The 72089-nt window shown below is 42.8% G+C and overlaps 2 protein-coding genes and 2 long non-coding RNA genes across 4 annotated transcripts; 3 read left to right on the top strand and 1 right to left on the bottom strand.

The window, feature by feature from the left end:
* Nucleotides 13389–14394, top strand: LOC110433162. The gene is made up of 2 exons (XR_002450560.1): nucleotides 13389–13994; nucleotides 14146–14394. It is a non-coding gene; the product is annotated as an uncharacterized LOC110433162 (long non-coding RNA).
* On the top strand, nucleotides 22658–31999 carry LOC8054577 (ABC transporter G family member 53). The gene is made up of 24 exons (XM_002462192.2): nucleotides 22658–23180; nucleotides 23449–23569; nucleotides 24605–24693; nucleotides 24779–24863; nucleotides 24964–25123; nucleotides 25215–25291; nucleotides 25376–25429; nucleotides 25540–25630; nucleotides 25726–26027; nucleotides 26230–26511; nucleotides 26611–26927; nucleotides 27013–27173; nucleotides 27318–27421; nucleotides 27506–27665; nucleotides 27757–27882; nucleotides 27970–28097; nucleotides 28322–28654; nucleotides 29110–29400; nucleotides 29530–29613; nucleotides 29711–29844; nucleotides 30281–30508; nucleotides 30638–30809; nucleotides 31065–31319; nucleotides 31416–31999. The coding sequence occupies exons 1-24, from the start codon at nucleotides 22846–22848 to the stop codon at nucleotides 31674–31676; spliced, it is 4350 nt and encodes a 1449-aa protein (XP_002462237.1). The 5' UTR covers nucleotides 22658–22845; the 3' UTR covers nucleotides 31677–31999.
* On the bottom strand, nucleotides 24758–25376 carry LOC110432538. Its single transcript, XR_002449972.1, has 3 exons — nucleotides 25286–25376; nucleotides 24985–25090; nucleotides 24758–24890 (listed from the first exon to the last, which is right to left on the bottom strand). It is a non-coding gene; the product is annotated as an uncharacterized LOC110432538 (long non-coding RNA).
* LOC8055530 (hydroquinone glucosyltransferase) lies at nucleotides 50279–52244 on the top strand. The gene has a single exon (XM_002462191.2). It carries the CDS (start codon nucleotides 50456–50458, stop codon nucleotides 51896–51898), a length of 1443 nt encoding a protein of 480 aa, XP_002462236.1. The 5' UTR covers nucleotides 50279–50455; the 3' UTR covers nucleotides 51899–52244.

Genomic DNA, 72089 nt, shown 5'->3' with positions numbered 1-72089 from the left:
AGATAAAGCTGGATCTAATCTTAATCTAATACACATGCGGCTTTGCTCCACCCCGCGTGATGACAGGGACATATATGAGAGAGAGCATCTCGGCCGGGTTGCGTCATTGGGTTGGTGGAGTGGAGTAACTACCAACACACGCGCACGTACGCACACAGATGACACAACATAATAATATAATTTGCACTGCTTTTCGTCATAGCTGAAAGGTAAGCATACTTTGCTACTCCACTCGCTAGGCTGCTGGAGTATACTACACATCAACGCGTCATTATTTCTGACCAGCTGATGGTACTTTTCTTGCCTCTAGCATATATTACTTTTCAACGATCTTTTCTACTACTATGCCGTGACGGCTGTGCTGGATAGCCGGAGAAAAGCAGGTGTCCAACTCGAAAAATGTCAAGAATCTCGAACATGCATATGGAATTGGATCGATGTCAAGGGTTTGTTACCTCACCGCCAGTAGCCATGCATCTACGGCCATGGCCATATACCCCTCACCGCGACCACTACCGACAGCAGCGAGGTGCTCGGAGTCAGAGGAGAAAGAGTAGCCGAGGATAGTGGCCGGAAAATCGACCGCTGGTCGTAGTTCATTTGCGATTTCTTTCACCGCTGCGCGCGGCAGAAACAATCGAGAAAGAATCAGGTGCGTTTGGATGGGATTTTCAATTACGTTTGTCTCGATTCCGATTATAAACTGAAACAATAAGCTCGTGTGTCTAGAGTAGATCCTTTACGGGAGAGGTTGAATTCGTGGTTCATCACATTCGATACTGATACAACAGTCTCATCATGTCCCAGCAAGCCCGACGCCACGCCATCTCTCTCGCAAGTCGCTGCAGGCAAGGGCCTGTTTAGATTGGGAACGAAAATTTTTTGGGTGTCACATCGGATGTGTCGGAAGGATGTCGGGAGGGGTTTTTAGAAACTAATAAAAAAACAAATTACATAGCTCGTCAGGAAACTGCAAGACAAATTTATTAAGCATAATTAATCTGTCATTAGCATATGTGGGTTACTGTAGCACTTAAGGCTAATCATGGAGTAACTAGGCTTAAAAGATTCGTCTCGCAATTCTTAACTAAACTGTGTAATTAGTTTATTTTTTTATCTACATTTAATGTTCCATGCATGTGTCCAAAGATTCGATGGGATGGATGAAAAAATTTTTGGTAGGGAACTAAACAGGGCCTAAGTAGTTATTGGCTCGCTCTGACCGCCAGGCCGAGTTGCCCAGTTGGCTGCAATGCGTACCCCGGGCAGGCAACTGGCTGGGCCCGGCCCGTTTGTCATGGAAAAGACTCAGGCTGGGCACATTTTAACCGAGAACCGAGAGCCGAACCGAACCGAGCCGAACCGAACCGAACTTTTGGTTTTTTGGGTTTTTTAATTCGGTTTCGGTTTGAGCTCTTGAGTGTTTCGGTGTTCGGCTTCAGTGTCGGTTTCCAGGCCACGAGAACCGAACACCCGATCAAACCGAACTCTATTGTAGTGCACCTCCCGCATCCTCATCGCATGGCACCAGGCCTGGCCCAAGAAGGCCCATCACGTGGACAACCCAAAGGCTCCCACAACCTGCAAACGAAAGAAAGACTCCGTGAGGTTGTCATCGTGACCCTCTCTCCTTTATCCTCATTCTCTTTCTTCGTTCCTCTCAAGTCTCGAGTCGCAAATCTCGATCTATCCGCACCTGTGAACACGAGCGGGGCGACACGGCCGCACGTGTGAGCGGCAAGCGCCAAGTGCAGATGAGCGGCGAGCTTGACAACGCAGTCACACATGGCGAGCTGGACGGCGCGACACACATGGTGATCTGGGTGGTGCGGCTATGCGTGCCAGCGCCGGCGGCCAGCGCCGACGGACGACGCAGGCATGGGGGCGAGCTGCGAGCAGCAGTGCGGCAAGACATTCCTCGGTCCCAACCGGCCAGCCCCACGCCGGCGATGAGAATATCTTGGTTGAAACCGAACACCGAACCGAGCAAACCGAAGCCGAAGTTGTCGGTTTCTCTTTCTCTTGAGAACCAATCGGTTGCAACCTTGTCTGAAACCGAAGTTTTACTCCACCGAATAACCGAACCGAAACTGTCGGTTAACACCGATTGCCGAGGCTGAGAAAAGACGGAGGCACGCATGCAGATGCAGATGCAGATGCCGTACTACTGATGAGCGAGCGTTGGAGCCTGCTTCCTTTGACAAATCGATTTAGAGATTATCAGTAGAATCTACCAACTATTTAGCACTTTTTATCATAGTTTATCAGAACAAAACAAGTCCGGCCACACACCCTAGGTTTCCAATTTGTGCTGCGTGGATCGACCCCGCGTGTCCGCACCTTGCATTGGCCGCCTCCGTCCTCAGTCCTCACCTTTCAGGTCACTCACGCGTGAGCCGAGCCTGACGACGACGACGATGTTGGAGCAGGATATCTCCACGCGCCAGGAACGAGCGCCGGTGGGTGCGTGGTCACCGCGGCGAGAACGAACGCAAAGAACAACTCGACAAGACGAATAACAGGTTTTGTTACTGCCACAACCGCAGTGCTTATGATCGTTTATTCCTTGCTTTTATAGCAGGCACGGGCTTGCACAATCCAAGCCCCCCACGCCATGTCATACAAAGTGCCCCACATCGTTTACAACTCGATATGTGTCGCGTGCGCTTAGCACGTCATGGCGAGAGTCCTAAACCGACCCGAGCTGATCGTGATCTTGCACGCCTAAGATCACAACCACCCCTAATCCGACTGACTCTACTAGAACAAAGATTATTAGATATCATGCATAGGTTTAGCTAACTAACAAATCACCCCCTAAACTTGATGCACATCTACGACCCCTAAAGCACTCCTAAGTTCTACAAACTTGACTCGCCCCAGCGCCTTCGTGAAGATATCGGCCAGCTACTCCGCAGTCCCGACGTGATCAACCTCCACCTTTCCATCCTCAATGCATTCACGCAAGAAGTGATACCTTGTATCAATGTGATTGCTACGATCGTGATGCACCGGATTCCTACTGAGCGCGATTGCAGACATGTTATCCATGAGTAGCTTCACTGTCATCTCCTTTGTTCCTAGCATATCTGAAATCAATCGGCATAACCATATCCCTTGGCACGCTGCTGCCCCTGCAACGTACTCGGCTTCACAAGAGGATAGCGCCACGATTTTCTGCTTCTGTGAAGCCCAGGTGACCAGACTTCCACCTAGAAAATAGCCAACACCTGAAGTGCTCTTCCTGTCCTCTACATCTCCTGCGAAGTCACTGTCGCTATAGCCCACTAGGACGGGCTTTAGCTCAGTTCCCCTCTCGTACTTGCAGCCATACCCCAAAGTTTCCTTCAGGTATCTAAGGATATGCTTGACTGCTGCCCAATGTTGCTTACCAGGAGCCTCCATGTAACGGCTAACCACACCCACTGCATATGCCAATTCTGGCCGGGAGTTTACCAGATACCTCAAACTCCCAATCAGACTTCTATACATTGTTGCATCCACGGCTTACCCCTCCTTTTGCTTGCTGAGCTTCAAATGACACTCCATAGGCATCTCACATGGATTGCAGCCACTCATACCTGCAACCTCGAGGATCCTAGCAGCATATGAGCTCTGACAGAGAGTGACTCCATCCTCTCCCTGTGTTACCTCAATACCCAGATAGTAAGTTAACAGGCCCAAGTCACTCATACTAAATTTCTTCTTCATCTCTGACTTGAAACTTCTGATATCACTCACACTAGGTCCCGAGATAATCAAATCATCCACGTACTCTCCCACAAGCAAAAAAGAGCTCTTGTTGTCTCTTCTATAAACAGCATGATCCAACTTGCTTCTGGCAAAATCTAGAGCAACCAGTTCACTGTCCAGCTTCGAATTCCACGCCCTTAGAGCTTACTTTAACCCATAGAGTGCTTTTCTAAGCTTGAGAACTTTTGAGCCATCGCCTATTATGAAACCTGGACGTTGTTGCACGTACACGGTTTCAATGAGATCACCATTCAGGAAAGCCGATTTCACATCCATATGGTGAACTTCCCAGCCACCTTGAGCTGCTAATGCCAACAATACTCTTACAGTCTCTAACCTGGCTACCAGCGTAAAAACTTCATCAAAATCCACTCCATGTCGTTGAGCATACCCTTTTGCTACCAGACGTGCTTATACTTGACAACTTTACCGCTTGGATCTTTCTTGACCTTGAAAACCCATTTCAGGCCAATGGCTTTGTGCTTTGGTGGCAACACACTGACATCCCAGGTGCGATTTGCCTCAATAGCCTGCATCTCTGACCGCATTGCTTGCCGCCAACATTCTTCTGACATAGCCTCCGCGACAGAACTCGGTTCTTCTGCCGTAGCTAGACAAATCACGCTGTACTCAAACTCCTGTATTTCTTCTGTGCTGTCAAGCAGATCAGAAATCGTTCGGTACCTCAATGGCGCGTCATCAGAGCCAACTGATTCATCCGAAGGCGGTGTCGCCCACTGTACCATCGGTCCTCCATGACTTGAGATCGGGGTGTGTGGTGACCCTGGAGCATCACCCCCCACCACTAGAATTGATACAGCAGGCGAAACAGGCTCATTATCAACGCCTGGTCTTATTGTCGGACCATGAACAATAGCATCGTCATCATACCCCTAGACTGTGAACGTATCAGGAACCGCTGCTGGTGCTGCTACCTCGTCCGTGCTGCCTGCTTTTCCTCCCCAATTCTATGGTCTCTCTTCATCAAAGACAACATCACGAGAAACCATCAGTTGCTTCTTCACTGGATCGTAAATACGATACCCTTTTGTCCCAGGTTCATACCTAAGGAAGACACCTAGAATCGCTGTGTCAGTCAGCTTGCTCACCCTGGGTCCAACACGCTTCGCATATGCTGCACAGCCGAAAGTTCGAAGGTGTTTAACCCCTAGCTTTTTACCAAACCAGGCCTGGAAAGGAGTCTTTCCTCTAACACTCTTGGTTGGGGATCTGTTTAGTATATAAACCGCAGTTTTGACTGCTTCGCCCCAGAACAGTGATGGCACATCCATGCTCTTGAGTAAGCACCTCGCCATTTCCACCACTGTTTGATTCCTCCTTTCTACGATGCCATTTTGTTGTGGAGAATACGGAGTAGTGGTGTTGTGCCTTATCCCATTGTCGCTATAGAAGGCCATAAAAGCTCCCGAGTTGAACTCCTCGCCTCAGTCTGTTCGGACCGCCATCAGGCGATGGCCTGATTCCAGCTCTGTTGCTGCTTTGAACTTCTTCAGGTAGCCCAGTGCTTCGTCCTTTGTTGCCAGGAGTTCAAGCCACATGTACCGGCTGAAGTCATCGACAATAAAAAGAAAATACGACTTCCCTCCTGGTGTGGCTGGTGTAATCTGTCCACACAGATCAGTGTGAACCAACTCCAGTCCTGCTAACGCACGGTAGGCCGAGATCTGTGGAAACGGTGTCCGATGCTGTTTACCTAGCACACATCCATTACACACCTGTTCCGACTTCTTGATGATCAGTATCCCTTCCACCATCCCCTTTGTCCCAAGCTCTCGCAGTGACCTAAAGTTAAGATGTCCAAACCGCGCGTGCCAGCACCAAGCTACTTCGTCCATCTTCGATAACAGACACACAGGTGAAGTCAACTTCACCCTCATGACGTATAGACGATTCCTGCGTTCTGCACGTATCAGCACGGTCCTCCGTACTCCCGCCTGTTCTCGATCGAACACCTCCATTGCACCTTTGTCGATTTCAACACGACAACCTCCTTCTTCCAGTTGCCCTATACTCACAATGTTGCATCTGAGAGACGGAATGTAATAAACCTCTGTCAGTACCCGATGTTCGTCATTCCTCCCTGAGATTGTCACTGCACCGATCCCGCAGATTTCCACCGTAGAGCCATCCCCAAATCTCACTGCTCCTCGCACGGACTCATCTAGGCTTGACAGTGAGTTACGGCAGCCAGTCATATGATTCGTGGCGCCCGTGTCGAGTACCCAAGCACCTTGCTCGTATTTGGAGGGAAACACATGTTCCTGGTTTAGGAACAGCCGAGGTGCTTCTGTGTTCGATGTGTGAACAATGTTGCAGACTTGAGCCACAAGAAGCGCTGGTGGAGCATCAGTTTCAGAATTGACATGATGAGCTACTTCCCCCTGATCTTCCTTCGCCTTCTTCTTGTTTGGGCACTCCTTGCCCCAATGCCCATATACACCACACTTCCTGCACTTCCCTTTACGACGCGGTGGTCCTGCAGAGCCATGACCATCGCCCTAATCACGTCTATCACGCTCAGTCCTCCCAGCACCACCACGTCCAGCAGATCGATCTTTCTTGGCATATTGTCCTCCCTTCCTGTTTCCTGAGCCAGATGAATCGGCTGACATCATGCGGCTCTTGTTTCTCGACGCCCACTCTTCTTCCGTGAGCAACAAACGACCAACCTTATCTGTAGATTCAAATCGGTCTTCCGCCGCCCGAAGACAAGCTACACGATCTTCAAGTGATAATTCCTTCAGATCACGAAACATCTCAATTGATACCGCCACCTGATCATATTTGGATGGCACCACCCTGAGGAATTTCTTGACAACTCGTGTATCATCGACTGACTTCTCACCGAGACCACGCAAATCTGTTGCCAACTTGGATATCCTCACCGCAAATTCATCAATAGTTTCGCCAGGTTTGAAAGAAATTGACTCGAATTCAGAAAGCAACTTTTGTGTGTTTACCACTTTCACCCTCTCTGCACCCAAACACATCGATTTAATAGCCTCCCATGCCTCCTTCGCTGACTTCTTATTGAGTAGCATGGAGTGCATATCGGGGGGTACGCCACGCAGGATGGCCCCCAAGGCAAGCCGATCATGTCTTCGCTCCACCTTGTCAGATTCGATCGCATCCCACAGATACATGGCTTCGAGATTGCACCGAACGTGAGAAGACCACTCTTGATAGTTCGATCGAGACAGGGATGGCCAGATCAGATTGCCTGCAACCTGGTTCCATGCCCGCTCCATCTTCTCCTTGTCACCGCTGCTTCCCATGACGACGATTGTAGATGCTCCCGCCTCCTTCTTCTCGATCTCGGTGATCTGAATCACCTAGTCTTCTATTCAAGTCCTCTACGTCACCGAACACCACCTCCCCCGGCTTTCCACGGCTCTGATACCACGTGTTGGAGCAGGATATCTCCAACACGCCAGGAACGAGCGCCGGTGGGTGCGTGGTCACCGCGGCGAGAACGAACGCGAAGAACAACTCGACGAGACGAAGAAGAGGTTTTGTTACTGCCACAACCGCAGCGCTTATGATCGTTTATTCCTTGCTTTTATAGCAGGCACTGGCTTGCACAATCCAAGCCCCCCACGCCATGTCATACAAAGTGCCCCACATCGTTTACAACTCGATATGTGCCGCGTGCGCTTAGCACGTCATGGCGAGAGTCCTAAACCGATCCGAGCTGATCATGATCTTGCACGCCTAAGATCACGACCGCCCCTAATCCGACTGACTTTACTAGAACAAAGATTATTAGATATCGTGCACAGGTTTAGCTAACTAACAGACGACGCAGCCGGCGACCCCGCAATGCAAATCAAGGAATGCATCAGCTAGCGACCTACGGGGCTACGTGGATGCTGCCAAACTAGCTAGCTAGCTACAGTGCAGTACGGACTAGATGTTAGCATGGATACCGACCGTGTGGCGTCCGGCATCGTCGTCCTGCTCTGTCCCTCGCAAGGGGGTGGGGGTGGCCGGGGCTTAGCTTGCATTGCTCCATCGCGTACGCTCAACTTGTTGGGAGTTAATCATCGCATGGGGCACTCGCATAATATATATAAGGTCAGTTTTAATGAAGTTTTATTAAAGTTTTATAGACATTAAATATACTGATGTGATACCATATTAATAAAGAGATGATAAGAGTTTCACCAAAATAGAGAGAGTTTCATAAAAATAAAATTTTTCTATATTTTTTCTAAAATTTAGATGTGTTGGAAAATGAGTCGCGAAACTAACCGATCCTCCATCGTCCACGTACGACTGCTAATGACTGATAGAGATGTACTAGACGACTAGGGAGCTCATCTCATCTTGGATTTGCGTGCTTGTATGCTGGCCACCGGAAAGGTGGGGATCCATGCATCATTGAGAGGCCGCCGACCAATCAGGTCGAGCTACGTGTACTTACTGGCCCGGGCCGGTCTGCGTCATGGATCGGCGTAGCTCCGACTAGGGCTCGTTCATTTGGCAGGGAATGGTGACCACGAACCATTCCTACCAGGAATGCTAGTTTAATTTCTATAGTCAATTTTCACCAAGAACTATTCCTGGCCAGGAATAGCCTGAAACGAACGAGCCCCTAATTGGCGCTCGCTGTGGTGGCCGGGAACAGGACACCTGTGGTACGCCATGTATGATCATACAGGCACACACTATGTACTACTCCGTACATGCTATTTGTTTGTTCCCGGGCTCCGACCCAGCTATTACACGGCATCAGTGTTTCCTAGTCTACAGGTAAAAGGTGCACGTTGAATAATCTGCCATCTAACGAGCCAGATTTAGAGCCTAGCCACGTTGAATCTTCTGCCGTCTATAGTTACTCCTATACCTAGCTTGCAACCCGTGCAACCGATTTGATCGTCGATCCATATCAATCAACTCGATGTATGATGATGTTGTAGTTTCCCTATGCTAAGGGCAGTCTTTATGGAGTTTCATTAGAGTTTTATGTACATTAAATATGTTAATGTGGCAGAAGAGAGAGATGATAAGAGTTTTATAGAAATAGAGAGTTTTATTCCCATAAAATTCTTCTGCGGAAACTGGATCATGAAACTCCCACCGATCAGAATAACCTGCCTACTGCATACAACAGTCAACCATTTTGTCGCCACTGGCTTTAAATCCTGTTGCAGGCTCTGGTGGACCATACAACATGCTACTAGGTCTTGCACTTGAATTGATACCCTTGGTCCTATTCTTCGCTCTAAAATGTGTGATTATTGTACCACTTTGCCAACTTTGTGATTTTACTACATCAATATATTTTTACTCAAACTAAAGGTTGGGGATGTGTGTAAGCTTTCTATATTCTTAGTATCACTCAAAGTTAGCTTTGTATATTACAACAATAAGATAAGAGGTGTGATGCCAAAATCGTCTCTCTTCCCTTGGACATCACTCACGTTGTCATTGCATGCCCATCTCCCAACACAATACGTGATGTCATTGCATGCCCATCTCCCAACACAAACATCCTCGAAAGAGCATGCACCGATATATGGGGTGCCGCTATCACGTAGCCCAATGAGCGTTTTGCAAAGTTGACGTCTAATAATAGCAAAAGGTTGAAATGTGCAAGAGCTCAGGATAAGAATTGCTTTTTGTGTGTGCTTCAAGAGTCCAACTAGACTCTGATATAAAAAGCAGGTGCCTTGGAGGTGGCAGTAGTACGTGTAGAGCTACAATAAGGCCTTGTTTAGATCCAAAAAGTTTTTTGATTTTGTCACTGTAGCACTTTTATTTTTATTTGACAAATGTTGTCTAATCATAGAGTAACTAGGCTTAAAAGATTTATTTAACGATTTATTGACAAACTGTGCAATTAGTTTTTATTTTCATCTATATTTAATGCTCAATGCATGTGCCGCATGATTCGATGTGACAGAGAATTTTGAAAAATTTTTAGTTTTTTAGGTAAACTAAATAAGGCCTAAGCTCATGAGAGAAAAGATGGGGCGGACCACAGAAAATTATGATAGGGAGAAAGAGTTATAGGGACAAGAAACATATGCTTAGGTTAGATAGATAGTACTCCATCCATCCTAAATTGTAAGTTATTCCAAAAATGTTGGAGAGTTAAAGCATCTCAACTTTGACCAAAATTATAGAAATAATTACAAAGATTTATAACATCAAATATGTATAATATAAAAATATAATTAATGATCAATGTAATGATACTAAGTTGATATCATAAATATTATTATCTTATTATATAAATTTGGTCAAACTTGAGATAATTAACTCTCTTGAAATGACTTATAATTTGGGATATAACGAGTACTACATTAAAACTTTCCGTTCCTATTTGGATATGCTACTTTTGGATGACACCACAACTATATGGCTGCATTGACCATGCACTGTGAGCACACCGAATGACCACTGTGTCTTGTGGTCTCGTTAGACCACGGAGGTTCGGGCGCTGCGTGGATAGAAAAAGCAAGAAGACGGTAGCCTTGCTATGCTAGCTATCAGAGCAGCCTGAAGAAGGAGCCGATGCCTCGTCTGACAAATCAGTGAAGGCACCACCAGCTTGTCCATCCCAACTGCGTACATGCAGGAAAAGTGAAGGGGAACTGGTGAACAACAGGGAGTGATGGGGCCAAGAAGACATGTTTGTGGGGTGTGCCCTCCGTTGGGCAAGTGTTGATCTTGGTCTATCCACTCCTACATGGACTAAGGCCTTGTTTAGATGTGAAAAATTTTTAGATTTCGGTACTGTAGCACTTTCGTTTGTTTGTGGCAAATATTGTCTTTTTATGGATTAACTAGGATCAAAAGATTCGTCTCGCGATTTACAGGTAAACTGTGCAATTAGTTTTTATTTTCATCTATATTTAATGCTTCATGCATATGCCGAAAGATTCGATGTGATGGAGAATCTTGAAAACTTTTTGGTTTTCAGAGTGAACTAAACAAGGCCTAATAATTTTTCATGAGGCTGCTGATCTTGTATGCCTACGTTGGTATTGGCCTAACGCTGCCTCCACAAAAAGCAAACTTTTCATCTCTTGTTTTATTTAGTTGGATGGAAGAATAAGAATGCAAATAATGAAATAATGGAATGGATTAATGTGGTGGTGAAAAGGTGAGACTTTATTTCCTTTTGAAGATTATACTCCCCTTTGCTTTTGACGGGTGAAAGGTGAAGCCTCCTCGGACCATGCATAGTTCAAAAGGAGATGATTTTCAGAACAAAGGTACATATATGAATGAAGTGTAAATAAACACTTCTGTTGCTCACTCGGCCCAGTTGTTCTGATGGGCCGATGGTGTCGTTGCTAAATGGACTCCAGTAAATAACGGATCGGGCCATCTCTTTCGTCCGAGGCCATGTCATGGAGAGTGGAGTTGCCCTGGGCCTCTCATTGCATAGTATTCAGGAGTGAAGGGCCGTCCTGTCGTGTGCCTATCACACAATCTGACTATCTGAGTGGGCTTAAATCTTAATCCACCACAATAAGGCTCTGTTTGGTACAACTCACAACAGCTTCATGAGCTGTTGTGAGTTTTTTTTTTTGCCAAAAACTTGTTTCTAAAATAGCTTCATGAGTGAAGCTGTTTTTCTTCTCCTCTTACAGAAACATGAGTGAGATGAAGCTGAAAAAAGTAGTTTATTGCAGCTCTCTCTCTCTCATTTCTTTCTCCCATCTATATAAGAAGTAGTTGGTGACGCTATTTTACCAAACACTTTTTCCAAAGTAGCTTAGCTTCATTTAGAAAGTTGCTCATAAAGCTATTTTCTAAAAAAACAGCTTCACTAGTAAAGTTAAGCTGTGGCAAACAAGGCCTAAATGTCTCCATTTTGTTTTGAAACAAATGTCATATTTTCCCTTTTTCTTCTGAAACTACATCATATATCATATACAATATAAATACAAAGTATTGAGTTGGCATCATATGCCCCTATCGTGCGATGAATTAGAGCGATGTTCCTCTGGAGCATTTCTTGGAACAACTTCGTAGCATCGCCGGCATGGAGGTTAGCAAGGCCGTTGGCATTGTGATTTTCACGATGTCCTAGAGCTGCGAGATATGTGCGCTCTGTGACTAAAACTAGGTTGGCTTCGCGCGGGCCGGGCCGGGCCGGGCCGCACGCCACCAGCCCACCACTCCTAGGCAGCAGGGCAGCGGAGGCAATGAGCCCAACCCGCGGTCTCGTTTCCTGGGCCACATGTCGGAATGAAAACGCCAACAGCAACGGCAAGTCGGCAACCTCCTCCCACCACGACGCTGGGAGTTTGCGCGAGGGCGGAGGTGTCAGCGGAGAGAACGCTAGAATTATACAAAGATAATAAAAGTATATCTGTTGGATACTAATTGGGCCTGGCCCAATTTCTGTATTCAATTAATCCTCAAAAGAAAATCCTTAGGCTCCCCTAAAATATACTCCCTCCGTCTCAAAATAAATATTGTTTGTGTTTCCAAGAAATAACTTTAATTAAATATATAGTAAAAAATATTAATATTTATAGTACACAATTAGTGTCATGGAAAGATCTTTAAGTCTAATTTTTTAAGAAATTTACTTAAAGATATAAATATTGTATGTATTTTCTATAAATCGAGTTAAACTTCTGGCACGAAAACCTAAAACGTCACTCTTTTTAGGATGAAAGGGGTATAGGCATATACTACAAGCTAGGTGTAGTATAAAGTTCTAATCCTATATGTGAATTTGACTAAAGGTGTCTTATCTTAAATAAATGTGTGTTTTATGCACCTTTTGTGATATTGAGAGGGGCGAAAGGCTTATCGTAAGCGCACGCTATGACTAAGACCCGACTAGCCCGCTAGATATGGTGAATTGATTTTGGTTGATGGCTAGAATTGTAATGATCTTGGTTATAGTTGTGGTTACTAATAACTCATATGATTATGGTTACAATTTTGGTTTATTTTGGTTGATGGACCTTCCACTTGTTTATATCCTCTACTCTTGGTCTTTCACCTACCACATCTATAAGAGGGGTTTTCACCTTCAACGTACCTCGCATTCGAACTATGACATCTGCTCGTGCTCGAGTGTGTAAGGGCAGTCATGTTTTTTGGTAACACAACTCCACGTGACTGCTCACTTCTGCTTGACGCCTGTCGAACCTAATGGCAATATAGTTCACGTCCATAAAGTCTTACTTGACAACTACTTCCTAGTGATGATCCAGTACTTGACAACTACTTCCTAGTGATGATCCAGTACTTGACAACGTGCAAGCACGACTACACATGGTTTCATCTTCACCGAGCAAATTGTTGATCGATTACATCGAACAACCCACTATATCGACTGCTAGTGGGAACGACACCTAGTCCCATGTCGAGGTATACTTTTCCAACTGATGTTGCTTTGTTTTTTTGGTCATATGATCAATATATATAGGTCATGTTCATAGCTTCTGCTAATAAATTTCACGTGCACATATCTGTTAAAATATCTTTATATTTTATAGATTAAATTACTCCTAAATATCCAACGGTACCTAGAAGTTGTACGTTAGATCCATTAATTAATTTAATGAATACACAATAATAATATATATAATAAGGAAAAGATCCACTTTTTTAGGAGTTGTTTTTGGATCTCAGGCTCGTCACTTATTTGTTGGGTCGACCGGCAGCGGCACTCCGTCTCACCTCGGTGCAACCTATGGCGGTCTCGCTCCCCCGCGATCGGCAGCGGCCCCTCTCCCCATACCGGGGTGGACACGCTTCCCACGACCGGCAACAGCACCTCCACCATGACGGCGTCATCCTCAACCGCGGCAGCGAGGTGGAGCTCTCATCCTCCCGGCCTTCTCCCCGGTCCTAAGATTCCGCAGGCGGCGGCTTCGTGCCGAGTTCTCTGGCCGGAGCTTCTAAGCCGTTGCTCTCCTGGTCTTCTCTCGCCTCCTCGGATCCCACAGGATGCGGCCCTGGTCGGAGTTCTCCATCTCCCCAGCAGGCATGCGGATGCGGGACGGAGCTTCCCGGTGAGTGCCCATGCGACGGCGGACCCTGGCCGGTTCCCCGCGGTGGCGGCATCCACCAGGTTCCGATCTTTCATCCCCATATGGTGTCGGCGCCCCTCGCCCGGAATGGCTCTAGGCACAGCGGTGGCTTTTCTGTGGAAGGACACGGTGCTCTCTCTCCCATGATTGGTGGCAGTCTGATTCTGATCCACTTGCGATAGGCATCGACATTCTAATTCAATTTACTAGGTACAAAAATCTCCGATCCCACTCTTACACCCGAAATAGTTCCGATAGCTTTTAAAGTTTTCCACCTTTATATACCAATCTCACATCGCACATCTTCTTCCTGTAGCTTTGAGTCCGTGAAATTTGTTGCTGATCCGTAATATTTTTACAGGAACATGAGCTCGTTTGTACATCTGCACCATTCTCCTATTAGCGTATATACACGCCAGACTTGGAAGCCATCATGAAAACCACCGTGAAGCTGGATATCTTTTTTAATGAATTGTCTGATACTTCGTCTTTCAATACTCTTGTATTACTGGATACTTTTTTAGATTATAGTATCAATTCATACATATGTAGTATGTACAAATTCTACATATGTTTGCATGAAGTATTTGTTCATAGTCTTATACTGGAAGTATCAGTCCATAGGTATATATGAGTCAGGTATATACACATACTTTATTAATTTTTGTCCACGAAAAAAATACCAGTGTATATGGATATACTCCCAAATATATAGATATACTAAAATAATCCCCTAAGTATATAGATATACCAAAATAATTTTATGAGTGTATGAATATATAAAAAAAATCCCCTTTGTATATGGGTATACTTCCTCCACATCAAGCGACAGCATCTTCGACGTCAGCGCCGGCCATGCTCGCCACCGCGCCCCTGCCCTTCCAATGGCGGCGGCAGCAGGCTCCCTCCACTAATACTCTGTCAAAACAAGTATATGTATATATACTCTCCAAGTGCAAAAGTATGTAAATATACTTATTTTTCTAATTAAAGTATGCATTAATAGTTTATTTGCGCAAATATGTACGTACTTTATGTTAACCTGTGTAAGCACTAATTAATCTTGTCAAAAAGTTGTACAAAAAAACATTTTTTTTCTCCTGTAAAAATGCTGATAGATAAACAAACAATTGTATATGGAGATACTCCCAACTGATATTGTCATATACGCACTCATATTAAAAAGTATGAACGCATACTCCCTAACATATATATATATATATATATATATATATATATATATATATATATATATATATATATATATATATATATATATATATATATATATATATATATATATGCAAAGTTACTAACACGTGGAAACGGATTGATGAAAAAAATTATTTGATCACTTTTCTCACCGGCCCCAGTCACCACCATGGTTTGTTGTGATTCCTGTGGTTGTTTATCACCTTCAACCTATTTAACGCTATCTCTTAATTACCACCGCATTGCTAATTCGTCACATCAACACTCAATGATATATTTAGACTACAGGATAAAATGTACTATGTCTTAATTTTATTTTCGGTGAATTTTCGCACGAGCTTATTAATACTCCCTACATCCAACAGTCTAAATCCTATTTGCCTTTTGGCACCATGACCAAGAAGCACCAAAGCATCGCCGATTTCCATTCCATGGAAGTCCAATTTGTTTCCCAAGTAACCACATGCTTACCTTGGAGAAAAGCAAAGTTACGAGGCCTCTAAGGGCAGCTCCAACGATCAATTTTTAAGCTACCTCTAATTATTGTTATATTTTAATAGAAGAGAGAGAAAAGCTAACTCTTGATTAAGAGCTAGTAAAACTCTTTTAGCTATCGCATACATTTCAAGGTTTTACATGAGATCTCTTGTAGACTATCTATATTAAAAAACTATATGCTAAAAGTTAACATATTATTATTTTTAAGATAATTTCACAGCACGTACGAGGAATTTTTCTAATGAAAAAGAAAGATCATGACTCATTAGGGCACTCTCAATGCAGAAAACATCGTGGTTTCTATAGACATTAACTGAGTCTAAGTTAGAAACCATGTCTACACAAAAATTGAAAATATGAAGTGATATAATTGGTTAAGAATAAAGAGAGAATGAATATGATTAAATAGAAAAATATTCTATACAAACTATCCATTGGAGCATAGTTTTTAGTGTCTATAACAATTAATGACCTGAGTTATCTCGCTACGCAAACCAGAGTCGGTCAGCGGGAAGCGTTGCATGCGTTTGACATGACGCGCTCGCGCGCGCGCGCACATCATCCGACGACCAAACCAGCGGTGGTCAAATGAGGCTTTGCTCGCGTGCAAAACGCTCGTCGAGGGAGACGATCACCTTCGCCGTCGTTTGTGTCCGGTCGATCGTTATTAGCAGGTCAGGTCAACACACGAATGCAGGGCACGATAGCGCGCGACTGAGAAATTAAGCCGTGTATCACGAGAAGTCATTAATGCGCATCAAAAGTCCAGAGAGACGCCGCCTATATATATATATATATATATATATATATATATATATATATATGATGCTCTGCATGCAACGGCCGTCAGCCGCCTGCAGACATGTGATCTGTGTCACACTCACACGTGAACGTCTCTTCTCGTGAGCTTTGCAATATATAATGTAGCAAAAAGTTTTCAAAATTCTCCGTCACATCGAATCTTACGACACATGCATGAAGTATTAAATATAGACGAAAGCAAAAACTAATTACACAGTTTAGCTGGAAATCGCGAGACGAATCTTTTGATCCTAGTTAGTCCATAATTGGATAATATTTGTCACAAACAAACGAAAGTGCTACAGTACCGAAATCCGAAATCTTTTCGGAACTAAACAAGGCCGTAGTGTACGTGTATTTCTTTCTTAAGAAAAAGAAAAAGACTATGACAGACTGGCACTGTACAGAACGTGCTATATATGGCCACACGTACGGAAGGTGGTTCTTTCGTTTGAACTTGACACTCCTTCCTATCCATTATTAGTATAAATTTCAGTAAAATTTTGACGAGCCATTTTATTTAATTAGAAATCTTGGTTTAGTCGGGAACTATGCGGACGACAGGCATATCATCGACGACCAACCACATTGGACGCTCAACATGCGAGAGATCGAGTGGCACGCCATCTCTAGCGCGCGGGTACATGAAGAATCATGAATTCCCGGAATAAAATAAGTTGTTAGCAGCCGGACAATGATAAGTGGTTGTTGTTGACGACAAGTTAAAGATAAATACACAGGACAGGACAGACCGGAGTTGATGATCGCCGCCGCCGGCTGGGCACCACACACCACCCCGGAATGTGCCTGTGTGCCGGCCGTGACATGCAAGGTTGCTTTGGTTGTATTGTAGCGCAGCGCGCGGGGGACCGGGAATGTGCGTAGCCGGTACTAGCTGCCTCGCTGCCTATATAGCTGCAACCCGATCGAGCCACGCCATCAAGATCAGGATTTCAGACTCAACAGTTTTTGTACAGGCGCTTCAATCTAATGACTATGACTTCTCGGCTGCTGGCGTTCTCATTAGAGAAGCAAAATTTCTTATTTCTATGAATTTTGTACATGTAGATGTGGTCCATGCGCCACGATCTTGTAACAGTTGTGCTCGTGAACTTGCTCGTGTTGGCTTGAGTTGGGACCCGGATCAATTCTATGTCTGGACTGATCCCCTCCCAGAGTTTGTAATCTCCTAGGTAACTCGGGATTCAAGTGAATCCGTGAGAAGGCAATAAAATGATTGCTTTGTTTTAAAAAAAAAAATATGCCTGAGCATGTGCATTTGCCAGAGCTAAACTGCATGCGTAGGTGATTTCTTTTTTTGCGAATCATCTTCGACTTCGATGCGGCGCGAAGACGTACGATACCCAGCAACAATATACACACATACAGTGAATCTCTGCCCTTAATTAATTTGGCTCGGCTAAATATATGAAATCTCTTAACTACTTCAATTCCTCATGTTATGATAGGTACGTTAGTAGGTACTTGATTGTGAGCTTACGGCTCCCCTCAAAATATCTCGGCGAATAATTAAGTGGAAGGTCCCATCTATTTTCGTCATCACGTACGTAATAATCTGAAATTACACATGTTCTACTGGAATTGGTGAAAATTTTTACTGGTATAAAGCACAGCAAGGTGGATATAGTTCTTCCATTCAAAGAAATTGACCTTTATGCGAGCAACTCCACTACATTGAACATCCATTCCCCCCACTAAAATGTCAATATATAAGACTGAGAAAAAAGATCAAAAGGTGAGTATTTATTTCTTCATATCAAGTTTGCTTCTTTTTAATCGGAATTGAAATCCAACTTGTCTAATGTGGCCGCGTTATGTGAGTATTTGTTTCTTCATATCAAGTTTGCTTCTTTTTAGGCTCCGTTTGGATGGGCTAATCTTTGTTCCGAGTCTAAATATAACAGGCGCGGTTCCAACCACAGTTAGGAAATAATGCCTGCGTGCATATATTAGGGGCCATCTATCCTTGTAAAGGCAGATTGAATTTACCGTATCGCTCTAGAAAACCATATATGGTTGTTTTATCATGTTCGTCGTGATGAAGATTAATGATTGCTAATTCGGATTTGCTAGCAAAGTTTTTTCAACCACACAGATTTTCTCCAGACTCGCTCGCCTGTGAAGCAAAAATCATCAACTTTCTAGGCGATTTTTAGACAGTATTTTTTTTATTTTTGGCCATGCATCAGTCACTTGCACCTCTAACCTGAATAAGCCCGTGTCTTAAAAAAAAAAATAAGAACCTGCGTGCTGCATTAGGATGACGAATTCCATCATTTTCGTATGTCAGTATCGTTAACTGAATGTGACGGTTGAACTATTGTTTGTCCTCTACCACTAGCCGCCTCATCACCGCGTGTCACTGCCCGATCTGTTAAATTTCATGGCATCTTGGACACGCGACGAAACAGCATCCACCAGCCCGAGTAAAAAAAGTACTATTATAGTGCATGATGATATAAATAAGCTGCAGGTTTGGCCTTATACCCTTATCCATGATATAGATCACTACCGAGAGATGCTACTTGCTACGGTGCCATTGGACAGCGATACCCTCTAACCTGGGGAGTGGGCAACTGAGTGGAGTGGGTATAAAATCACTGACTCCAATAATTTAGAAGCTTTTGTTCCTTCACAAGCATAATCTTCTGTTGCTGCAAGTGGAACTCCATGATCATAAGATAGGATCAACACATGATCATGGGATAGGACCAACAAAAAACCAAAGGATTTCCTTATACAACCTAGAAATTTGCTAAGCTCATACGGAAACCAATTCAATTGTAGCAAAGGTAACTCCAAACGATAGGTAATAACTGATGTTGTGACCATTTCTAGTCTATAATACCCAATCTGTTCCAAATTATAGTTCATTTTGACTTTGTTCCAAGTAAAGTCTTTTCAATTTGATCAAATTTATAGGAAAATTCAGTACAATCTACATCAATGAAATGTTTTTTTTATAAAATTCCCAATAAAACTTATTTTGATAGTGCAGTTGCATTTTTTTAAACTTCTCACTTAGAGTGGCCTAATAGCCATGTCATCTTAGTGAGTAATTTTTAATCTCTTAATTGCAAGATATCCAGATCATCTTCACTTAATTTCATTCCAAATTCTTCATAATTCCCACAACAACCTGTGGAGTATCTTCTAGTAGTAGATACTAATGCTACCCATAACCTTGTGGGAATAAACTATATATGTTAACCGTTAAATGGAGAAGCCATTTTTAAAAAATAAAAAACAAAAGCCACAAAAAGTGTCAATAGTTCATTAATTTAACCTATTTGAAATTCAATTTGTACAACTTGGCTTACATGGCAGAAAATTCATGAACCATATGAGTGTACTAGAAAAGGAGATTATAATACGTTCACGGATGGCTTCACAATGTTTTTTTAATGACACGACGCAGTTGACGCAGAAACAATTAACAAAGTCACCTTAGGTACTTTGTTGGTATAAGAAACACGTTACCAACTACAAAATAAATAATGCTATTACTTCTTAAAATAAATCTAAAAAAATAAGCACATATGCTGATCTATGATTAAGGACCTGTTTTAGTATCCATGATTATAGTAATCAGATTATTATATAATTAAATTTTAATCAAAATATGATCGATTATATGATGGGTTACTATAGTTAGAACCCCTTATTGCCAAAATCTCAGAATCCAGGTGAGACAAGGTTTCAGGGGATTATGGCTGCTGGAAGTCTAACTTGCCCCCCCCCCCACCCCCCTCCCCTTGATTGTCCAACTTGCCAAACTAAAGCATATAATCCCCAACCGTTTTGCATAATTGGTTTGGCAAATGAGGGAGTTTGCCAAGTCTCAAAAAAATATGGCAAAGGTGAAAAGAGGCAATATCCAATGGTTTGGCATTAATCACTTCGCGCCAATTTCCCAATGCCAAGTGTGAACAGGCTTGGCATATATGCCAATCCTTACTCTCTTTTTGCCAAGTTAAAAAAATTGCAAAGTCTAAATGCCAAACCGTTGGATAAGTGTTTTTAAGACTTTTTTTGCAAATACATGAATGCAAAGCTTATTTGCAAAACGGTTGGGAATGCTTGCATAATTGGTTTGGCAAATGAGGGAGTTTGCCAAGTCTTAAAAAATATGGCAAAGGTGAAAGGAGGCAATCTCCAATGGTTTGACATTAATCACTTGGCAAAAAAGAAAATTATGGACCGACACAACTTTTTTGCCGAGCTTTTCTCCTCCCCGTGCGTCGGGTGAATGTTCGCAGCAAATTTATTTCCGCCGAGGCGCTGAGGTCGCGGCGTTTGTGTATGGCCGCTCGGAGTTTGGCGGCTGGAGTCTTTGCCGGCAAAAACGATCCGAAGAGCATCGATGGAGTACCTGGCGTTGATGCAAGACCGATAGGCAAAAACACAAACAATTGGCAGGGCATCAATAGAGTACCTGGCATTGATGGAAGACCGATGGGCAGTTCGCAGCGAGATGTCGCCAAACTCGCGCGATCTAAACTTGTAGCCGCGCGCGAACTTCGCCAGTTTCCCAATGTCAAGTGTAAACAGGCTTGGCATATATGTCAATTCTTTTTCTCTTTTTGCCAAGTTAACGAAATTGTAAAGTCCAAATGTCAAACCGTTGGATAAGTGTTTTTAAGACTTTTTTGCAAATACATGAATGCAAAACCTATTTGCAAAACGGTTGGGATGCTCTAAGATACAAATTTCTCACTTTAACCAACCATAATCTTGGGAACCCAAACACTCTGATTATTATAATTCATATAAGTGCCCTAAATGTTGGTGGATACACTCCACCACGAAGCAACTGAATGAGCTCAAATATGCTTAGTTCGCTGCAAATAAAAAATAAGGTATATCACTTTTATGTTGATAAAAGAAGTGTCACCATGAATAAATGAAGTAAGAAACTCGTTTAGGCTATGTTAGCCTAATTAGGTACAACTTCCTTTATTAATGAAAAGATACAACTCTATTTAGGTCATGTTTGGCATGGTTCAAATGGTCCGTGAAGCCTAAAATAATAGTTTCATTGGCTCTTAGTTCATTTTGAGATGAGATAAAACCGACTTCTTGCTAGAACACGCTAAGTGTAACCTCTCATGGGCGTTGAAACACACTACATACATATAAGTTGTCACATAAAAAGATCACGGTCACGTAGGTGGATCTGGGAACGAGACGACCATGATCACGTACGTGGATTTGGAATTGAGATTTATATGCATCACAAAAGAAAAGATCACAAATTATGTCATATCCAAAATTATAAAATTAAAAGATTTATTGCACCCAACAGATCACACATGCATCGGTTATATCTAAAAAATGTTTTTATATCTAAAACTTTTCTTATGTATCCTACTTAACAAAATTTTAAGTTATGTAAATATATATGACATGTTACCTCCCAATAGTAAGTAGTAAATGATTTAAAACATTTGATCTAATTAAATAAACGGTTCATAGTTATATTTGGGAGTACTACACCAAATCCCTAAGGTGAGAATATATTGGTATTGGAATGCATATCCATGCATGGAATATAAATATTATTGTTTTTCATCATCATCATCATCATCTTTTGTTTTTGGCGAAAGTTTGTCGCCATCATCTGAATGTGACATTAGCAGATGGGACGCTAGTAGGTCATCATATCAACTTGATACAAGCCAATCATGGATCAAATCAACCAGTAGAGAGAGAGTGATGATTGTCAATTGTACACACCAAAAAATCGGTTATAGCTAAACAAAGTCCAACACACACAAACTAAATATTAATAATAATAATAATAATAATATAATAAGTAATTGTGTGGTTTATTCGTGGGCACATTAAAGATCTTCCAAACTCGACCCAAATAGCCTATTCCAAGCTGTGTACCATGCAAAATTAATCACGTTTTTTTCCTTGAAGAGCAAAATTAAATCACGTTTGTATACTGTAGCTCGCCATGTCAATCATCATTGTATCTGAATTTCTTATTTTCTTTTGCTGTATACGTGGAGTACGTACACTCAGACTTCTCTGTACCCGAGTATATAAATAAATAAATGAATATGGGATCTGTAGTATTTCTAGAACGCCTCGTGCTGCGCCGTGGTGCCCGTGCCAATTTGCCTTATATACTACAAAAGTTGGACACGAGTTTGGGACGGTAGCCCGCGCGCGAGGCGTCGCGTCGTGATCGTCAGGCCGGACGTCATCAACCGCATGTCCAGCAGCGTGCACACCCCCCCCCCCCACCACCTGGCTCTGTCGTCGATCAACGTTGTTGTGGTGTGGCGGTCCTTTTCTTTCTCCTCGCGCGCGTGCGGCGCCCCGCACCGCAATATAACCGATGCGATGCGATGCGACACGACACGAGCGCAGCAGCCTAACGACCTCCTCCGAGTCATCCGCATCCGCCGACGGTTCCGTTCCGTTCCCGTAGTGGGACCCAAGAGCTAGGAGGAACCTCTCCAAGTCCCCCGTCTTCTCTTCTCGTTGTTGGCGGCGTGGCGGTGGCGGCGGCGGCGGGATGGACGACGCCGGGGAGATACACGCGCTGGGGAGCCTGCGGCGGGACGGATCGGTGTGGTCGGCCGCCAGCAACGTCTTCTCCTCGCTGTCGTCCGCGGGGAGCGGGGGCGGCGGCGACGACGACGAGGAGGCCCTGCGGTGGGCGGCGCTCGAGAAGCTGCCCACCTACGACCGCGCGCGGACGGCCGTGCTCGCCATGCCCGAGGGCGACCTCCGCCAGGTGAACGTGCAGAAGCTCGACCCGCAGGAGCGCCACGCGCTGCTGCAGCGCCTCGCGTGGGTCGGCGACGACCACCAGCGGTTCCTCTCCAAGTTCAAGGACCGCGTCGACCGGTAAGTGTTTAAGAGAGAGACCGCACTGTGCTGTGCGCCTCGATCGTCGCCGGTTTCCGGCTTGCCGTGCGGTGCCGTGCCGCCATCTTCGTTCGCGGTGTCAGCTTTCCTTTTCCGCCACCCACCCACCATGCATGTGCCATATAGGATCGGAAACCAATTGTTTAGTAGTCAAAACCAAATGCTAAACTATTTCCGCCTTGAAAACTTTATTAGCCTGAGTTGAGATGTGATGATTTTCTTCTGTTCCTTATTTTATGCGGTGCAGAGTGAGGATTGAGCTGCCCAAGATCGAAGTGCGTTACCAGAACCTGAACGTCGAGGCAGAGGCGTATGTCGGCAGCAGGGGGCTGCCCACCATCTTCAACACATACGCCAATGTGCTCGAGGTATGTTCCACACCAAAAGGAGGGCCGCTCTGTCTCTATGGAGTAATTTCTTTTGTCGTAGTACATAGATAAAAATTTCTACCTGCCATATTTGTCAAATCGATCCAGATCAGGAAGCAATGTAGTAATTCAGAGACATTGATCATTGCTAAACAACAGGCAAGCAGCATTTAGAATTCTCCATGTTTAGGGATTTGGGCTCCATGTCAAAAGTAGAAGAAAAAAGACGGTTGGACACATGTCACATCAAACAGGTCGTTTGGATAACTGGATGCCAGTGATGTCCTCTGTCCACTAACATATTCTCTGTCCATGCGGTCTGATTGTCCACGCTATTGATTGAGTGTTTTTATTAGTCTCGCCTCTCGCGAGTAATCACAGTACTGCACAGTTTGGCTAAGGCCTTGTTTAGTTCCCAGAAAATTTTGTAAAATTTTTCAGATTTCCCGTCACATCGAATCTTTAGACGCATGTATGGAGTATTAAATATAAACGAAAATAAAAACTAATTGCATAGTTTGGTCGGAATTGATGAGATGAATCTTTTGAGCCTAGTTAGTCCATGATTGGACAATATTTGTCACAAACAAACGAAAATGATACAGTACCTGTTTTGCAAAATTTTTTGAAACTAAACAAGGCCTAAGCAGCCACGAAACTGAATTTCAGGTCAACATTCTAATTTGACTAGCTCTGTATTTGTACTCCTTAATTGTTTTTATTCTATTCTTTATCAGTAGGGGCTGCGGCCCCTCCTGTTCTCTCAAAAAAAGAAACATACTAATTTGACTTGTCATTCTTTTTTTCTCCTTTTCTTGTTTCCTCCTTTTTTTTTACTCAAGGGATATTCATGCGGTCAAATCTTAGCATGTAGTTTCAATCTTAGTATATCCTGCTTCAGTCACGGCACGCTTAACATTACAAAGTCGATCTGCAGTTGCAGAGTACTATTGCATCTCGTATGCCTGAATGTAATCATACATTATTGTAAACTTCTAATATGTGAACTGACATGTTGCTAACCACGTCAAACAGGGCATCGCAAATGCTCTTCACATAACACCAAGTAGGAAGCAGAAAATATCGATTCTCCACAATGTCAGCGGTATTATCAAGCCGCACAGGTAATTTCCCAATCCCAACATAATCTAAATCCCTGAATTTGTCTCCTTAGGGCATTTGCATTTACCGTATTCCTGATGTTTTCAGAATGACACTGCTTTTGGGTCCTCCTGGTGCGGGGAAAACCTCACTGCTGCTGGCCTTAGCTGGAACACTCCCTCCAAGTCTTGAGGTACTTGCTTCGTTCTTGCATGGGGTCCTTTGTAAAGGATGAATACTTGAATAGACTTTGGGAGTACTATACTAATGTGATGATATACTTGTAATCAAAGGTAACAGGGAATATAACTTACAATGGGCATACAATGGACGAGTTTGAGGCCCGGAGATCAGCTGCTTATGTCAGCCAACATGATCTACACATGGGAGAGTTGACTGTTCGTGAGACGGTCAATTTCTCTGCAAGATGTCAAGGAAGTGGCCATCGCTATGGTAAGACCAAGGAAAGACATAGACAATTCAAAACTCCTCTCATAGCATATATAACATTGAATTATTAACATTCGATTAAAAAAATGTTCAGACTTGCTAGTGGAATTGTCAAGAAGAGAAAAGGATGCAGGAATCATACCAGATAAAGAAACTGATACCTACATGAAGGTTTGAGAAAATCATACATCAGCTTTTAGTCGGCTCCAGTTGTTCTTTTTCACCTGCTGACATTACAACCTTTTGATTATGTAGGCTGCTGCTACAGGAGAGCAAAAGGCTGATGTGGTCACAAATCACATACTAAAGGTGCACCATACTGAAGTGCCAACAAGTTTACCACCCATGTTCTTAAATGGTTTCAGAAGATTAAAAACGTAATACATCGTAATGCTTATTTTACATCCAATAAATTCCAGGTCTTGGGGTTGGATATCTGTGCTGACACAATCGTTGGAAACAATATGTTGAGAGGCATATCCGGAGGCCAAAAAAAACGGGTAACTACAGGTAATGAACCTTGAGAACTAAGATTCAGATTCTCAGCCTCTCAGGTAATACTTCTCTATGATCTAACTCATTCACGTTTGAAATTGTCCCTGCAGCTGAGATGCTTGTAACCCCAGGACGAGCCCTTTTCATGGATGAGATATCAACCGGACTTGACAGCTCAACAACCTTCCAGATTGTGAACTCTATCCGGCAAACCATTCACATTGTTGGCGGAACAGCAGTTATTGCTTTGCTACAACCTGCACCTGAGACATATGAATTGTTTGATGATATAATTCTTCTCTCAGATGGTCAGGTTGTCTACAATGGTCCTCGTGAATATGTTCTTGAGTTCTTTGAGTCAGTTGGCTTCAAATGCCCGCAGCGGAAAGGTGTAGCCGACTTCCTGCAGGAAGTGAGTTCTGTACTTTCATTACAGTTCTGCATCAAGCTTTTTCTAGAAGGGTATTTAATTAAAAAGAAAAGATCTCGAAATACCTAACGAAGTACACATTTCAGAAATATGTAATGCTAGGATCATATTATTCAGTAGTGCTGATCTTTTTTTGGGGTATATTAGTGCACAAGTTTGACGAGCAATAATTGAAATGTGATAGGTTACATCAAAGAAAGATCAGAGACAATACTGGAAACATGGTGATGACACCTACCGATATGTCCCCGTGAAGGAGTTTGCAGAAGCATTTCAATCTTTCCATGTTGGTGAGGCTATACGAAATGAGTTGGCAGTCCCATTTGACAAGAGTACGAGTCATCCTGCTGCTCTGAAAACATCAAAATATGGCGCCAGCGTGAGAGAGCTACTTAAAGCAAATATTGACAGAGAGATATTGCTAATGAAAAGAAATTCCTTTGTATACATATTCAAGGCAGTTCAGGTGATTCTCGAGAACCAGGGCTTTTCAGATTCAAATTATGTTGGCCACACCATGAGAACTTAAATGACAACTCCTTTTTGTTTACTACCTATTGTTCAGCTAACACTCATGGCACTCATTACGATGACCGTCTTTCTCCGAACCAATATGCATCGTGACTCAGTAACAGATGGAAGGATATACATGGGTGCCCTGTTCTTTGGGATCCTGATGATCATGTTCAATGGACTGGCAGAAGTTGGCCTAACTATTGCAAAGCTCCCAGTTTTCTTCAAGCAAAGGGATCTTCTCTTCTACCCTGCATGGACATACTCCTTGCCATCATGGATCATTAAGACTCCCCTCTCCTTGCTGAATGTAACAATTTGGGTCTTCATAACATACTATGTTATTGGATTTGATCCCAACGTAGAAAGGTATGGAAACCAAAATTTCTATCCCAGAGCAGCATGTTTATGAGTGCATTACAGAACCTGATCAAATTTGATAAACCTGCTGCAGACTTTTTAGGCAGTTCCTGCTCCTCTTACTAATGAACGAGGCATCATCAGGATTGTTCCGTTTCATTGCCGGGCTTGCAAGGCATCAGGTTGTTGCAAGCACCCTTGGTTCATTCGGCATTCTGATATGCATGCTTTTGGGTGGATTCCTCCTGGCAAGAGGTATATGCAAAAGCAGCTAACTCAAAATATAGTGTTTAAATGTAAACATGGCTTGAACTTTCTAATTTCAGCTATTATTCATCTGATATGGCAGCGGTACTTATACAAGAATTCTTGAATTAAACTATTCCTTTGATTTAACAGAGAATGTGAAGAAATGGTGGATTTGGGGGTACTGGATATCACCCCTGATGTATGCACAAAATGCCATATCAGTAAATGAATTCCTGGGTAGCAGCTGGAATAAGGTAAAATATATTTTAAGAAAGGTATAACCTTCACAAGTTAGTTAACGAATAATGACTAAAGCTTATTGATACTCTTATATGCAGCAAGCAAACCCCGGTTCAGCAGAACCACTTGGAAAACTAGTTCTAGAATCTCGTGGACTTTTTCCTGAGGCAAAATGGTACTGGATTGGTGTGGGTGCCTTGTTTGGATATGTGCTGCTATTCAATATACTCTACACTATCTGCCTCACATTCCTCAAGCGTGAGTAAATGGTATTCTGCATCTACATGGACATTAAAAATGCATACTGCAAACAATCAAATTCAACCCTTACAAATTATGCTCCCTGCAGCATTTGACACTAATCAACCAACAATTTCTGAGGAGACGTTGAAGATAAAACAAGCAAATCTAACCGGTGAAGTTTTAGAAGCATCATCGAGAGGACGGGTTGCCAACACTACAGTAACAGCTAGAAGTAATTATTGTTTTATCTTCGTTAATTAATATTACATAAGAATATATTGATGTGCCTGACAACCTTGCATATGTGATATGCTATCAGGTACTTTGGATGAGAGCAATGATGAAGCGACAGTAAATTCTAGTCAAGTCAACAAAGGAATGGTCCTCCCTTTTGTACCTCTCTCCATCACTTTTGAAGATATAAGATACAGTGTGGACATGCCAGAGGTATTCACTTTTTAAGGAAATTTTTAATTTTTGTACCGAACACGAGTAAGAACTGCACATCATTATACTAAGAAAAAATGGAGTCAAAGGCACTCATACCAGCCCAAAGGGCTGGTTTAAGGAAATTAATACAAACATTCTTGCAGATTCTTGTATGTTTTCATACCATCTAAGTGCAAAGCAATCATTTATAACAGTTTATTTATATCCAATAAAACATGTAGGCAATCAGAGCACAAGGTGTCACAGAGACCCGGTTGGAACTACTGAAAGGTATAAGTGGTTCGTTTAGGCCAGGAGTACTTACTGCTCTTATGGGTGTCAGTGGTGCTGGCAAGACCACACTGATGGATGTGTTGGCTGGGAGGAAGACCAGTGGATACATTGAGGGCAACATTACCATATCAGGTTACCCGAAGAAACAAGAAACTTTTGCTCGTATATCAGGATACTGTGAGCAAAATGACATCCATTCACCAAATGTTACCGTCTATGAATCCCTTGCATTCTCTGCATGGCTCAGATTACCTGCTGATGTTGATTCCTCGACAAGAAAGGTTTGCCAAAGAACAAAGACATCACTTTGTTTAATAAATTATAGTATACATGCATGCATTAACAAATTATGTGAAATATGGTCAGAATATGAGCAATTTTACCAGTTGATCTAAAATGTTATGTAGTGATATAGATGAAAATCTGGACAACCATGTTTTTATTTAAAAAAAAAATAAAACAGCCAAGTTGATAAAAAATGTTATGTGATAATATAGATGGAAATCTTGAACAACCCAGAATTTAAGTTCATAGAAACATTTCAGATAGACATGATCGAAAATGATGGCCAGTTTTACAATATAACTAATAAAGTAATTACATTTTTAGTCAGCGTTCATAGAAACATTTCAGATAGACATGATTGAAAATGCTGGCCAGTTTTACAATATAACTAATAAAGTAATTACATTTTTAGTCGGCGTCTCACACATGAAATCTGATTTTCTCTGTGCAGATGTTTATTGATGAGGTTATGGAGCTTGTGGAGCTTTCACCCTTGAAAGATGCATTGGTGGGATTGCCTGGTGTGAGCGGACTATCAACAGAGCAAAGGAAGAGGCTAACAATAGCTGTTGAGCTTGTTGCTAATCCTTCTATAATTTTCATGGATGAACCGACATCTGGACTTGATGCTCGAGCAGCAGCTATTGTCATGAGGGCAATAAGGAATACTGTGGACACAGGAAGAACGGTTGTTTGTACCATTCACCAACCAAGTATAGATATCTTTGAATCTTTTGATGAGGTAAAGAAAACCATACAAAACATAGTTGCTTATTTTAGAATGCAAAGGAAAAAAGAGTAAACCAACACTTTCGCTATTTGCACTATATACCAGACCTTTAACACCTAATGGCTCTGTGCACAACTGCAGCTCTTCCTTATGAAACGTGGAGGTGAAGAGATTTATGTAGGTCCACTAGGACTGCACTCATGTGAACTGATCAAATATTTTGAGGTGAGGAAGGAGCAACTTAACTATTATATTTCCACGAATTACAGTTTTGCACTGATCTGACACATCATCTAACTGGGCTTTCCTTGATTGTACCAAGGATATCGAAGGTGTCAACAAGATAAAAGATGGCTACAACCCCTCGACATGGATGCTGGAAGTGACTAGTACAATGCAAGAACAGATAACTGGTATTAACTTCAGCGAAGTATACAAGAACTCAGAATTATACAGGTATGTGCATGTGTGTTATGGTTCATAGTTTATAATAATCTAATCAAGGAGTAAGAAGTACAGACCTATCTAACTTTGATTCAGGCTCCGAAATCTCAGATTTTGAGAATAGCAAAGTAGTAGTATTTGAGAGTGCAGATCCTTAAACTGAGAAGTACAAGGCATTTTCCAAGAGTATGGATTTTATCCTCTAGGAGGGACATATATTGACACAGCTAAGGGTCAATCTGCCCTGCAGCAGAATATTCCTGTTTTCCCTATTTTCAAACAATATGTGCATAAATAATTCTTAAACCATATACATATCCTTTCAAAAGATCAAAATATTAATATGTAAATCTATTTAGGAATTGATATTCCAATTCCACAAAAAAGATAATACACTGTCAAACAATGTCTCAGTCAACACTACTTTTGTAATTTTGTTGTATTTCAGGAGGAATAAAACTTTGATAAAGGAGCTAAGCACGCCTCCAGAAGGTTCAAGTGACCTATCTTTTCCAACCGAATACTCGCAGACTTTCCTCACACAGTGTTTCGCTTGCCTGTGGAAGCAAAGTATGTCATATTGGAGAAACCCTCCATATACTGCTGTCAAATACTTCTACACAACAGTGATTGCCCTGTTGTTTGGAACAATGTTCTGGGGTGTAGGCAGAAAAAGGTAATGAGCATAAACAAAATTGAAGTAGAAAAATGTAAATGTCAAATTTCCTACAGTTACAGAGGCCACCCCTGGTCTCCATTACCACAAGCTTTCAGTTCACTAGATATATTATTTCTACTCTTGCAGGGATAGTCAACAGGACTTGTTCAATGCCATGGGTTCCATGTATGCCTCAGTTATTTTCATGGGAGTACAGAATTCTGGTTCAGTTCAGCCAGTTGTATCAGTTGAGCGAACAGTCTTTTACAGGGAAAGGGCGGCTCATATGTACTCACCATTGCCATATGCCTTGGGACAGGTAAAGTTTACTGGCATTCACTACAGCTAACAATCACTTCAAATGAATGTGACAAAAAAAAATAGTGGTAAAACAGAGATAGCACATTAAATTTGGTTGTAACAAATCATAATCAGATTCAAGAATGTGTAAGCTACTCTATTTCCTTCCATAAAAAGGTGGTGCAGACAGTAAAATCCCTCCAAATCAATGTACAACATGAGAAATATTAAGGTAGATAGAAGAAACAGTTCTAACTTGTACCTCCATTTGCAGGTTGTAATTGAACTTCCATACATCTTTGTTCAGTCCTTAATATATGGTGTACTGGTGTATGCTATGATTGGGTTTGAATGGACAGCTGCCAAGTTCTTTTGGTACCTGTTCTTCATGTATTTCACTCTAGCATACTACACATTTTACGGGATGATGGTGGTGGGCCTGACTCCGAACTACAATATCTCCTCTGTTGCTTCCACTGCATTTTATGCCATTTGGAACCTTTTCTCAGGATTTTTAATACCAAGAACTGTAAGTATAGCTTCACTTCTAACCAATCTGTGCTCGTACTTTTGGTTATATATGCTAATTCATCTTTGCTCAAAATGGCAACTCCCCCCCCAACAGAGAATTCCAGTTTGGTGGAGATGGTTCTACTGGATTTGCCCAATTGCATGGACACTCAACGGACTGGTGACTTCGCAATTTGGAGATGTAACCGAGAATTTCAGTAACAGTGGGGTGCGTATATCTGACTTTGTCGAAGACTACTTTGGGTACCATCACGACTTGCTGTGGCTGGTTGCTGTGGTGGTGGTCGCATTCCCTGTGATCTTTGCCTTGCTTTTCGGGCTCTCGCTCAAGATATTCAACTTCCAGAAGAGGTAAACTGTGAGACAGCTTGATTAATCCCGATGCTCAAATAGTGCAGGCGTTGCGGAACAATGATTGCATTGTATGTAAATAGCGTATTCATTAGTCAGAGCTTGTCAAGCTAGAGACAAATTGTATAGCTGATAGAGGATATTGTACCTGTTGGTGTAAAGTTGGCCGATAATGCCCAATTCCTGAGGAGATGACAACGGGTTTAGCTTCCTGAGGAGATGAGAGCTTTGGAGCGCTTTGATTTTGGCTTTTGATCACCCTGTATATATACTCTGTCTCTCTTAATTGAAAGTCTGAGCTCTTGCCAATTTGTAAAAAAAAAAAAAGCCCAATTCCTACCATATAAACAAGTTCAGCTTTTGCAAACTTTGTACACATACTCTTTTCTCACAATAGAAAATATGGCGACCCCAATAGATCTAAACTGTGTTGATCAAGATGATAACACAGGTAGTACGCGATTAGATGTTCAAATTTATCTAATTACACGAGCTCATCTGGAGCAACAAAAGGGTATACTATTTCAGGACGGGACTTTACTAACAACAAGCTAGTGGGTATCGAGGGGAAGACGAAGAAAAGACGGACCAGATTACTAGTACATGAAAGATGCGGGGCGAGTGTGGCGGAGGAGACCTCACCGCACCCGGAAGCAAGGGGGTTATCCATCCACGCAATGGCGCCTCGCCGTCGCCGGCGAAGCTGTTTGACGAAATGCTCGTGAGAAACTAGAGAGCGTCGGGTCGGGCGGCTCTCTTCATCGGCGCTTTGTGGACGGAAAAGCGCCGGCGAGCCTCTTGGGCACGAGGCATAAGGGCACTCCAACGGAGAATTAATGATAGTTTCTATCCCTATTAAATAACTTGACAGCTAAGCAAAATGCTGATGTGGCATCATAATTAATGAGGAAAGAGATGAAAACCAAAGGAAACCGTTTCTTCTATAGGAAACCATGTCGACTCTTGAACCGATACACCAAGAAATGGTGATTTCAGCGTTGGGAAGAAACTAGTCGTTTCTATCAAGTTGGGGACGTGATTGCTCGCCGGTCGTAGCTGAGCGCGCTCGCCCGACGCCACTGCGCATACTGGCTCTGCTCGCCACGCGGTTGCTCTGCTAGCCGCTACACGGTGCTCGCCGATGGCCACCGCACTTGCCCACGCTGCTGTTGTGCGCTTGCTCTACTGGCCACGCGCTCGACTGTGTTGCCGCTGCGTGCGCTCGCCGATGGCCACTGCGTCCATGGTGCTGCACGCGCTCTGCTCTGTGTTCGGGTGGAAGTGGAGCGAACGAAAGCTTTCAGAAGGGGAGGGGATAGAGAGAGGCATCAGAGGTTGCTTGTACTAGCGTAGGTTGTGTGGACTAGAAGGCTCGATGAGGTGATTGAATATGTGGACGAGAGCACTTATAGTGGCTTCTGGATTTTTAAGTTTAATTTTTTATTTTAACCGCTTTAGCCAGTACATATTCCACTCGTACTAGCACTGCTATTCTGCATATATCCATCTATTTTGGGTTTTTTCTTGAACAGTACGGTTGTTAATGGAGTAATATTTATTACACAAAGACTCCTCCATTGGAAGAATAGTTTCTATAGATAATTATTTGCTGACTTAGTTCTCTTGGATATTGTGCATAGTTTCAACCATAGGGACTGCCCTAAGTCGCTGAATCATTTAATGGGCCTGAGCCCGGAGAAGTTCAAAGAGGCTTGAACGCCTTTTGCGCTCATTGGACTCTCGTGCTGACGTGCGAACAAGGGAGACCATAAAACTTCTACGAAAGTTCTAAAAAAATACAAAATACAAAATACCAACTACTTTAGAATGATGAAATGCAAAATACCAAAATTTTCAAGCTCATGTTTAGTTACATCCAAAATACAGAATTTATTGCTTTCATGAGGGCCTCATGAGGATGTGGCTCTTTTGGTTTTTGGGATGTTTAGTTCCCCTCATATTCCAAAAAATTTTGGGTTTTGATTCACCATTTTGCAAAATAAAACTAAACACCATGCACAAAATTTGGCAAAAAAATGGTTGTTCTCCATTTTGGATTTTGGCCTGAAGAGGCCAAAAAAGCCCGAAAGAGTCTCATGAGGCCCTCATGAGGGGCAATAAATTATGTATTTTGGATAGAACTAAATATGATCATAAAATTTTTGGCATTTTGCATTCCATCATTCCAAAGTAGTTTGCATTTTGTATTTTGTATTTTTTAGAACTAAACACCCCTTTTTTGGCCTCTTGAGGCCAAAATCCAAAATGAAGAATAACCACATTTTTGCCAAAATTTTTACATGTAGTTCCATTTTGTAAAATGATGAACCAAAACCCAAAATTTTTTGAAATAGGAAGGCAATTAAGGGGGTGTTTAGTTCCCCATAGAATCCAAAATGCAAAATGCCAACTACTTTGGAGTGATAAAATACAAAGTGCCAAAATTTTTAGGGTCATGTTTAGTTTCATCCAAAATACAGAATTTATTGCCCCCACGAAAGCCTCTTGAGGCTCTTTTTGGGGTTTTTTGGCCTCTTGAGGCCAAAATTCAAAATGGAGTATAACCACCTCTTTTGTCAAAAAAATTGTATGGTATTTAGTTCTATTTTGTCAAATAATGGACCAAAACCCAAAATTTTTTTGGAAAAAAAAGAACTAAACACCCCCTTAAACACCCTCACAGGACCCGTTCCACTTAGCGTTTGCCTGCTCGTTTTCGAATTGAGCGAATGGTGCATGCGGCTCATTCCACGGGCCTGCGCTTGCAGATACTTTTATTTTATTTTCTGTTTTTTCCTACCATTCGAATCGGGTGAATATATTCGGTGCATGCAGGTTGGATTCGTTCCATGTCATGCATACACCGTATAGATGTTTCTACCATTTTCTCACCTTTTTGTCACTTTTTCTCAACTAGTTGAATCTTATGACCCAATTCTTGATAAGAAAAGGTTTCTGATGATAACTTCGTTCTGTAAAGTATTATATACACAAAAGTTTTATATATGATTTTATAATTTTAGATAAGTTTTGTTCTACGAAATATTATACATAAAAGTATGTGCATAGCTTTGTACCTTTGTAAGAAATTATGGTGATAGATTTTGTTCCACAAAATATTATATATAAAAATTATGTGCAATAACTTTGCAACTTTCTAGGAAATGATGTTGATAGTTTTGTTCTGCAAAATATTACATACATAAAAGTTATGTGCCTAAATTTGTAACTTTCTAAAAAAATATGGTGATAAGTTTTGTTCTGTAAAATATCATATATAAAAGTTATGCATATAGACTTTGCATATGTACGTATAACTTTGTACTAACTTGTGTTTTCATTTCAATAAATTCCTGTAGGGGCTTTCAAGCTCCTCCAGTTTCACCAAAAAAAAACTTTGTACTAACTCTCTAAAGAAGTACTAAAGTTGCAGAAATATTTTTTAGCCAAAAATTTGAAAGTCGCAAAGGTGTAGGATTTACTGTCGGTTAACTTTGTAACTTTCTAGAAAAGAAAGTTGCAGATTTTTTTTTTGCTAAAAATGAAAAGTTACAAGGGAGGTAGAATCGATTCCTAGTTTCCAAATAAAAATTTGTAGAAACAATTCTTTTTCTAAAAAAAAGACAGGATTAACTGATTAGTGAACATTTGCTAATTAGCTGCGCTAATAATAGGAAAATATTTTTCTTATTCTGATATTTGACGAGCATTCTTCCTTTTCGCATCTTGCTGCATTTCCCACTTTCCCCTTGACCTTCGGTCTCCAAGGTATACTATACTATTTTGTCCCATAAAAAGAGTCGATGTAAGGTTTATACTGGTCAAACTTTTCTAAATTTAACTTTATTTATAAAAAATATTAACAATATTTATATCTTTAAATAAGTTTATTATAAAAATATATTTAATAATCTATGTAATAATACTAATTATATACCATAAATATTAATATTTTTCTCATATATATTTAGTAAAAGTTAAAAATCACTTTTTGAGAGCGAAGGGAGTAAGTGTGAAGGGCTTAGGCCTTGTTTAGTTCAAAAAAAATTTCAAGATTCCCCGTCACATCGAATCTTGCGGCATATGCATGAAGTATTAAATTTAGACAAAAATAAAAACTAATTATACAGTTTGCCTGTAAATCACGAGATGAATCTTTTGATCCTAATTAGTCTATGATTGAACAATATTTGCCACAAACAAACGAAAGTGCTACAGTACCCAAAATCCAAAATTTTCGCCAACTAAACAAGGCCTTAACAAACCATTATTGGTTCAACATCCATGACGAATCATATATCCACTATCCATAACCACCACAACCTCCGTGTCTCAACTACTGCGTGCTTCGAGCCTTCGATCATTCTCAGAACTAATCATATGTCTCGTTTAGAATTTATATTCTCGCCAGTTTCTGAAAAAATAAAAGAGATTTGCCTTCTAACATATAGATGTGTACCTCAGATATTTGTAAATACACTTAGCTAGGTCAGCGTTGTTACTATCAGTACGAAATAGAAAGACAGTACGGAGACATTGTCCGATATAACCACTATGTTTCAAAAAGTAGTAGCGGTCTAAAGATAACCATACTATGGACATCTAAGTAAACATACGTGTGATGGTGCAAATATATTTTAGTTATTTTATTTGTCTAGATATAGGAGCAAGTGTACTTTGCTTTCTGGGCCACAAAATTCTATGTACAGGTCTAGCTACATGAGTCAAGGTGAGTGTGATGGTGAAGGAGCTTGTAGTTTAGTGATTATAAAAGCCTTAGTAGCATGAGTACATTTAAGTTATTTTATTTATCAATATGTAGAGGTCTCATTTTATTTGTATTTTGCTTCAGAGCCACAAAATTTTATGTACCGATCATTCTGAGAAATAACCACTCGTTCAGAATTATATATCCACGCGAGTTTATGAAAAAATAAAAGACATTTGCCTTCTAATATATATAACGAGATGTGTACCTCAGATATTCCTAGATACGTTACTATCAGTACGAAATAGAAAGATAGGACGACTGATATAACCACTGTTAGTAGCGGTCTAGGATAAGTGGATAACCATGCTCTCTCGATCATGTAAGTCAAGACGCGCGTGTGACCGATGGGACGCAGATTTGATCGTCGATTAGATTTTTCTCATGACCAAGCTCGCTACGGTCAATGAAGGGCAAGGGATCGCAATTGATTTGGACACACTGCTCTCTTGGTTCCGAATTAAAACAAGTTATTTTAGAAAAATATACTAACATTTACAAGTTTTTTGTCATGACTTTTTTTTTTAAAAAAATCTAGTATAACTAATATGATGTGGTAAACATTAGTATTTTATCAAAATTAGAAACATTTGACTTTGACAAAGCTAAACTAAATTGTATAAGACATATTTGGATCCACCAACTAAACTTCAACATGCTAAATTTAGCTACTAGGAATCCAAATGGCCCAGCTAAAAGACCAACTAAAATTTAGCTGAGCCTATTAGCTGGAGGATCCACACACCTCAGCTAAAGTTTAGCCGAGAGAATATTTAGCTGGCTGAAATTTAGTTAGCTAAACTTTAGTTGGATGAATCTAAACAGGGCCATAATTTAGACTAAGCACAAGCCTAACTATCATCCGGCTTGAAATACACCATTCAAAATTATATAGTAACTTCAGTTATGTTCTAAGTCAAATATAAAAAACACATGACATCTATAACACAAACTAGTTTCATTTAAAATTGTTAGTGCATTCATTTGAACTTATATTTGTTAATGTATTTTCTAAATTTACTTGATCGAATCAGCGAGGTTTGATTCAGAAAAAAGCTATAATGTGAAATGGAGAAGGTTTTAATTCACTGCAATCACTTTTGCAGAAATAAATGCTGTAGAATCCTCAAATTTCTGTAGAAACACGCGTAATCCAATCCACAAAACATGCATGGAAGTTTCGAGTCAAAACAAAAATATCACACTTTTTTAGATAGTGGAGGATTTCTAGCTTTTGACATCTTCTAGTGAAGATCAGAACATAATTGTTACAAACAGATATCATGTATGCTGAGCAGGTTATGCATATATATAATAATTGTAATCACGTAATATTTCAAGCTCAAGTTCAAACGCAAACTCAAACTCGATTATCCTGATGGGTATCTAAATTTGAGTAACAGAGAAAATGTTGAGTTTGATTTGGAAAGTCCATTCTACAGCTAGGATCAGTGGTATTATTTATTGGATATATACCCAGACGGTCGTTTTTGTTCATATAAGGCTTTAGATAGTTATGTGTCGGATTCGGTCTTTATGGAAATTGAAAATGTTGTCCTTATCCAAATTGAAGATGGTCGAAACTTTCTAAGTATCGTCGTTGTCAAGATATCGAAGTATTTGACCGTTCGCTCCCTCTGTGAGACTTCTCTGTACTCAGAGTTTAGCATGCAACAATGTCTTTATAATATCAATGAGGTTCTTCGTAACATAAATGAGATCATCTATATTAAACTGTCGCAGAGTGTCTGATACTAGCTTTGCAGCATGCTCATGTTGGAAGATTATTAGCAGTGTTTCTGGAGACAAATAGGACCCGAGCAGGGATCTCTGAACCCTCATCGTTAGGACCTACTTGTTTGGTCGAAAACCCCGAGTGATATGGGGTTGAGTGGGCCTAGGTGAGAACCTTTATTTAGATCCCATACGCTTGGTCATATTCATTTGATTGAAGCCCCACAACAACAAAAAAACTAGTTGTTGCTCAGGGTGATCGAAGCCCTAAAAGACTTCAATCGACATCCAGCAGAAGCGTGTGAGCGCACCCGCTAGGTGTTGCCCCTAAGCCCCTAACCGATTGGTAGAATCAATTTGGGAGTTATCAATGTGGTTGTGTTTAGTGGAGGACTTACATGACCTTAATGTTAGATGTTCGTTAAGAGCCCTCAAGCACCTCATGTTCTCTCTATCTGGCCCATCACTAGGAATGATAGCGAGGGGATTCTATTTTTCCTGACCGATCTCCTATCCAACGCGTGGTCCTTGCCATAGGGTCGACATCTTTGGAAGGATAAGAAGGTCCCCAACCCATCTTTGAGGCTAGGTGATGCCTTTGGCGAGTTCAAGCCTGAGCGAGGCCCAAATAATCCCTCAAGGGCGCCTGGTTAGAGCCTTCATGAGGCACTCTACTTACCTAACCTATCATGGTTCAAGCGACTAGCATGCAACCTTTTCATTGCTTCGAATCCCATCCCCATTGAGGGGTTTGTTTGTGGTTTCATAGGCTCAGGCTATACACCAGACAACACTCTAGCGCTCCATGTGCCCAATCAAAGGCTGCTTTCGGGGATCATTATCGTGTGCCCATCGATCATCCCTAGTATGATGGTGGTCATGTGTCTTCTACCGACTAGCCTTTTAACTCCAATGCCAAGTCCATGTTGGAGCTCTACCAAGGACATGCTCCCAGTCAACATATTTTGGCCCAGTTGAAAGGTCCTAATATGGCTAGAGGGGGGGGGGGTGAATAGCCTACTTAAAAATTCTACAAATTCACTAGAGCAAGGGGTTAGTAAATAACAAAGCAAAGCTTTTTGCTCTAGCTCTAAAAGGGGGTTTGCAAGCCACCTATCCAACAATTCTAGTTGATATGATCACTAGGCACACAAGAGCTATGTCTCTACTTACACTAGAGAGCTACCTAAAGTTTCTATACAAGTATGTAAGCTACTCTAGTTTGCAAGAAAGTAAGAGAGATGGTTTGATCTTTATACCGACGTGTAGAGGGGATGAACCAATCAATAAAATCAAGTCCAATCACCGGGAGAAATCCAATCAACAAACACAAAGAAGACACACGATTTTCTCCCGAGGTTCACGTGCTTGCCGACATGCTACGTCCCCGTTGTGTCGACCAACACTTGGTGGTTCGGTGGCTAAGAGGTGTAGCACGAATCTCGTCCTCACTAGGACACCACAAGAACCAACCCACAAGTGAGGTAACTCAATGACACGAGCAATCCACTAGAGTTACCTTTCGGCTCTCCGCCGGGGAAGGTACAAATCCCTCACAATCACCGGGAGATGGCCACGAACAATCACCAACTCGTGCCAAAGCTCCTCCGCTGCTCCAAGCCGTCTAGGTGGCGGCAACCACCAAGAGTAACAAGAAAACCGCAGCTAGAACGATCCCCAAGTGCCACTAGATGCAATCACTCAAGCAAATGCACTTGGAATCACTCCCAATCTCACAAAGATGTAAAATCTATGAAGGAGATGAGTGGGAGGTGTTTGCTTAGGCTCACAAGGATGTCTAGTAGTCAAGAATGCCAAGAGAGTGAGACCTAAGCCGGCCAACAACTATTTATAGACCCCTCAAACAAATAGAGCCGTTGGCTCTCTCACTGGGTCTAACTCGGGGTCACCGGATGCTCTTAAAGGGGCACCGGACGCTCAGCACCTGCATCCGGTGCTCCAACGTCAGCCACGTGTCACCTTTTGAAATGCTCATGTCAAAGTCTAACGGTCACTTGCAGTGCACCGGACGCTGAGCAAGTTAGCACCGGACGCGTCCGGTGCACACTGGACTCATGCGCAGAGAGTTCCGCAAACCTACAGGTCACCGGGCGCTAAGCACCGGTAGCGTCCGGTGCTCACCGGACCCATGCGCAGAGAGGGTCGCAAAACGCCCGCACACCGGACGCTAACCACCGGACGCTCCCTGAGCGTCCGGTGCTTCCAGTCAAACACTCGACCGAAGTCAGATAGTACCGGACGCATGAACAGGAGCTCCCCAGCGTCCGATGTTCACCGTCCGGTGCTTAACCCTAGCAGCACAGCACACCGGACGCTCAGCCACAGCGTCCGGTGCCTCAAAGGCCAGCGTTCGGTGAGTGTTTCTCTGTGAGGAACACTCCCGCGACTTCTCCAAAATTTTCCCACCGGCGCAATAGAAAATATGCACTTCATTTTCTCAAAAGCGCCGAATCCCGCCGAGCTTGCGAGGCGGGAGGGAGAGAGGAACCCATCCTCTCTCTACCCTTCAAACTCCACCTCCTTCTCAAAGTGTGCCAACACCACAATGTGTAAACCAACATGTGCACGTGTGTTAGCATTTTCACAATCATTTTCTTCGAAGGAGCTAAGTTAGCTCACTAGGTTCTAAATGCATGCACCTTTTTGGTAATTGATGACAACCCTTTTTACAAAGATTTTCAATAAAATTTTTCTTGGATTCATGTTGCTTGCCCAAGCGTTTTACCATGTGCAAAGGTTGTGGACAAGTTTCATAAACCCAAATTGGTAGCAATTACTCCCTCTACATATGTGCGAAGAGTTTGGATTTGAAAGCTTGCACATATGCTTGAATAGGTAATATAGGAGTCAATTTCTACCCAATGATGCTAAGGTGTAAAGAATGGACCTTTGAAGCGTGATACCAATCGGAGTTGCCAATGTATACCATCCTTAGCACCATTAGTAACTAGACATTCACAAAGCTAGAACACCCCATGAGATCAACATTATAAACATTGTTCTAGTATCACTTGTGAAACAACTAAAGGTCTAGTTACACTACCTATGCATGCTAGTTCTTCATTTCATCAATCAAATTTACAACTAGCATATACCACACAAGCAAGGCATTGGAGAGAAAGCTTCTAAAACTAATGCAAATGCAAGCAACCATATGTGATGCACATACAAATGCAACATACAAGTTTATGAGCTTGCTCCCCCTACTTGTGTGCTTCAAAATTTTAATTTTAATTGATCCCCTTCTTTTACCATGTTACTCCCCTATCTTAAATCTTTGGGAAATTCTCTCCCCCTTTGTCATCAAAGACCACAAAAGGTGAGCTCAAATTTTAGATAGGTTAGTGTGAAACCATGTGAAGTGAGATCATTTTACCAAATTGGTTCAATCTAGATTACTTGCCTAAGATATTTAACTCGGTTTGATCCAAGAACAAGCTTCTTCACACCTCCAAATAAGGGTTATCTTGTACCATGTTGAGTTAAACACTTATAGCTCATATTCTAGATTAAACACTAGGATTGCAAGCCCACAAACATGTCATATGCTACCACTAGATCAGGTCAAGCATAGAAGCAATAGTGGTACCATACAAGCATCAAATTCATTTGATTTTCATGAAAGATCCTAAGACATGTAAGGAATGACTAGATGCACTAAGCGAGTCCTTAGCATAGGATGAATGACATGTCAAACAATTTTACCTTGCTTTGCTCGAAGGAGAGACATGTCATATAGTGGGGGTGCATCAACACATATTTGAGAAGTCAAGTATGTTCAATTCATTCCTTAGCTTGCAAAACCTTTTCTCATCAAGTGGCTTGGTGAATATATCGGCAAGTTGATCATCGGTGCCTATACTCTCAATGCAAATGTCCCCTTTTTGTTGATGATCTCTTATGAAATGATGGCGGACATCTATGTGCTTTGTTCTTGAATGTTGAACCGGAATGTTGGTGAGCTTCACGGCACTTTCATTGTCACATAGCAATGGCACTTGCTTGAAATTGATTCCAAAATCTTTTAATGTTGCCTTCATCCATAAGATTTGTGCACAACAACTACCGACCGCAATGTACTCCGCTTTGGCGGTTGATAGTGCAACACTATTTTGCTTCTTGGATGACCATGAGACAAGTGATCTTCCCAATAGTTGACATGTGCCCGATGTGCTTCTTCTTTCAACTTTGCATCCCGCATAGTCCGAATCGGAATATCCAACAAGTTCAAACTTTGCACCTTTGGGATACCATAAACCAACATTTTTTGTATGCTTCAAGTACCTCAATATTCTCTTTGTCGCCTTCAAATGACTTTCTCTTGGTGAGGCTTGGAATCTTGCACACATGCATACACTAAACATGACATCCGGTCTTGATGCGGTCACATAGAGTAGGCTTCCAATCATAGACTGATACAACTTTTGATCCACCATATTTCCACTTGTGTCACTATCTAGGCTTCCATTTGTTCCCATTGGAGTGCTAATTGACTTTGCATCATGAAAGGTCCTTGTTTGGTTTTGGTAATTGAGTGACAACTTAGGTGGACTAATAGTGTTTATGTAAGATACACAAGAGATTAGTCCACAGGTGATGATGTGATGATGGAGGAGCTCATTGCATATGAGACATGACATGGAGTCATGTGACCAAGGTGGAGAAGATCAAGATGAGGCTTGGTTCGATGGACCGGTTGCAAGAGTGAAGGGCAAGTCGGAGGCTTTGAAGCGAGGGACCGCGTGTGACGGTGAAGCTTGAGCAAGACTTGGCGCCGATGGACCGAGGCAACGGTGAAGAGCAAGTGAGGTCAAGATCGATGAACCAATACGGTCATGTGATGATATGAAGTGGATCATATCATTTGGTGATTGGTTGGTGCATGTGTTGCATCAACATTGGAGGAGATGGAATGGAAAGCGCAAGGCAAAGGTATAACCTAGGGCTTTTCCATTTCACCGGTCATAGGTGTGTAGAGAAGTTTATGACCGGATTTAGGATAGATGGCCGTACTATCAAGAGGGGCAAACTTGTTTACATATCGGTCATCTAGTGCCACTTGAGCGATCTAACTTTGCATACGTGTTAGGATCGAGTGGCGTGGCAAGTTGAGAGGCTAACTCCCTTGGAAAAATGTTTGTGAAAATGCTAACACTCGTGCACAAGTGTGGAGACACTTTGGTGTTGGCACATGGAAGCAAGGGAAGAAGTTGGAGTTCGTTTCGCGCAGTGCTGTCAAGCCGGACGCGTCCGGTATGAGGTCGGACGCGTCCGAGTTGAGGCACCGGACGCGGAAACAGTTTTCGCGTAGAGTCCGGTGTGTCTCGTCCGGTGAGTTCGTTTCTCGGTGAAACTCTCTGAGTTTGCGTCCGGTGCACACCGGACGCGTCCGGTGTGAACTAGGACGCGTCCGAGTTGGTGTCCGGTGCAAACTCCTCTTGCAGAGCTCTCTGGGTGTGAGTCCGGTGCACACCGGACCGTCCGGTGTGTGCGTCCGGTGTTGCGACCGGTGTTGGCTCAAGTTTTGCGACGCTCTCTGAGTTTGCGTCCGGTGTCCGGTATGAGGTCGGACGCGTCCGGTATTTCAAAAGTGAGCGTCCGGTGCCCTGTCAGTGTCAAAGGCAATGGCTAGTTTTCTAACGGTCAAGAGCACCGGACGCTGGTCTGGTCAATACCGGACGCGTCCGGTGTGAACTAGGACGCGTCCGGTGTGGTCGACTTTTGCGCAGTGAAGGGTAACGGCTAGTTTAGCCCTTGGGGCTATAAATAGAAGTGGTGGCCGGCCTTGGCAAGTGCTGAGCACCCTTGGGACTTAGTGTCCATGCTTGGGGAGTGCTAGTGAAGCCTCTAACTCACATATGCTTGATAGTGTTCATCCGATTGTGTGAGTGAGCGATTCTAGTGCGTTGCATTGAGAGATTGCATCGAGTGGCACTAGGTGTTCGTGTTGCAAGCCGGTGGTGCTTGTTACTCTTGGAGGTTGCCACCTCCTAGACGGCTTGGTGGCTTGTGACTCCGTCGAAGCACGCAAGGAGATTGTGGGGTGCTCCGGAGAAGAGATTGTGAGGGGTACGGTGCTCACCCCGCGGGGATCGCGAAGAGCAACTCTAGTTGAGCGAGACGTGAAGAGCGACAAGTGGTCCGGCCGGGTCAAGTGCTAGAGCTTGTGGTAAGCACTCCACGTGGGAGAGTGTGACTTGCGGGTCACCACTAGCAAGAGGACCGGCGGCAACCTTGGAGCTTGTCTCAACGGGGACGTAGCTTGGTGGCAACCAAGTGAACCTCGGGAGAAAATCATCGTGTCAACATTGTTCTTCCCGTTGGTTTGCAAGTCCCTAACACAAGCTTGTTCTTACATTCATATACTTGTGCTTGTGTAGTTGCTCTTGTAATTAGTTAGCTTGTGTAGCTTGCTAGTTACCTTCTTGCTTGTGTAGCTAGAAGTAGTTCCCTTGCGTGACTAATTTGGTTTGTGTAACCTTGTTAGTCACATTGCTTAGTTTGTGTAACTAAGTAAGTTGCGCTCTCTAATTTGGCATTAGTTGCCTTGTTATTGAGCTTGCTAGTGAGCTTAGGCTTTGTGCGCTTTGCCTCACTAGTTTGTGTAGGAGCTCCCCCGGTTTGTAAAGTACTAGTTGCATAGGTTTGTGTGACCTTTCTTGTAGATTTGGTTAGGTGAGCTCTTGCTAAGGTAGCACCTTGCTTGCTTGTTTAGGATCTTTTCAAGGTGCTAGAGAACTTAGATAGAGGGGTATAGTCTTGGCTAGACCGATAGTTTTAATTCCGCATTTGTTTCGGTTAGCCGACGCGATAAGTTTTAGAAAGGACTATTCACCCCCCCTCTAGTCCGCCATCTCGACCCTTCACATCATCCATTCCAAACTTCTTGAGCATGTCTTTTATGTACTTTCCTTGACTCACAAATGTGCCATTATTCAATTGCTTGATTTGAAGACCAAGGAAGTAACTAAGCTCTCCAATCATTGACATCTCAAACTCATTAGCCATCATATTTCCAAACTCCTCACAAAATTCTTGGTTGGTTGATCTGAATATGATATCATCAACATAGATTTGCAACACAAACAAGTCCTTGCCAATCTTCTTGGTGAAGAGAGTGGTGTCAACCTTGCCCATCTTGAAACCTTTAGAGAGTAAGAAATCTCTCAATCTCTCATACCATGCTCTTGGTGCTTGCTTCAAACCATACAATGCCTTTCTTAGCTTGTAAACATGGTTGGGTTTCTTGTCATCTTCAAATTCGGGTGCTTGCTCAACATAAACTTCTTCATTGATATAGCCATTGAGAAATGCACTCTTCACATCCATTTGATATAACTTGATGTTATGAGCACAAGCATAAACCAACAAGATCCTAATTGCTTCCAATCTTGCAACCGGGGCATATGTTTCACCAAAGTCAAGACCTTCAACTTGAGTATAGCCTTGTGCTACTAATCTTGCTTTGTTCCTTACAACTATCCCATCTTGATCTTGTTTGTTGCGAAAGACCCATCTAGTGCCAATGATATTATGATCACTAGGTCTCTCAACTAATTCCCATACTTGATTTCTCTTGAAATTGTTAAGCTCTTCATGCATGGCATTAATCCAATCAACATCTCTCAATGCTTCTTCAATCTTCTTTGGCTCAATGTGAGACACAAAGGAGAAATGCTCACAAAATGATGCTAATCTTGATCTAGTTTGCACTCCTCTTTGAATGTCACCTATGATGTGATCCAATGGATGATCTCTTGCTATGTTGGTTGGTTGGAGTATTTGCACTTGATTGCTTGCACTTGGTTGATCATGAGATGATGTACTAGCTTGTTGATCTTGCACTTGTGTACCACTTGTACTAGCTTGATTTTGATCATGAGAACCACTAGCTTGCACATTAGAGGTAGGAAGCACTTGATCTTTGTCATCTTCAACATCAATCACCTCTCTTGGCCTTAAATCACCAATATCCATATTCTTCATTGCATCGGCCAATTGAGTTCCTCTCACATCATCTAGATTTTCATCTTCCTCTTGAGAGCCATTGGTCTCATCAAACTCAACATCATGCACCTCTTCAAGAGTACCACTAGTCAAATTCCAAACTCTATAAGCTTTGCTAGTAGTGGAGTAACCAAGCAAGAATCCTTCATCACATTTCTTTTCAAATTTGCTTAATCTAGTGCCTTTCTTCAATATATAGCATTTGCAACCAAAAACCCGAAAGTATGCAATGTTGGGCTTTCTTCCATTCAAGAGCTCATATGGAGTCTTCTCCATCATTGGGTGACAATAGAGTCGGTTGCTATAGTAGCAAGCCATGTTGATTGCTTCGGCCCAAAAAGAATGACTCACATTGTACTCACTCAACATTGATCTTGCCATGTCAATTAAGGTTCTATTCTTCCTCTCAACAAGACCATTTGATTGTGGAGTGTACTTGGCCGAGAATTGATGCCTAATGCCAAATTCATCACAAAGTTCATCAACTCTTGTATTCTTGGATTCACTTCCATTGTCACTTCTCACTTTCTTGATGGTTGTTTCAAACTCATTGTGTATTCTCTTGACAAATGATTTGAAGGTTGCAAAAGCATCACTCTTGTCACTAAGAAAGAATACCCATGTGTATCTTGTGAAATCATCCACTATCACAAATCCATACTTGTTTCCACCAATGCTTGTGTATGTGGTTGGTCCAAATAAGTCCATGTGCAACAACTCAAATGTCTTGCATGTACTCATGATGCTCTTCTTTGGATGAGTGTTGCCAACTTGTTTCTCGGCTTGACATGCACTACAAAGCTTGTCTTTCTCAAATGTGACATCTTTCAAGCCTCTAACAAGATCATGCTTGACTAGCTTGTTTAATTGTTTCATTCCAACATGACCAAGCCTTCTATGCCATAACCAGCCCATGCTAGATTTTGTGAGCAAGCATGTCGATAGTTGAGCTTAGCCAAAGAATTCCCCTCTTTATAGTACGGCTATCTATCCTAAATGTGATCACACCCTCTATGGTGTCTTGATCACTAAAACCAAAACCCTAAGCAATACCTTTGCCTTGATCTCCATAGGGTTTTGTTTTTCTCTTTCTTCTTTTCCAAGTTGAGCACTTGATCATCTTGTGGTCATCACTTTCATCACCATGATCATCACTTGCTCCATCACTTGGCATGTACCAACCTCATTAAGTCTACACACACTTAGTATAGAGGTTAGTACTAGGGTTTCATCAATTATCCAAAACCAAACTAGGGCTTTAACCAGTCATGGTGTTGGGCTTGTTGCCAAGGCGTCTACCAACCAATGCAAGTGTCAAAAGCCACCCTGATTCACCACTGTCGCCCAACTCTTCTAGTCACCTTGGCATCAACTTCACTACATAACTTCACCAAGGAAGGGGTCTTCTCATACCCCATACGCCAAGTAGTCGTGACGCTTGTTGACACCAAGATCTCTTAGAGGGTTGACATCTCTTTAGAAGGTCACCAAAACCTTGTATGCTCTGGCTGATGGACAACTTCTTGCATACACCATAGTCACTAAGACTTCCTAGATGCTCATAAGCACTAAAGATAATACGAATAATTGACTCCCACTTGAGCATTAAGGTCCTAGAGACTAAGATGCATGTACATAGTTGATTCTCACATATCTCCTCTTTGGATTCTATATATGTGACCATGTTTCCATGTTGTCAAGAGAACTCAAATGAACCCCATGAGGTGTTAATATAGCACACATACTCGTAGAAGATCGATGAGAGCCATTAGAAAAGTGTAGGTGTAATAAAGCACCCTTCAAAATACACTGGTCAGACGGTGTCTCCAAAATAGCTAGCTGATGTCATGTCTAGCACTCGTCTAACGCTACAAAGACCTACGCACCATTGGTCCACTCAATTTCAATAGTGCACACACAATGGTTCTGATCAGACTAAAACAACTTTACCTAGCAAGTTCTTCATCTTCGCCATACCATACGACTTGTTAACTTGAACAATGCCCTTGGCAAAGGGAACACCAACAAACTTTGTCCAACATGCTCATTATTTATGACTTGTAGACCATCTAAGCATGTAGTTTCTCTATTTTAAGTTTTAACTCTTATTTATTCATACTTTCTCCTATTTAAGTTAAGCAATTCTATGGATTCAAGTTTACATGAACTAGCTCTCTAGACCATTTGTTCTCCAAATTTGTATCTTTAAAGTCACATGGCACTTGGATCAAACTACTAGCATTCGACCCCCTTAAGGATGTTCAAAGACTAAAACAATATCATCCTTCAATTTGAGTCCTTGATCGCCTTTGCATCAATATAAGGGGTCACAAATTCTTGTCAAGCATTGTGACCTAACATCCATTTCCCCTACAAGACACACATGTTACAATCACATGGTTTTCATTTACCACTAAAATTCACCACCTAACTTGTGGGATTGGATGCTTACACACCAAATGTCTCAACCCAACTCTAAATATCAAAAGAATCAAAGAATCCTATCAAAGTGAGAGAGGATAGAGATCAAAGGGCCTCTAGGAAGGTGTCCTTCATGGTTGGAAAGAGCTACCACAAGACAAGGGGTGAGGGGTTATAAATACCTATAACCTCCATAACGAGTTGTGGGGATACATTTCTGCAAAATGCTAGATCATCTAGACCTAATGGGGGCATAAAAGATACCCAGAATTCTCAAGTTAAAAACACAAATCCTAGATGATCTAGAGCTAACCAAATAATGTAAACCCACCTCACATGTATATATAAGAGTGCCTGGATGAGAGCAAGAATCAGAGCATCTAGACTACTGATTTGGATGGTCTAATGTTATCTGGAATACCGCACCATAAATAGTCATAACTTTTCACTCTAAACTCTAATTTTGAGAAATCTTGCACTCCACGGAAAGCTTATTTAGAGTGTTATCCATCTCAACTAGAAATATATAAGCCATATGACCATAATGTGCAAGTGTTATGACAAATGTTCCTCTCAAGTTAGCACTCGTGTTTAGTTAAATTAAGCACCGACTCGTCAAACTTTTCAATGTCGTATTGCTGTAATAGTTGTTAAAAATATTGATTAAATGGTGTGATTTTACAAATTTATGATCTCAGTTTAGTAGGATGATTTTATGATCTTGTAAGTAGGATTTCATTGAAGTTCCTACCACAATCACCGATGGCACTGCTACCAGCGTTGCCACTCAAGTTAGTTAGAGTTCTAATTTTTTTTCTTTTCCTCTAGTGCACTACTAGAATTAGGCTCTTTGTCGAGTGCCTGAGACACTCAGCAAAACCCATATTACACTTGGCAAAGGATTTGTCAAGCACCACACATGGTAAATGGCGCTCGGTAAAAAAATTATCAACAAAACCGTCTTTGTCGCGTGTTGTTTGTTGGGCACTCGACAAAAGCTTTGTCGAGTGCTGGTTTGGCACTCAGCAAAGAAAAGTTACCGTGACGACGACGAGTGTCTTTGCGATGGTGGCTTTGCGAATGTCCAACAGTGACACTCCGCAAAAGAGCCAGGTTTGCTGAGTGTCCACGACTGACACTCGACAAAGAGTTAACAACGGCTACTAGCCGTTAATGGCGGCTGCTGGCCATTGACGGCTGTGGACTTTGTCGAGTGTCACTTTCAGATACTCGGCAAATCTTGGGATTTACCAAGTGTCTTTTCCCGATACTCGGTAAAGAGTCTCTTTGGCACTCGGTAAAGAGCTCCTTGCTGAGTGCTAAGTTTTCGGCACTTGGCAAAGAGCTCCTTTGTCGAGTGCGTGTGTTCACCGAGTGTTTTGTACCTAGCACTAGTCAAACCGGTCTCTTTGCTGACTGCCCGACAGAATGCACTCGGAAAAACGGCGGGTACTTTTTTTTTTTATCAACACTAGTTTAACTGGTATTCAAATTATTTTCAATAATTTTTAGTTTTGAACATCACAGATCACCGGTGTCACTAGGGTGACCCAAATTTTTTTAGTAGACCATACAGAGTTAAGAACTTTTATAATGACACATATGGGAAAGATTCCAATGCTTTGCGATCGGTACGGTGTAGAAATAAAATGAAACCGTACCGGTGCCACAAGCATCACAATTTCACACATCGCTTGCCAGTATACCGGATCACTCCCCATCCGCTGTATATATAACTACTACTACTACTGACGACATAGTCCAGCGCCACTGCCATAACACAACAATAATAGCAACTTGCATTGTGTGATCGCTTGTTGAGCTAGCTGACCATGTCACAAGTGCATGCACCGCACGTCGTCATGCTCACGAGCCCCGGCGTGGGTCACGTCGCCCCGGTGGCCGAGCTCGCCGGGCGACTCGCCGCACACCACGGCTTCACCTCCACGATCGTCACCTACACCAACCTCTCGTCGCCCACAAACTCTTCCGCGCTGGCCTCCCTCCCGCCGGGCGTCGTCTCCACCACCGCGCTCCCGGAGGTGCCCATCGACGACCTCCCCGCCGACGCGCACATCGTGACCCGCATCCTCGTCGTCGTCCAGCGCACGCTCCCGCACCTCCGCGCGCTGCTCCGCTCCCTTCTCGACGCTCCCGCCGGCATCACGGTGTTCCTGACCGACATGCTGTGCCCAGCAGCGCTCGCCGTCGCCCAAGACCTCGGCGTGCCGCGATACGTCTTCTACACCTCGAGCCTCATGTCGCTGTCGTCGCTGCTCGACACGCCGGAGCTCGCCAGGACAACCACCTGCGAGTTCCGCGACCTCCCAGAGCCCGTCGTCATCCCGGGGTGCCTGCCGCTGCGCGGTGCCGACCTCGTCGAACCCCTCCAGGACCGTGCCAACCCCGTGTACGACCTCCTGGTCGACCTGTGCCTCGACTACCTCCGCGGCGACGGCTTCATCGTCCACACCTTGGACGCCATGGAGCACGAGACTCTGGCGGCGCTCAGAGATCTTTCCGACAAGGGCGTGTACCCTCCGGCCTACGCCGTCGGCCCGTTCCTCCGCTCCTACTCCGACAAGTCCGCCGAGCACCACTGCATGCGGTGGCTGGACGGGCAGCCGGACGGGTCGGTCTTGTACGTGTGTTTCGGCAGCGGCGGCACGCTGTCGAGCACGCAGACGGCGGAGCTGGCCGCCGGGCTGGAGGCGAGTGGGCAGAGGTTCCTGTGGGTGGTTCGGCTCCCCAGCGACAAGGACAGCTGCGGGAGCTACTTTGGCCCCGCCGCCGGCGACCCGCTGAGCTACCTGCCGGAGGGGTTCACGGAGAGGACAAGGGGCACCGGGCTTGTCGTGCCGCAGTGGGCACCGCAGGTGGAGATCCTGGGCCACCGCGCCGTGGGAGGGTTCCTGTCGCACTGCGGCTGGAACTCGTCGCTAGAGACGGTGTCCTCCGGCGTGCCGGTGCTGGCATGGCCGCTATTCGCCGAGCAGAGGATGAACGCCGTGAAGCTGGAGCACGTCGGCCTGGCGCTGCGAGTGAGCGCCCGGCGGGAGGACGGGGTGGTGCCGCGGGAGGAGGTGGCCGCGGTGACGAGGGAGCTGATGGTGGGGGAGAAGGGCGCCATGGCGCGGAAGAAGGCGCGCCAGCTGCAGGCGGAGGCTTTGAAGGCGGCGGTACCAGGCGGGCCAGCTTACCAGGCGCTCGCTGCCGTCGTCGACATGTGGAAGTGTGCTCATTCAAGTCCGGCCGTTGCAGCTGGTGGACTGTGATCGCCGCCGTATGTTAGTGCTTGGGCATGTGTATGACATAATAATGCTTGCCAATCGTAACAGTTTACATCATCGTGTTGACACCATTTTTAGGCACGTGTCTAGGATGTCAGGATAGGGTGGCAGTACGATGCGGGTTGCTGATGAGGATGGTTGCCGATGAGGGAGAGGTTGAATGTGACTAAGTCCACAGGCAATAATATGGTGCCGATGGCTGGATAAAAAGGTCTGCCGATGACTATGGCAAGGGGATTGCCGATGATGCGAAGGAGGAGTCCAGAAGCTGCAAGTTGTCATGTGTAGGAGTTTCGATTTGTCACGAAGGATAGTTTTATTATTTCCTTAATTATTTGCATCATTTTGTATACGGATTCCGTGTAATTTGGAATTCGAATTCTAATCGTGTCTGGTTGTAGCTCTTTGAGCAGGGTATAAATATAAACTCTGGGACCTTGTAATAATCAATCAAGAAATCAATCAAACATACGTTTTTACTCATATTCCAGCATCTACTTTTCGACGACTTCGTCATACTTTTTTCTTTTTATTACGAGTTCTTAGGAATTCGTCGACTTAAGCTCGGCGTGTTCTCGAGTTCCGCGTGAGTACCTCTTAGCCGTGACATCCGGGCGCATCGCTGTTGTCAAGACTAAAGTATTCGAGTTATCACCTTTGCCGATAGCAAGGTCAAATCGGCTGGCACGCCTTAACGTTTGAATCGGGTATTAGCCCTTTGTGTTTGCAGATCAGTTTTGCATCAACACATCTTTTGGCACGCCCAGTGGGACAGATTCAAGATCAAGATCAACATGTCGATCTCTGACCTCGATCAAGAGAACGTCATCCCCGTGACGGAGGCCAACCTCAAGGATGAGCAAAAGCAAGCTATTGCCCAAGCCAAGGAAGAGTTCAAGCAGCAATGCCTGAGGTCTTTCAGCATAAACAGGAGCGGCGAAGTGGTCCAGAAAGATGCACTGCCGGCACCACGGCAGGTCACCTTTGACACCAATCCTGGCAAGCTTCAAGATATGGTTGACAGTGCCATCAATCGAGCGTTGATTAACCAAGCTGGTGTACTGTCTAATACGGTTTTCAACGCCGTAGCAAGAACTTTCAAGGAAGGACAAATCCCGCCAGATTATGTGGGGCCCTCCCATCATCAGCCAACGGCACCAGAGGTCACGGCTCCATCGGCTGCCTTGACGAATGCAAGTGCACAGTCTGCCGTCCCTCCAAGTACATTGGGGACTACTGGTGCACTATCTATGCCGATGGCAACCAACCCACAAATTTCAGTTGGGCAGCATAAACTGACAACAGATATGTTGGCATCGGCAATGTCAGGGTTGACTCTTCCTCCCAACTGGTGGGGTTATGGTATGCCTCCAGAGTTGACGCCGGGAACATCACAAATAACTGACATGAGGGGCAAAACTCCTATGACATCGGCACCTCCCAATGCGCCGGTGAACCAGAGTCCTCGGTATACCACAACTACTACTGCAAGGCCTCATACTGGGAATCCTCAAGATTCAATGTTTCAGATGCCCAACGCATCGGCAGAGTCAATGCTGATGCAACAGAGGCCTATGGCCCAGTCGGGGTATGTCAATTCAACGACGGTACCCAATTACCAATCATCGGCAGCACCTATGCCGATGAACGCTAATAATGGATGGCTTGGACAGCAAGCCTTTCCACAATCGCCCCAGCAGGGTTATCAGACTACAGGGTTCCAGCAAGGGCAGGTCTATCCCGGGTTCCAAGGTCAGGGGATTCCCAACCAGCCAATAAATTTTGGACAGCAACTCGGAGGACAGCCAATCGGTGGACAGCAGTTTGGTGGTCCGCAGATTGGAGGACAGGTGACCAATACAATGTTCCATGCAGGTCACGTCCCGAACAGACACGTGGAGGTTCGCCACCAAGTGCCAGATCCGCAGCCGCCTCATCGGCAAGATGCCGATGCGTATTGGGCCGATAAGATTGCTGAAGTAATGAGGGAACAATTTGGGATAAAACCCAAAGTCAACACTTATTCTTATCGGACACCGTATCCTCCAGCGTATGATTTGATCCCGCTTCCACATCGGTACAAGGTACCGGATTTTACAAAGTTTTCCGGACAAGACGACACGTCAACCATGGAGCATGTCAACAGATTCATTATTCAATGTGGAGAGGCTGGTAACAGGGACGAATTGAGGGTTCGTCTATTTTCATCATCATTGTCTGGATCGGCCTTTACTTGGTTCATATCATTACCTCCCAACTCAGTAATTACTTGGGCCGATCTAGAGAAGCAATTCCACAAATACTTCTTCTCGGGGGTTCATGAGAAGAAGATCACCGACTTGGTCAAGTTGAGGCAACGTAATGATGAGTCGGTTGAGGGATTTGTGCAGAGGATACGAGAGGTCAAGAATAAATGCTATAGCCTGGTTCTGGATGATCGGCAGCTAGCCGATTTGGCTTTCCAGGGTTTGTTGCCACATATCAGGGATAAGTATGCCTCTCAGGAGTTCGAAAGTTTAAGTCATTTGGTGCAGAGGATATCTGATCAAGACATCAAGCCTTTCGAGCCTAAGAGGGCGTGGAATAAGAAAGTGTCATTTGTTGATGAAGCAACAAGCTCAAATTCCGATGAGGAACCAGTAATCGGTTTGGCAGAGTGGGTAAAAAACAAGAAGCCGATGTCTTGTCCTTTTGGGCAGAAGGAACCAGAGAAGTTTGCCTTTGACACCGCCAAGGCCGATAGGATATTTGACTTTCTACTTCAGGAAGGTCAAATCAAACTGTCACCTAACCATGTGATCCCATCGGCAGAAGAGTTGAAGAGGATGAGATATTGCAAGTGGCATAATGCAACTTCACATGACACCAACGAGTGCAAAGTATTCAGACAGCAGCTGCAATCGGCTATAGAGTCAGGGAGAATCAAGTTTGACAGTTCCAAAGCCCAGAAGCCGATGAAGATAGACCAACATCCTTTCCCGACAAACATGTTGGATGCTAAGGGGAAGGCTAAGGTCTTAACATCGGAGACAGCTGAGAAGAGTGCATCGGTAGATCCTCAGCATCAAGTTACTACTGCCGATGCAAGAAGTAAGGGCTTGGTCCAGGAAGGAACTAGCTCAGGAAGGCCTCCTCGATCTGGTATCGTCATAACTCATAGAAAAATGGCAACAACGGGAAGATCGGTATCGGCGCCAGCAGGAAGATTATCAACGGGAAGAAGAAAGACGCCGACAGGAGTGGAATCGGCACAGGGATCATTGGAATTGCCCATTCTTCATCCATTGTTGGGAGGAAAATATCAAGCTTCCTACTGTCAGAGACTGCCCTGAATGCAACGGTTATGATCGGTACGATAGGAACGATCGGCGTTATCATGATGATGAACGGCGAGCTAATGGGCCGATCAGAGGAAGGGTGTCAGTTCATGACCGGCTGGGGGGCAGATTCAGTGGGCACAACAGACTTAGTGACCGTGTCCAGTATTTTCCCAGGAACCAAGAGGAGCTCGAAGGAATGGCTGATGCGCGGGTTCCCGATGAATTCATATTTTGCAGGGATGCTAACACGCATCGCATGGAGTCAAGGGAGAACCGACGCCCGACGGCAAGGCAAAGGCCACTTCCTCCATGGTGCCCTCGAGGATTAACCAAGACACAGAAAAGGAGATTGCAACGAGAAAGGCAAGAGGAGCTAAACAAGGGAGAGAACTCTGGAAGTCGGCAGCCGTCAGACACTAAGAGGGAAGGTCCATCGGCAGGCGTCAACATGGTCTTCATGTTGCCGATGGAGTTTCTTGCACCAGCCAGTGACGATGAGTTGGAATTTTCTGATCAGATAGCTCAGTTGGCTCTGGATCCGATGACGACTATCTTTGAGAAACCTGCCGATGACGAGAGGCAGCATCTTAAAGCTTTGTTCCTCAAAGGAAGGGTTGATGGGCAGCCAATGACCAAGATCCTAGTTGATGGTGGAGCTGCTATTAATATTATGCCGTATGCAGTATATCAGAAGCTTGGGAAAGGGGATCAAGATTTGACCAAGACCGATATGATGCTCAAAGACTTTGAAGGAAACGTGTCTCCAGTCAAGGGGGCGATATGTGCAGAGTTGACCATCGGCAGCAAAACCTTGCCGACCACTTTTTTCGTGATCAGCGGAAAAGGAGCCTACAATTTATTATTGGGGAGAGATTGGATTCATGCCAATTGTTGTGTCCCATCTACAATGCATCAGTGCTTGGTTCAGTGGGTAGGTGACAAGATTGAGATCGTCCCAGGAGATTCTTCTTATGTTATCTTATCGGCAGAAGCGGATACTTACGAAAGGACCAGGTGCATTTCAGGAGAAGTTTGGAAGAAAGATTTTCTCAAAGTTGCCGATTATGAGATTCCACCGATCCAAGCAGTCGGTTCTGACGACGGTTTTTAATGGATAGATTCGCCGATGATGGAAAATTAGGCCAGGGATTCACATCGGCCGATAATTTGGTAGAATTAGATATAGGTAGTGGTGATAAGCCTAGGCCTACTTTTATTAGTGCTAAATTAGATCCTGAGTGTAAGCGACAATTGATTAGTTTGTTAAAGGAATATAAAGATTGCTTTGCTTGGGATTATACAGAGATGCCTGGTTTAGACCGATCAATTGTCGAACATCGGTTACCCATCAAGTCTGGATTTCGGCCACATCAGCAACCAGCCCGCCGATGTAATCCTAACATTCTACCTGATATTAAGGCCGAAATCACTAAACTTATTGAAGCTAAGTTTATTCGGCAGTGTCGGTATGCCGAATGGATTTCCAATGTTGTTCCGGTTTACAAGAAGAACGGGAAGCTTCGGGTGTGCATTGATTTCAGGAATCTCAATAAAGCTACACCGATGAATGGATACCCAATGCCTGTCGCCGATCTACTACTGGTTGATGCTGCGGCTGGCCATCGGGTCATCAGCTTCATGGATGGTAATGCAGGTTACAATCAAATATTCATGGCAGAGGAGGATATTCCAAAAACCGCATTCAGGTGTCCTGGTCATGTTGGACTATTTGAATGGATAGTCATGACTTTTGGGTTAAAGAATGCTGGTGCTACTTATCAAAGGGCTATGAATTTTATATTTCATGAGTTCATCGGCAAGCTCGTAGAGATTTATATTGATGATGTGGTGGTTAAGTCTGGAGATTTCTCAAAGCATCTTGCCGATTTACGAAAAGTGTTGGAGTGCACAAGGAAGCATGGATTGAAGATGAATCCCAACAAGTGTGCATTTGGCGTATCGGCAGGGCAGTTTCTTGGTTTCATGGTACATCAGAGGGGTATTGAAATTAGTCGAAGATCTATTGATGCCATCAGTAAAATAGTGGCCCCTACCAATAAAACCGAGCTCCAATCCTTGATCGGCAAGGTGAATTTTATCAGAAGATTTATATCGAATTTATCTGGGAGGATTCGTGCTTTCAGTCCTCTTCTTAAATTGAAAGCCGATCAAGAGTTTGTTTGGGGAGAAGAACAACAGTTGGCTCTGGATGAAATCAAGAAGTATCTAGTAAATCCTCCAGTTTTAGTTCTACCTCAACAAGGGAAGCCCTTCAAATTGTATTTATCTACCGATGGATCGGTTATCGGTTCAGCTTTAGTTCAAGAATTTGAAGGGAAAGAGAGGGTAATTTATTATTTGAGTAGGAGGTTGATTGATGCTGAAACCAGGTATTCGGCCATTGAGAAACTGTGCTTATGCCTATATTTTTCATGTATCAAGCTGAGACATTACCTGTTGTCGGCCGAATGTGCTGTTGTTTGCAAAGATGACGTGGTCCGATACATGCTATCTATGCCGATTATGAGTGGTAGGATCGGTAAATGGATTTTAGCGCTGTCGGAGTTCGATTTGCGTTACGAATCGGCTAAGGCAGTCAAAGGGCAGGTTATGGCCGATTTTGTGACTCAGCATTGCGGTCTAGTGGAAACCTTGGAAATTGCACCCTGGACGCTCTTCTTTGATGGATCTACCTGTGACCGGGGGGCAGGAATCGGCATTGTATTAGTTTCTCCTAAGGGGAGGAAGTATGAGTTTTCCTTGCTGATTGTTGCTACATCAACAAATAATCAGGCTGAGTATCAAGCTCTGATCAAGGGATTGGAGTTGTTAAGAGAAGTTCGTGCTGATGCTGTTGAAATATTCGGGGATTCTATGTTGGTTATAAATCAATTGGCCGGAAGCTATGAATGCCGAAGTGAAGTTCTCATAACCTATTTCGAGAGAAGTATGCAACTGTTAAAGGAATTCAAGGACTTCCGATTGGAGCATGTTCCCCGATTGTATAATGAAGACGCTAATCGGTTAGCTCAGCATGCCTCGGGATATCAGCCAATGATTAATGCGACATCGGCAGTCGGTGCCGGTGATTGGAGGAAAGAAATTGTTGATTATCTAAAAGATCCATCCAAAAAAGTTGAAAGACGGGTTCGATTTCAGGCAACCAAGTATGTGCTCCTTGAAAATGAATTGTATTATTGAACTGTCGACGGAATTCTTCTCCGATGCTTGGGTGATGATGAAGCCAGAAGTTTGATGGGGAAAATCCATGAAGGAGTGTGTGGAGCGCATCAGTCAGCTTTTAAGATGAAGTGGATGATTCAAAGGAATGGATATTTTTGGCCAACCATACTTGAAGATTGTTTTAAATATTTCAAGGGATGTCAAGGTTGTCAAAAGTTCGGTAATATCCAGAGAGCACCCGCATCGGCTATGAATCCTATAATAAAACCTTGGCCGTTCCGGGGATGGGCCATCGATCTGATCGGCCAGATTTATCCACCATCTAGCAAAGGGCATAAGTTCATTCTAGTTGCCACTGACTATTTCACTAAGTGGGTCGAAGCTATTCCTTTGAAGAAAGTCACATCGGCCAATATGATTGATTTTGTGAAGGAGCATATTATTTACCGATTTGGGATTCCCCAAACGATTACTACCGATCAGGGCACCATGTTCACGTCAGGGGAGTTCGATGAATTCGCAATCGGTATGGGAATTAAAGTGTTGAATTCTTCTCCTTATTATGCTCAAGCCAATGGGCAGGCCGAAGCGTCTAACAAAGGAATTATCAAGCTTATTAAACGAAAGATTGAAGAAAATCCTAGGCGGTGGCATACATCATTAAATGAAGCATTGTGGTCTTATCGGATGGCTTGTCATGGATCGACCAAGGTATCACCCTATCAATTGGTGTATGGACATGATGCCGTGTTGCCTTGGGAAATTAAGGCTGGATCTAGGCGATTATCTTTTCAAGATCAATTAACTTCCGACAATTATGCCACTTTGATGACCGATGAATTGGATGATCTAGCAGGGCATCGGTTAAAAGCTTTAATGAGTATAGAAGAAAATAAGAAAAGAGTTGCTAGATGGTATGATAAGAAAGTGAAGGCTAAAGAGTTTGCCGATGGGGATTTGGTATGGAAATTAATTTTACCAGTTGGGACCAAAAGCTCGAAGTTTGGAAAGTGGTCTCCTAATTGGGAGGGTCCTTATCGGATAAGTCGATCGGCTCCTGGTAATGCCTACATTCTAGAAACCCTCGAAGGAATTGAATTTCCCAGAGCATTAAACGGCAAATATTTAAAGAAGTACTACCCCAGTATATGGGTCGATGCATAAAAGTTTAGGTGCCGATAACACTCCTATCGGCTGGAGCCAAATGCTTGGGGACAGAACTTGGTGTTTCAAAAGTTTAGGCGCCGATAACAGTCCTATCGGCTAGACTAAAAGTTGAGGAAGCAGGAAAGCGTAGATACAATGCCGATGGAAACTCTATGTGTTAAGCAGCGACTGGATAGCCGATATAGCACGTAGCCGAATTTGGTTGGCTGCTTCTATCTCCTTGATGTCATCATCGGCAGAACCTTCTATCGGCTATAGCTTCTTCTTCAATTGGAGTGCCTTGCGACCATGAACATTTCGCTCGTGCTCAAGAAGCCTGATGGTCTCTGGCAATTGGTTCTCTTCCTGTTGGGCTTGGGATAAGGCGTTCTCCACTTCCTTGAGTTCCGCCAACAGGGATTCTCTTCTTGCCGATAGATCGGATATCTTCTGCTTCAGCGCATCTCCTGAAGATTTCAGGATACCGATGTTCTTGTGCTTCTCATCGGTCAGGAGTTTCTCTTTCCTCATTTCATCGGAGAGTTGAGTTTGAGCGGCTCTATTGGCAAGACGCCGAGAAGCTCTCTGGTACTGCAGCTGGCGACTCTCCAGATGAGCGGCTTGGAACAGGATTTCTTCGACGTCGGCTGGGATTTGGCCTCTGAGAGTTCTGAACAGGGTCTTGGTAGGGTCGGAGTCATCGACCAAATGCGCTGTATCCTGGTGAAGGAGAACTGACAATTCTTCCAGCCTGGCCCTGGTCTCTGCCGATGTAATGCCAACTGTCTGGGAAGAACTTGCTTCTTCGCCTTCTTCTTCAGAGAGATCGATGGCGAAGGAAAACAGGCTATCAGGAGAATCTTGTTCCTGGGAGGGAAAGCAAGGTTAGCTCATATTCGGAGAATCGGCAAATGGTGCTGGCGGTAAACAGTGACTTACTTGCTTCAAGGCGATCTCTTGCCTTAGACTGGGAGGTGCTGATGGAGCTGCGGACTGACCGGCCAAAGATGCTGATGGAACTGCAGGTTGATCGGCTAAGGTTGCCGATGGGACGATATCGATTGAAAGAAGACAAGAAAGGTTATGAGACTAAATGAGAATGAGTTCATCGGCAACGGTATTGTTAAAGTATGTTACCTGGAGGGGGAACAACGGTTGTCTGAATCGGGAGAGCTGCCGGTGATATAATTGGACCCACCGGACCAGTTGCTTGTTCACCCACATCAACTGATGTACTTTCTGTTTGAGGCTCTTCCTGCTGGGATTCTTCCATCTGTGGTGCATCCTGCATTGGTTGGGGAGATGGCACTTGCTGTGTCTGGACTTCTGGAGAAGAAGGAGAAGACTCTACTGGGATTGGAGATACCGGAGGAGGAGGGGGAGCTGCCACTTTTTGGCGTTTCGTTTCGGCCCTGGTGCTCTTGACACCCTTCCTCTTTGGCTGGCTGGACTGGGTGGCATCGGCACCTTGAAGTGTGACCTTTGCCGATGCACTGGTTTGCTGCAATAACGAACAAGGGTTTGTAAGTATAAATAAAGCCGATATAAAGATAGTCAGCGTAAAAGATAAAGATTTGACAAATTGCCTTGAAAGCCCGCGCCAGAGTAGGAGCAGCTACCGTTGGTGATGTCTGGGTTCTCCTGGTAGTAACTTTCCTGAGGCGCGCACCCCGATGCACGATGGAAGCCAGAGTGGGAGCATTGTGGCCGATTGAGGAAATCGGGCCTGATGGAAACAAGTCAATCGGCTTGCCACTCCTGCTAACCAATGAAGGAATATTGTCAACCTGCAAAAGGAATACAAGAATAAGCTGCCGATAGAAATAATAGTGAGAAAATGAAACGTTAGTTTGAGTTACTTACAGTGTCATCGGGAACTTCGTATTCGGGGTCAATCATGCCGCGGTATGAAAGTGCCGATCTGCAGAATAGATGCTCTTTCCATTCTGCCCACCATAACTTGTATGCCTGAGTGATAAAAGCAGCCGGAACCCATTCTGACAGATCTACATCTACATCGGCGTCTGGTGGTAGTTGGGCTACTTGAGTCCACTCAAGAAGGTTGTTGATGGTTTCTCTGGGTTTTATCACATCGGCATAAGGAAGTGCAATCGGCAACTGGCCGAAAGCTAACTGGCGAGCTAATGCCGATGGATTGTAGAATTCGTAAGTCTGGGGAGAAGTTTTCGTGCTACCGAAGAAATTCACTGGAATGGCTCTAGGAGTCACAATTGCCATCATCGCCTCATTGTCCCTGTCGAGAGCTTCATCAAATGGATTGAAGGTCAGAGGGAGCATGCTATCTGGGTTATCATAAGCCAGCCATGGTCGTTCATCTCTGGCCAGACCCTCATACAGAGTTTCGAAGAATCGGCCGATCTGATCCGGATTGTTCCCTGAACCGGGTAAGACTATAACGGCTTCGCCAAAGTTCAAGGGGGCACGCGTTGCCGATTCCTCTTCACCCAACACATGATTTTCGGCTATATCTCTTGGGAAGTGCTAAGAGAACAAGTTGAAATCAAGGCGCTTATGCAGGTGCAGATTGAGCCACATATTAATAAACCACCAGGGGCCTCCTAAGTTGCCGATGGATTGGCCAAGCAGGAGTTTCTGGGCTACCTGATGAAGAAGGTGGTAAACAGCGCTGAGCAAATATCGGCCGAGAGGAAATTGGCCACCGTTAGCCAGTCTTTCTGCTGCCGATAGATAGACAGAAGTCGGTCCTGCCGATCGACCACAAAATACAAACTTGTCCAGCCACATGTTCAGAAAGGTGGTTTGCTCCTTTATGGTGACAGGCCCTCTCCCGCGGTACTTCTGGATGTACCCTGACCAACCGCCGATAGCGCGAGTCTCCACTTTGGCACTGGGGGCAGTATCAAAAAAGTGGGTGCTATCGGCAGAAGATATATCTAGCCCAGTGAGCATGGCTACATCGGCAAGGGTAGGAGAAGCAGGGCCGTGGCCAAAAACAAAAGCATTGAGAGTGTCTGACCAAAAGTAGGATGCAGCTATCAGCAGTGACTCGTTCCTGTGCATATCGGCAATGGATAGCCTAATGCATTGGGCTAGCTTCCTCTCACCCCACTGGACTTCATAAGAATTGTTGACCCTCAAGAACCAGTCTTTCCACCCTACGGTAGGGCTGGGCCAAGAGCGAAAAGTGTCTTTCCATAGATCTACAGAAAAGTTTTCAGCCCTAAAGGGGATTCTATTGGTTTCTGCGTTGATAAGATTGGTTGGATCTGAATCCCCTAGAGGATCGAGACATTGAAGGTGTGGTTGATCGGTGGGGATGACAATTTTATTGGACAACTCCTAGTGATTTTGGGGGAATAAAAATACAAAGAAAAAGGAAAAGGGGAATATTCAGTAAGATGAATCGCGGATGAATAGGAATATACACAGAAGATGAGATGGAAGTCTGACCTCAGGGACGACGAAGCCAATGGCCATCTTGTCGTGAAGAGGACGTTGGAGGGCACCGGAGTTGATGAAGAGGAGTGCTTGTCGGAGATCTTGAAGGTTGTAAATGGCGCCGCCGCTGGAAAAGCAAAGTTGGATAGTAGAATGGTGTAATGGGGGAGGAGTACCCAAGAAGGAACTATTTATAGGACAAGATGGGCAAGGGCAAATCCGACTTATCTCTTTGCCGCATCCGAGAAGCCCGAGGGTACTCAGGTGGATATGGTAACTGTTCGCACGGTAATCCAGGGATTGTGCAGGTGATTTGACGGGAAGCGGTCATTATCTGAAGATATTTTACTGTGCGAGATCTCCTGGTCGGTCCATCGGCGATATTCTATAACGGTCATCTTGCCGATGGGCGGATTGAGGGGAGGTAACCGTTTTTGCGAATATCCTGGTCAGAGCATCGGCAGATCTTTATAACGGTATTGTTGCCGATGTACGACCGAGAAAGATGCCCGTTTAGGAAGTTGGGGATTTCGAGGAATCTGCAGAGGATTAGGATCAGAGTTGTCCAGATTGAGGTTGTCGGTTACCAGATTAGGAGCATTAATTGCGGAGAAGGCATCATTACTGCAGAGAATTTCGGAGCATTAATAGTTTTATATTCCGAAACTGGGGGGCATGTGTTGACACCATTTTTGGGCACGTGTCTAGGATGGCAGGATAGGGTGGCAGTACGATGCGGGTTGCTGATGAGGATGGTTGCCGATGAGGGAGAGGTTGAATGTGACTAAGTCCACAGGCAGTAATATGGTGCCGATGGCTGGATAAAAAGGTCTGCCGATGACTATGGCAAGGGGATTGCCGATGATGCGAAGGAGGAGTCCAGAAGCTGCCAGTTGTCATGTGGAGGAGTTTCGGTTTGTCACGAAGGATAGTTTTATTATTTCCTTAATTATTTGCATCGTTTTGTATACGGATTCCGTGTAATTTGGAATTCGAATTCTAATCGTGTCTGGTTGTAGCTCTTTGAGCAGGGTATAAATATAAACCCTGGGACCTTGTAATAATCAATCAAGAAATCAATCAAACATACGTTTTTACTCATATTCCAGCATCTACTTTTCGACGACTTCGTCATACTTTTTTCTTTTTATTACGAGTTCTTAGGAATTCGTCGACTTAAGCTCGGCGTGTTCTCGAGTTCCGCGTGAGTACCTCTTAGCCGTGACATCCGGGCGCATCGCTGTTGTCAAGACTAAAGTATTCGAGTTATCACCTTTGCCGATAGCAAGGTCAAATCGGCTGGCACGCCTTAACGTTTGAATCGGGTATTAGCCCTTTGTGTTTGCAGATCAGTTTTGCATCAACACATCGTCGTAGCATACTATGAATCTAATTGGACTATTATTATACGGTACTGCTAGCGCCCGAACGTCCGATCCGGATGCTAACATCCGGACGGTGGTTTTACTATGCATCTTCATTGTCCACCACACAGAAAAGAAAAAAGAAGAAGAAAAGTAAGATGTGAACTCGACCCCACCCGCCCTCACACGGAGAAAAAAAACTAGAGGTACGAACGTACCCCGCCCACCCTCATACAGAGAAGAAAGGAAATCGTCTCTTCCTCCGCTCTGTGCGCAAGGAACTCGCCCCATCTCTCACGCACAAGATCTGCCCGTCCCGAACCTCGCTGGAACCCTATCACCTCTCCCCATCGCCAGCTCGCCCCCACAGCCCACCCCTCTTGCTGCTGCAACTTTGAACACCATGAATACATTATTGCAACATCGCTACACAAACTATTACATCAATAGATCGAAGCAGTTGAAACACCATGAACACATATATTGCAACAAACAAAAAGAGACAACAGCTGCAACATTAGGATGACGAAGCTGAAACACCTTGACACATATTATTGCAACAACAAAAAAACAGCTGAAACATTATGCTGAAGCAACTGAAACATCATGAATATATTATTGAAACAACACTGAACGACTGCTACAATAACATACAACAATTACTGTAATATACAGATTGAAGCAACTAAACACATACTACATGCATCTCAAAAAGTAGAACTGCTACAACAAAAATTGAAACTTACGACAACATCCAGAGAGAACCATTGCAACACGGAGAAATCTAGAGAGAACCATTACAACATCCAAAAGCTACTACAAAAATAGAAACAACTCTAAAATCTTAGATCCAGATGAGAAGTAAGAATGCAACGTCAGAAAAGAAACTAATGCAACAAAGAAAAATACTTGTGAAACAACAAAACAACGCAACTACAACAGTAGAAACAAAGCCTACTACAATAGAGCTCGCTGAAACCCTAACAACCATTGTGTCCGTCAGATCTAGATCTAGAGAAGGAATAAAAATTCAACATCAGAAAAAAAAACTAATATAACAAAGAAAAAAATACTTTTGCAACAATGAAACAACGCTACTGCAACAGAGCTCGTTGAAATCCTGGTCACCACTGCATCCCTCAGATCCAGAGGACGAGAGCTCAGATCCAGAGGAGGGGGAGGAGGAGAAGGAGGAAGAGGAGGAAGAGGAGGAGGAGGAGGAGGAGGAGGAGAAGGGGAGCTCAGATCTAGAGGAGGGGAAGAAAGAGGAAGGGTCAGATCCATAAAAGGACTCACCTATCTCGTCGAAAGCTGTGCCATAGCCATCATTTTTAGTGGCATGGAGGTCACCAAGAAGAAGAGAGAGAGGCGGAGAGAGACGGAGGGATGGTGCGGCTCGCCGGAAGCTGCCGCCATCACCCTCCTCTCCGGTGCCGTAGAAGTTAGTGAGGGAGGGAGCGTGAAGAGGCGAGACGGTGGCGAGCCAGATGCGAGTATGCTCCATCCTAGAGACCAGCAACGAGCATATCGTGAACAACAGTAAATATAGGGGAGGAGAGAGAAAGAGGAGACGAGTGGAGAAGAAAGTGAATGAGAAGGCAAACAGATAAGAAACAAGGTGGGCGCGTCACGTCGTTTTGCTTTATCACTTTGGTCAGGTCCGAGTCCGTCCGGACGGACGGACGGCCTATACATAGCATTACCGATTATTATACTACCTCTCCATGTCCTGAAAAAGGCATGTTACTACTAGTATGTATTGTATATCAATACCTGTGTCTCCTCTAAGATAGTATGTTACTAATAAAATATATGTGCATATATTAGTATATCTTCTCTAAGTATTAAAGAGGTAAAATTTCAGCTAAAATTTTAGTCTATCCTTTTAAATATGTTTAGTCTTTTCCTTCAGCCTAATCCAATTATAATCAAATTCAGAACGCTCATGTGGATCTTCTATTCGGGCTTCTGATTCTGTCAAAACGCACAATGGCCTTCCTTAGCTAGGCCTATGGCCCAACAAGCGTCTAATGCAAGGGCACGCGCGAGCAGCGACCACCTAGCTGCAGACTTAGCAAGTACAACGGCGGGACCTGCCTAGCCAACCATGGAACCGTAGTCAATGTGCGGCATTTTTTTCTTTTTCTTTTGTGGGAGTCGACGTGTAACGTTGGCGAGGGCCCAGAGGCGTGTCCAAGGCGTTAGTCGATCGGCCAAGTGGGGCAGGGATCAACATTGGTGGTTTTTCAATTCTACTTTATAATAATAATAATAATAATAATAATAATAATAATAATAATAATAATAATAATAATAATAATAATAATAATAATAATATAATAGTAGTAGTAGTAATAATAATAATAATAATAATATATTATTATTATTATTATTATTATTATTATTATTATTATTATTATTATTATTATTATTATTTTATTTCTAATACTAAAAAGGCAAAACTTTAGCTAAAAATTTTGTTTGAACTAATTTTCGTCCGGCCTCTCCCCTGGACCGGCTTTGACTCGCTCATATCTTGTATCTCACATAAAATAGAAATCCAAATCCAAATCAGACTACCTCTCCTCAATCCAGGCCTTGTTTAGTTCCAAATTTTTTTGCAAAATGTGAATAGTACCAATTTCGTTTGTATTTGACAAATATTGTCCAATCATGAACTAACTAGGCTCAAAAGATTTGTCTCGTCAATTTCGACCAAACTGTGTAATTAGTTTTTATTTTCGTCCATATTTAATACTCCATGCATACATCTAAAGATTTGATGTGACAGGGAATCTGAAAAATTTTGCAAATTTTTTTAGAACTAAACGAGGCCCCAATCCAGGTGCATAGGAGCAGGGCCACGGGTGGCTAGAAGAGGTTTGCATGTGTTGTGATACGAAGAAGGACATCGCTATAAGTATAGAGATTTTTTAGCATTCGCATGCAACGGCTAAAATCTAAATAGACTAATAGTTAATTTTAACTGCAACTAACAATTTAAATCTAATTGATCCAAAAATAATTTATACTCCTATTACAAAAATCTTCAAAGCTCAAGGTTCCTAATAAAAAACGTGCAGCAATACTTTTTGTGTCTTGGCCAAGGCTCCGATGCTTTAGCTCAATAAAAATTTTCATTATCAATAATTTGATTTAGAGTTTTTTTTCTAAAGTGATGGATTATTTGAGTAAGCATATTATGATCAAGCTTCAATTTAAGTTAGTGCTCAGTGGTGGAACTATAAACATGTTAGGAGAGGTATATCTTCCTTATTTTATACATTTAGTCTGTCATTGTAAGCTGTAGCGATTATAAGGCCTTGTTTAGTTTGCAAAATTTTTAGGTTTTGGCTACTGTAGCACTTTCGTTTTTATTTAACAAATATTGTCCAATCACGGAGTAACTAGGCTCAAAAGATTCATCTCACAAATTACAGGTAAACTGTGAATTAGTTTTTATTTTTATTTATATTTAATGCTTCATGCATGCGACCAAAGATTCGATATGATGGGGAATCTTGAAAATTTTTGCGAACTAAACAAGGCCTAAATTTGTAGCAAGGACGAGAGCCTCCATACATTCAATGGCGCTGGCGTAGGTTTCAAGTCCTGGTTGACTCAACGCTAGATCTGCTGCAGTTAGTGCTTGTCTCTTACTAAAAGTCTATCTTATGGATCCATGACAAGTTTATTTAAGATTATAGCCTTTACATTGTTAATAAAAACATTTTTTATAATTTATGATTTTATTATGGTTGTTAGAATTATTTTTTTTTGTTGTAACGCAAGGGCACTTTTGCTAGTAATATTAAAGAGCAAACATTGTTGTCTTCTATCTCGCTCGGTATGTCGTCTCTCACTCTTCTTAGTATTGCCTTAAGTTTAGAGATGCAAAACCTTTGTTGGTTTGGCATCATTCACATTTCACGTCATGATGTGGGTTGGTGACTTGGTGGCACGAGCCAGTTGGCGACGCGATGCGTGTGCGAGTCACCTTCCACATTTCTTAACACACAACAATTGCACATAATGATCACCTGTTTAAGTTGAGTCAAATATTCTATCATTTTTTTATACTAGAATAATTATTTATTGCACTATCAATTATTATAGTCATGGAATTTATTTGATTTAAGGTTAGACAAAGCTCAATTAAATCCAGCAAAAAATACTAGCTCATTATCTCAAGCGTCACACTACAAATATATATGTTACGTTGCACCGTATGGGGACGTTTGCTAGTATATGTATGTGTCTGTGTTGGATATATAAAATTCATTTCTGTGAGAGAAAGTGGGGGTAACTAAATCAATATATAGAGTCAGATTAAAACCAATTAAAATATGAATGGAGATAAAGAAAAATTGCGAATCATCAATATCTCAAGTGGCATGAATTTTTTTCACAAAGTTTAGTTTGTTTCTTATAAATGAAATTTTTGAGCACATACCATACTGTTCTGTGATGCTGTCCAAATATTTATTGTGATCCAAATATGTACTGTTATAGTGTCTAAATTGTCGATTTATTTGTTTACTATTACTTAAATATACAAGAAATTAACAAACCAAACTTTGTGATTTTTTTCACACCAGAGGTATTGTAGTCTTTTTACCCTCCACTTAACACCGTTAAGTGCTGAAATAGACGGAAGACCATAGAAGGAATGAAAGTTCGTTTGAGGTAGAAGGAAGTTAAAAAACAGAGACTATACAAAGAAGAGGCATTTTTTTAATACCATACAAGTAAATCTCTCTACTAAATTTGAGTCCAAACAAAGAAAATTTTGTATAAAGCACCGGCACGGATGTTTGAAATGTCTTTTCATCCCTGTGCAAACCTTGATGCTCCAACTCATTTTTCCACCGCAGTGTTGGCTTTGTTTAGTTCTAAAAAGTTTTTAAGATTTTCGATCGTATCGAATTTTAAACATATATATGGAACATTATATATATATATATATATTAACTAAATATATATTTTAGTTATAATTTATAAGATAAATCTTTTAAATTTTATTAATTCATAGTTAAATAATAATTATCAAATATAAATAAACAAAAGTATTATAGTAGCTAAATATAAAATTTTTTGCGAACTAAATAAAGCCGTAGTGTAGGCGTGGATGCCCAAACAAATATGGACCCTGTACTCGAATAAAGTATGCGGCCAACTAACGGGCATCTCAGACTTCCTTCTGTGTGACAACAAGAAAAATCTCTCTCTCTCTCTCTTCGTTCTTTTCCTAACTAGATACTAAAAAATATACTATTTTTATTTGCTTAATGGGCTGGGCATCGATGCCTGTACAAACCTCAATGCTAGCATTTTTGGACAAAGCATCAGTACGTGCAGTGGTGAATTTGATGCTCCGTGAGGAGAGAGACGATCGGAGCATCGTTTTACTTCCACACCGTGGCTGGCTCTAAGGAAAAGCAGGAGGAGAAATCAGCATATATAAAGTATTTGCTTGTGCAGCCATTCCAATCTAGCCCATTCGTTTGATTTATAAACTATACTTTTTTTACCAGCTAATAATGTTTTTCTCTCGTAATAAATTAACAAATAATACTTTCAGTCATGACTTTTAAACAGACTCGTATGACTGATTTTTTATTTATTTATCCCCAAGAATTTAGGGCACAACTCGTTCCAAGTTTATGATAGATCTATAATATGTGAACTAACTAAAGTAGTTTAAATATTTATATCTAATCCAAATTATAAATAAAACGAGTCATACAAAATATATCCACCTTCGAAACTTTTATATCCACAAAAAAAGGCTTGTTTCCTTATTAGCTGGAGACACTTTTGCTCTTATTAGAGCATCTCCAAGAGTCTTTCTTAACCTACTCTTTAAATCATTATTTAGAGTCATTTTTATAAAAATCGCTTTCTACATTTTTTTACTCTCTAAGAGCTTTTCTATATCTCATGCATCCTCTAGGGAGCCATTCCTGTCTTCTATTTTTGGATAGAAAAAATTCGAAATAAAGGATGACTATATTTATTGGAGGGTAATTTTTTACTAAAATCTCTAGGCTTGGAGCTAGTGTGGATAGTGAATTTTGTTTCCTTGCTGTTTGTCTGTTTGGTGGACTCAGCTTCTTTGTTTCTTTTCTACTTACTTTTTGAATTATCCACGATCACTCGTACTAACTTATTAGATCATTTGATTTGCGCAGTATTGAATGGGACGGGTTGTCAATGTATGCATCCTTGTTGCTTTCATGTGCTGGACGGGAGTGAGTGCTTTTCTGCGCGGGACCGAACAGGACTAGGAGCAACGAATGAGAGGTCCCTGCTAGTGGTTGTCCTGACTCCTGAGCAGTACAATGCAGGAGATGTATCTTCCGCGTAAGATCCATGGCGGTGAGAAAATTTGGTTCCATTTTTTAAAACGAACCTAGCTAGGACGAAAACGGACAGGAAAAGAGATCTTGTTCCGACCCGTTCCTTTTTTTTTTTACTTTGTTCCTTCTGTTTCCGTATTTGTGGGATCGTATTTTCGTATTTACCGAAACAGGAGAGAGGAGTTTTTTCACCCATTTTCACGGGATCCTATTTTCATCCGGAATTGACCTGTACTTATTCCATTTTTCATCCTGTTTTAATCTATATGAGATATGTCTAGAAATTGATATGTTCATAAACTTACTAATCACCAATTATGCCTGTTAACATGTTAGCCACTACCGGAATCCGCATCTTTGTCGAGTGTTAAATACTTTGCCGAGTGTTTATTTTCGGGCACTCGGCAAAGAGCTCTTTGCCGACTGTCAAAGAAAAACACTCGGCAAAGGCTTTTTTGCCGAGTGTCAAAAAAACATTCGGTAAAGACCTTCTTTGCCGAGTGTTTTTTTTACACTCGGCAAAGAATCCTCTTTGCCGAGTGTATTCTTCTGAACTCAGCAAAGAGCTTCTTTGCTGAGTGTCAAAAAATAAACACTCGGCAAAGAAAATTTCAAATCAAAATTTGAAGCCCTAAACGAATTTAAATCAAAAGTTTTTAACTACAAAGTTGTATAACTTCTCAAGATCTACAATATTTATTTTGATCATTTCTTCATTTGACAAAGCCAAAATAAATTTGTTTATAAATTTTACATCTCCCTCTTATAGTTTATGAAACTACAAAAGAGATATATAAGATTTTAGAAAAATATTAGAATCACCATGTCAGATGAACATATAACAAAGTAACCAAAATAAACTCTATAGATCTTGAGAAGTTATAAAATTTTGTATTTAGCAACTTTTTCATTTGAGTTCATCTTGTCATGCAAAACCGTGTTTTTAATTGAAAGTTTTAAAATTTGAATTTTTTAAACAACTTCAGATGGAAAAGCTCTCTAAATAAACTTTGTAGATCTCAAAAAGTTATGAAACTTTGTAGTTGACAACTTTTTGTTTTGGAATCATCTTGTTATGCAAAAACTACGTTTGAATTTTTAAATTTGAAATTCAAAATTTGTAAACGACCTCGGATGGAGAAACTCTCTAAATAAAAATTGTAGATCCTAAAAACTTATAAAACTTTGTAGTTGACAACTTTTTAATTTGAAATTATTTAGGACCTCAAATAATCAATTTACACATAATTTGGTATAATATTTGAGGAATCGAAATGCAATATAAACACAAGTCATAGTGTGGTGCAATGGTTAACATCGGAGACACGCGAGGTCACGAGTTCGAATCCGATGGGCCTTAAAGATGCAAAAAAATTCCAGAACT

Source organism: Sorghum bicolor, chromosome 2 (assembly GCF_000003195.3).
Source record: "Sorghum bicolor cultivar BTx623 chromosome 2, Sorghum_bicolor_NCBIv3, whole genome shotgun sequence".
NCBI lineage: Eukaryota > Viridiplantae > Streptophyta > Magnoliopsida > Poales > Poaceae > Sorghum > Sorghum bicolor.
Note: the sequence above shows the minus strand (reverse complement) of the source record. Positions and strands in the feature narration are given on the sequence as shown.

What these genes read in the sequence shown, in the direction of transcription:
- LOC8054577 (XM_002462192.2), top strand. Translation starts at nt 22,846, where the DNA reads ATGGACGACGCCGGGGAGATACACGCGCTGGGGAGCCTGCGGCGGGAC. An exon ending in AGGAAGTGGCCATCGCTATG is followed by an intron (nt 25,124 to 25,214) that starts GTAAGACCAAGG and finishes AAAAATGTTCAG; the next exon opens with ACTTGCTAGTGGAATTGTCA. An exon ending in GATTTTTAATACCAAGAACT is followed by an intron (nt 31,320 to 31,415) that starts GTAAGTATAGCT and finishes CCCCCCCAACAG; the next exon opens with AGAATTCCAGTTTGGTGGAG.
- LOC8055530 (XM_002462191.2), top strand. Translation starts at nt 50,456, where the DNA reads ATGTCACAAGTGCATGCACCGCACGTCGTCATGCTCACGAGCCCCGGC.